Source organism: Temnothorax longispinosus, chromosome 1, assembly GCF_030848805.1.
Source record: "Temnothorax longispinosus isolate EJ_2023e chromosome 1, Tlon_JGU_v1, whole genome shotgun sequence".
Lineage (NCBI taxonomy): Eukaryota > Metazoa > Arthropoda > Insecta > Hymenoptera > Formicidae > Temnothorax > Temnothorax longispinosus.
The window spans coordinates 25,786,502-25,857,777 of NC_092358.1; the positions used below are offsets into that span (position 1 = coordinate 25,786,502).

Consider the following 71,276-nt stretch of genomic DNA (forward strand, 5'->3'; position numbering starts at 1 on the left):
TTTTCAGGTATATGAAAAAAACGATATCTATAAGCAAATATCTGATCTTCTCGCATCTTTTGTACGTGAGCCTGTTTCCAATTTTATTTTCCATATTTTGTTCCTATTTTATATTTTTAATTTTATATCTTTTCTAGTAATATGAATCTTTTTACACTTCTACTTTGATTACTTTATTTTAATTTGATTTATTTATATTATTTTAATTTTGCTTCTACATTGCTTGTTCGCCAATGAACTCAATTCTTCCTTTTATTTTGCAGCAACGGATTGCTGGATCCATGGACGAGCGGAGGTGTGCTGCGCAATTTATCCGAGTCGGTAATTTCGATGTTGATGCCAGATGCCGCTCATCATCTCGACTTACGAGCGACTAACAGTAAAGATCCGTACAGCGTTCTGTTGACGCGTAAGTTCCATCGACACTCAATTACCAAGTGGATCGAAGAATATTGATTAGGAAACTTTTAAAATTCGGTGCAATGAAAGAAGTTCACGAGATTATCGAATTAAGGGCCGGTTGTTCCAACCTGTTGGTAAGTTAACTAATAGTTAAATTATATGTCTATCTTTGTCTAATGTAAAGGATGAACAAAGACATATATATGATTTAATTATTAGTTAGTTTACCAACAGGTTGGAACAATCGGGCCTAACTCGCCTGTACCCCTATTCTGTAACTCTTAACGACAGTGTCGGTATCGTTATGTTTTGTCGTTGCACAAGTATACTATGGAAAAAAAGCTGCGCAACTATCGTTATGAGCATATAACGACGCATAACGAGTTACAGAATCGCACTACTTGCTGGTTGAAATTCATTCTCTTTGTATCAATTGTTTTTTTTTTAGTATTTGTCGCAATAAATTCTCTACAGAGAAATTTAAATAGGATGCTTATATACATATAGAGAATTTATTGCGACAAATACTAAAAAAAACAATTTATAAAAATAATATATATTTTTATTTATATATATATATATATATATATAAGGATCAAAATTATATCAATTTAGAAGGACCAAAACTTCTGGTCGAAACGTTTTGACGCTTAATTTGACCAAAACGAATGATGGGGTATTGTCATGACGATTATAATGATTATGAGCCAGTTAGGTTGATTAAAAGAGCTTTACCGCTAATTAGATTCATCCTCTTTATTTTTCAAATTAAAAATACAAAAACAAAACACGTACGCCGCGACAACAATAAATATTCAACGCTGCCGTGAATCAGCTTATAATGCTAAACAAATCGTTGGTAAAAACTCAACCTAAAATATACGCGAAAGCATTTCGGTATCACAGTAAATAATAAATGCACATATCTCATCGGGCATTCTAAAAGATCTACGAGAGAGTATAAAACGTTTTCACACAACGCGAAAGTCTAAAACGTATTTGAAGAACATCCGATCTTTTCGGACATTTTCACAATATCTTTCAGACGTTTGCGTTGTCTAAAATCTTTTGTCACGAATCTAATATCACTATAGCACATAAAAATGGCTATTTTATCAAATAAAAATTCGTAACGCTATCGTGATAATTCGACATATACTCGACATTAATTATAAATATATGCGCTGTATAACTCCTAGTTTATCTTTTTATCGCTTTATGTAAATTTCTTATGCCAAGTTTGTCCGAAGGAATCATGTAGAGAGTAAGTATAAGCGAATAAAGCTACCAAAGATATACGAATTTCTAAATGTAGAATAAATTTCTCTTAAAAGAACGTCGGATCTTAAATCGAATCTACAAATATCATGTAAATATGATATCATGATTTTTTTATATAGGTACATCGATTTTCTGGAATTCTCAAATCTTTCTCGTTTCACAGGTACAGCATTGTTTTTTCACTTTTCTAATGGACTCATTATTTTTCTATGTTACCAGAGTAATCTCTCTCGCATATTGTTAACACGAAAATGTATTTCTAATATCTTAACATAGTATTTGTAAATGTGTTGGGATAGTCTTACTACGTTATGTTATAAATAAAAAAAATTAATATTTTTGGATAAAATACTTCTTATGGCGTGCTCCAAAGTGACTTCGAAAAGAATGCGTTTAAGTAGTTTCGAATTCATCTACTGTGTCTATAATTAGCATTAAATTATATTCTCAACAGTATTCACGATATTGTTAGGCATCTTTCTCACATGTTACATATATGTATAAAAAAAGATCTCGAGATCATAAAAGTAATACGAGATATTGAAAAACGGGTGTATTATCTAATCACACCGATATGAGTACATAGTAAATATACTGCACGTTTGCTCACGCAAACGTGGATGCGTGTGTCTCCGAAAAAATGGATCTACAAAAATGTGAGAAAAGATAAACCTCCGCGATTCAAAGACCGAAGATCTTCGTGTTTAGTGCGGTGTACGTCGATGTGCGGTAGTTGGTCTGGGAACGCCAGAACGGCTTCGCACTTTCTTCGGTTGCACAAACGTATTGTCTGTCCCGATGTTGTAAGAGAGATATATGTTCGACATGTCTGGCGGCATTGTCTGCAGAGAGAAATTTTTATATGTTGTTATGTATTAATATATATATATATTCAGTGTCTGATGACTGAAATTTTGGTCGTAAAAGAGAGACAACCAGTTTCGGACGATACCAAAAACAGTTCGTTCTCTCCTTTCTGAGATTAATAAGACAAAATGATAGGTGGATAATCTTACGTCTTTATTATTCCCTATCGGCGATGCGGTCTGTGCTTTGCGCATATTATTCCCTGTATATGCCACGCATTTTAGCTGCCATTCGCCTATATCCTCATTCCAGTGAACATATCTCTTGATCATCGTCTGTAAAATAACACAGAGATGTATTTAAATAATATATTTTATATATTCGCAAAATGATTAACTTTGACCAATGCTTTTCAGACTCCTTAGTTATCACTCATCGTTTTGACCAGTTTGCAAACTTCAATTTTAAGCTTTTATCTCATTTTTGTTAATATTATTCAAAAGAATTTGCGCAAAAATATTTCCACATACTTGGTACTGAACGGGAATATAATGGTTCACAATGAGATTCTGCAGCTGCAGCTCTCTGCCGATTCCCCGTACACCTTCCAGAAGTCCCTCCATCTCTCTTTGGTGTTCCTGCTGCAGATCGGACAGCTCCGCCTTGACGGACATCAACATCGTGTACACGCGCGCTAATTTTTTCGTTTTCCCAGCCGCTTCCTCCTGCAGTGATGAATACTTTTCTTCAATGTCAATGCGTTCTGCTTCTTTCGCCTTAATGGCCCTCTTCAATTGTTCCTCTCGGCTCTTCCGCTGCTCGAGTTCGACTGCTGTGGCAGCTAATAATTGTTCCTGAGCCTCCGCCTTCTCTAACAGATTTTCGCCGCCCACTAATATTTTATTCTGTAAATTCTGCATCTTCTCTCGCAGTGCTTCCTTCTCGGTCCTGGAATTAAGGCACTTGATTTTAATGAGAGTGTTGTACTTAAATCACTTACTATACTTATTCATTTTATATTACAAATTTAATTATCTTATTTAGTTCGTTCTATACTTTGACAAAAACTTACTGAGTCTTCTTCAGTTCGATGACGTCTTTATCCACTGGACTCTTATCGTCCCTCTCGGCCTTGTCGACCTTCTCTGTCGAGTCAGTGTCTCTGTTCTCCAATTCTTCCACCGACATTATTTGACTCCTTCTACGTCGAGCCTTCTTATCTCGTTTCGTTTCTCTTGATTCGTCCGAATCCTCCGATTCATCTTCCGATTCTGAGAGCTCCGCACCATTCTCCTCCAACTGTTTGCGCAACTGTTCGATCTCAACTTGGAACTGACGAAGCAAAGCATCCTTCGGATCCTCGTTGATCCTCGCGTGATTCTTGATATTTTTCGCGCGATTCGCGTAACGTAAAGTACTTATAGTCTCGTCGTAATTTATATCTGCTGGGCTAATGTTTGCGCACTGCAACAGCGATATTAAATATTCGTTATAATTGCTTGTGAACATAAAAAACAATTGCTATTGTAAAGCTGAAGTAAATAAATTCTATCTAAAAACAATTGCTAATTTTATTACTTATAAACCTAGTAATATGTTCGTAATTACTTAGAACAATTAAATTAATGAAATGTTTATACTGTATCACTTTACCATCAACGTTTTCGAATTGCCACCTAACGAGTCCTGAAGCAATCTAGTCAGTTTGGAATTTCTGTAAGGCACGTGAGAGCTTTGTCCGTCAACCAGCGCGGATATTACGTTTCCCAATGTGGACAGTGACAAGTTAATCTTAGTGGCTTCGCGAAGCCGCTGACCCGTCGCCTTTGTCTTGCTTTGTCTTTCTGATCCCTAAAAGTCGAGATAAATGAAATTAGCAGAGAAAAAAAGTTCAGGAGTGTCGAAAAAAATTTTGTATTTAAGAAATCATATTTTATGTCATATGAGTAACACACGTACGGCTAAATCCACCAAATGGAGCTTCCCCATTTTCACATGCTGCTCCCCATCTTCACCGATCTGACTAGATTCGACCGTAATTGTAAATATCGCGTGGGACCGGGAGCTGGACACATTCATGGCAGTAGCCCCGACAACACCTGCACGAGTCGAAGATTATTTTTAGTTACTTTACTTACACGCATCATCAATTTGTTATCTATCGTCGTTACTCACGATTTTTATTGCCGAGAGACATAATACGATCCAAATCGTCGGCATTGTTCACCACGTACCCGCTCAGATCTTTCACAAACACTCCGATGTCCGGCCTTTCCTTCACCTCCAATCGAGTATTCTGATCCTTACCGAGCAAATCTCGTACCTCCTCATTATAGATCTCTAGGTATGTTGCACGCACGAGGAATCTATTAACAACAATCATCAATATATTAATACCTTAAATAAATACAATCTGCTTAGAAAAGTATTTTAACTGTGTTAATGATACAAGCTGTCCCAAGGTATCTCTGTTTTGCAGAATCATAAAAATGATATTATTTCGTAAAGCAGCGAAAGACTCCTTATCATATTTCGTTTCCGACAAGACGCGTATACGTTGCCTTACTTCTGATTCTCGTCAGCTTTGGCTATGTGACCGAAGATGTGAGCAAACGTATTTGGAATGATTCCTCTGGCCTGCGGGGAGGTTTTGGCGCCGGACATGGTGTAAGTTTTGCCGGTGCCGGTCTGGCCGTACGCGAAGATCGTCCCATTGTAGCCCTGCAGAACCTTGTCCACGATAGGCCTGGCGGTCTCGTTGTAGATGTCCACCTGGGTCGAGTCCGTGTCGAATACCGCGTCGAAGGAAAAGACCTTCGGTGGCTCTCCGTGAGCCGCATTCGTATTCTCTACGGTGATCTCGGCGTTCAGAGCGTCCACCTCTATTATGTTCTTGCAGTGGGTGTCAAACTCCTTGCTGCTCAACGGCCGAACTCGCACCACCACCCTGACATTTTCTATCTCTCCCAGCTCCGTCGTGCTGTCCTGGATATGTAAATAATGTCATGCGTTACTTAAATGTTACTTCATTCTAAAGATGTGTGATTTCTGATGAGATAATTAAATTTATTGCGGCAAATCCAAAAGTAAAATCCAAAAAGAGAAATAACAGAAAAATTAGATTCTATAATGTGGATTTAGATCAAATATTGCTGTACCAGTATCGGCTACTAATATATCAAATAAATTATTAATGTTATTATATATACATGTTGAATTTAATCAATAAAAAATAAGATGTTAGATGAGTCGCAGAGGTCTTGTCCCGGTTACTGTCGCGCTTGACGTTAGGGAACGTCATAAAACGTCAAAATTTATTTCTCTACCTGACAGGACAGATTTATTGTAAAGAATGATACTAACTTCGGTCCCCGGCATCGCGGATCCGTTTTCACCCGCAGCAGTCACATAAACGCGGGGCGTTTCTCACAGCATAATTCGCAAACGTTCGCGGAAAAACGTCAGGGAACGTCGGGCTAGCAGACGACCTCGGTAAACAAATGGATCGATGCTGCCGTCCGCAGATGAAGAGGTCCTCTTTTCGTTGCAACGGCAAACAACTAGTCAATAAAGTCTGTCGATAATTAAGCTACTATTGGTATATAATATTGCAATCGGCAATTATATTAACTTACCTTTGTATAATAATTTATGCATCTATTTTACCTACCGCTTGAGAGACAATTTATAAAAGTCTGCCAAGAGGCAACATGCTTTTTGCAATAAACAGCAATTAATAAACTACGATAGCCGTTTTTAGGGTGATTTCGATTCCGATTAATTTAATTAACTTATTTTACTTTACCTTATTAAGTTAATATTTTGTTAACGCGGATATAATTATTAATTGTTTATTGTTTGATGAACTTTTTTTCTATATTATTATGATTAATGATACAAAACATTTGTAAATAAGTATATCCTTCCACACTTATTCCTATGTAAACTAAAGAAAGTTCCAATTAAGAATTCTATGCTTCTAAAAGTTTCAAGTTTAAAGATTTCAATATAAACGATCTAAATTCGCGGAAATTAATAAAGTGTAAGAGGAGTATAATAAGCAAAGAGATGGTATTATCTGAAAATTCAAAGAATTCCAAGAATCGCTATTCCAAGAATTCCTAGAACCTCATAAGGTCGAGTATCGAACCAACAAGATCTAAACTCTTGAAAATAGAATGTAATTAGGAGAATAAGAAAAAGAAAATCATAAAATATTTCAATATTGTAATAATCATCAAATATTTCAATTTTAAAAACTAGAACTTTGTTATTGATTTCTTTTTTATTTACATTATGAGCAGGACTCTAAAGATAAATAGTTTGATCTATTTCAGAATATATTTCAGGTTTTGAGTTCTAACGTCTTCATTAGAGTATCTACATATGATTTTATTTGCTGAAATATAATAAATCTGTTTACTTTTGTAATTTTCATCTCGTTTTTCAAGATACATAAGCCGACCTCCAGTCGTACTCGATAATTTCATCGATGACTAATTTTGATAATATTATCGTTTCCTTTATTGATTAAGAAAAAGAAACAGATAACGCTCGAATAAGTGCTTTCTAAAATTAAACACTTCTTATTCAAGCTACATTATATGTATTTTCTCAGACGATTTGCACGAAACTCAACGTTGTCAGCAGGTCGTTTCTATTTTCTATTATAATAACGCACAAAAAGTTTGTATAATAACGTAACAAAAAATTGTTGCTACAGGATATATTCCATTTTTACCGTATTTTCTTCGATAACAGATTGATCAGATAAAACGAAGAGAGATTTTATTTCTTTAATGTATTGTGACGTTAACAATTTTGTATTTATACTGAATCGCGCACAAAGTTGAAGCTTCAAAAATACAAATTAACAACAAAATCCAATTTCTCATTTATTTTCACGTGAATTTTATTTTCCGTTTGGAACAATCGCAAATACATCTCACACGTCGAAGAGATTAAAAATTTCAACGAAGAATAGACATTCTTTGTTGACTTTCGCTAAGAAATCTTTTCGACAATGAATAAGATACATCCTCGCTAAGAAATGCAGTAGCAGTAATTTTCTACAGAGTAAAGAATAGATATACTCTCCCTCTAATAGATATGTTCTCGCTGAGAATTGAGATCGCCCTCTCTTTCTTTCTCCAGATTTATAGAAGATTCTATCATTAGCCGGTTAATCTCCGCTAGAAGTAGGACATTCTGCATAATATACCGCTCCGCATAATGTACAGCGTGACATCGCGCTATAACTGCCGCGTCGTTTGCACTTGTGTATCGCGCAATTTGAGCTGTGTAATTAAGCGGCCGGTATATAAGCAAGCGCCCGCGAGACGTTAAAACGAGCGTACAAAAATCGTGAGAAGACATCTAAACTTGTGTGCGTGAAACCCTTACTTTCTACCCATGAAAGTTCTGGGCGGAACGACGCTTGTCATTCGATTACCTTTCAGTAGACCTGTTTAAGAGTCAATCGGGACGAGATGGCGCCTATCTTACAAATTAACATGATTTTCATTCGACTTTCCCTTCGTTTCTTTTATGTCTCTCATCTTCTTCCTTTTCGTTTCATTACAGCCTTTTCTCTCCGCTTCCATTTTAAAAATATTCAGCAAAAGAAGATATCCTCGTTATTCTATCCTCATTCATTTTTATCTTTCCTATTTTTTCTATTTTCTCATTTACATACAGTAAAAATCAATTATATATCGCGTGTATGTGTTTATATACACGCACAAATTATTTTACTTATGATTTAAAGAAAGCGGTTTAATTTTCGAAAAAATTTAGTTCCTTTATAAATTCCCTTCTCTTTTTCCGTTCTGTTTTTTTTTTCGTACACTCTTCCTTTTTCTTGTTAATTCTTCTCTCGTTGCAACGCGAGAGATAAACAATATTTACATTCCAACGGTTAGTTATTTCACACGTTACTCGAAATAAGCTAATTGGGCACGAGATAAGGTCCAGCTTCGTATACATGCGTCATCAAGCGACCCCTCCCTATTCTTTCTCTCTCCACGCATTTTCCCTTGGCTTTGTCCCGCTCGCCAGGACGGTTGCCCCCGTCCGTCGTTTGCCTCGTACCCTTCTCCACACGCTAGAGCCGGCTTCGCGTTCCTCTCGCTCCCCTGGTGTGCCGTGCCGGCACGGAGTGGAGCGGAGCGGAGCAGCAGCTGACGGACGTAACAATGCGTTGTTCCTGGGGCACGGTAGCGCTATATGTCTCGCACAAGTACCAGAAGAAAACCGCCACGATAAAGCGGCGTCACCGACGCTAAAGGGTTGACACTTCCAGCCGTTACGCGGGAACGTGATGTGAGCCGTCCCCCCCCCCTCCACCGGTACATCACGCATCAGGTAAGAATCAAACTCGATCGAGAGAGCTCTAAATAATCCCTCTGACCTGCTTAGCTGCGAACAGTCGAGGAGAGGAAATTTACGCGAAGATGCGACCACGCGTAGATCTTCCTCGATGCGAAAGATTGAAGCGAGCGGACGATACGTTGCGCGAAACGTGTGAAATTACGTGAAGTGAGAAAATCGAATCCACAGTTGTACGATCCGGAAAAAAAACAAAAGGATGCTGAATCTCTCAGAGAAAGAGAGAGAGAGAGAGAGAGAGAGAGGATGCTTGTCAATAATCTGACGTTGTTCGACGTCGCGCGGCTCCATTCTCGGGACGCTGGATATTATCCGCGAGGATAATAGCGCTTCAACGAGACTAAAAATTGTTCTCGGAGTTATAAAAATAGAAATGTGGTAAAAAAATAAATAGGTCAAACGTCAGACAAAGCAAGAAAGATATAGTGGGCGAAAATTTATATGACAGGATGTTTATAACGATCTGAGATGCAAACGTCGCGATTGGAAAGTGCGTTTTATCGAGCAGACCAATTCTGTGGAATAATTGATATTTAAAGCAGTGTGTGCGAGTGTGTGCTCTATATACATTATAAATATAAAGGGGAAACTGTGGCAGGGACCTCGCGCTCGTTTAACGTGCGTTACCATATTTTCCGCGGGCGGAAAGCGCGCGTTATCCTGCCGGCTTAGTGAAAATGCATCCGCGAGAGGAGTATAGTATTTCCATATAAATTACAAGCGGTACTCGCCGTATGGGTTTCTACCGGTTACTATTTCTGTTGCGCAATAAATACGCGGTATACATTGAAATATGCACGAACGTGGGGGCCCGGCATTTACATGGGCGCCCATAACACACGTACGCTCACTCCGCCTTCGGAACTTAGAACTCCGCAGCATTATTGATCGATCCGGCCGCACGCGTGTACACTAACGCGCGAAGCAATCGCGTGAAAACACCCCCCCGGCCGAATCTTGTAACGACGCACGCACGTGGGACACGATACAGCGTGAGTATTGCATGATGTTTCTAGCAGATATTCGCGGTGATCTACTATCGTCGATATACTAGACAAGACAACGCCGGCAACGTGAAAACGACCGGCGCACGTGGAGCATTTGTGCTATCGCTTTTGACTATCGCGCGAGTTACGCTTTTGATTTTAATGAATTCAAGCCCGCAATTACGTGAATTAATTGCTCGGCGTATAATTCATGAGGAATATCCCGTCGCAAACGTGTTATTACAAACCTGTATTTGCATGCTTTGGGATAATACGATTTAATTTTAGACGAATAAAGAATATTTCTGAGCGACATTGTAGACTATTAAAAATTTATATTCTGAAACTATATATAGTTTTAATTATATGTTTTTTAGCAGGGCTAGCCACAGAACTGAACTCATTAACTCATCTAGTCTTCTTGAAATTTAAATCATAACAAACAAAATTATTTTTTTTCTCTCTGGAACAATTTATATGATTATTTTATCAAAATCATTAGAGTGAAAAGTTATTGTTTATTACAGTAGCATAATAGATACCTAAAGAGTTAAGTTAAGTTAATTGATCCGAAGCTGAGCTGAAGCTGAAGCTAATTGTAAGACTCATCAGCTTCCATAAAGATCCGTTCTTGTATGCTTGTGTGTGTGTGTGTGTGTGTGTGTGTGTGTATCGTAGCACGTCATTGCGGAAAAGGCAGAAAAGAGGCTTTATCAGGAGTCAATGATCCGCACGCAGGCATTGCTCTCTTCTCAGGCTTCACCGGCAACGGAGCGAGGTGTCTCGTCGGACACTTCCTCATCGGTCATCTGTTTTCTAGTCGCTTACGTTCCTTCATTACGTCGAGCACATTTCCGTCAACACGGCCTTAAAAACGGTACATTAGAAATGAGTTGAAAGATCAATATAAATGATCATTGCAATTTCAAAAACATGGAATTATTAGTTTTCTTAAGATAACGAAGAGAATTAGTCGCAGGGAAAAAGGGCAGCCTCTTTCCATCGATACTTCTTCCTTCTCTTTCGATTCTATCCAATAAGGAAATCCGAAATAAAGAGAAACCTCAAAGAGCTTGATTATTCGTAAGCTAAAGCGTGCGATCTTTCGACGCTTCGTCTTTCCCTAAATTGGCGGTCTCGACTTGAAGAAGTTTCTCTCTTCGACTTCTGTTTATGGACTCAAAATGAAGAAGGAACTCGGAGGGTACAATTAAAAGTAAGAAGGAACGTGCCCTCTTTCTGTCGGTGCCCCCGTCTTTCCGTAAGACGCGACCCGAAGAGAACCTTCTCTTCTGATACTCTTTATGGACTCAAAGTGAGGAAGAAACTTAAATGCTACGATTAAAAGCAAAAAGAATCGTGTCCTCCTTCTGTCGATGCTACTCAATTTCCCCTTTCCTCCGGGGTCTACTTTCCGCTTCTCTTCACAAAATGAAAAAAAAAAGGAAAGAAATTCGAAGAGCAAGAGCGGTAGATTAAGCGCAAGAGAGAGAGAGGTGCCCTCTTTCTGTCGATGTCACGTCTTCCCCAGCGAAATCGCCAAGAGATCGCTTCTCTTTCTAATCCGCTTCCGGATTTCCGGCCTTCCTGCGAGTACGCGAGACGAGAAAGTCCGTCTCTTTTTCTCTCGGTTTTCCTCGCGGGGATTGAAAGTAAGGAAACTCGGGAATCCATTATTAATCGGAGGTTGAAGTTGACGAGTGTTTCTTCCCGTTCGCGGAGAACGCGAGACCTCCTAAAAATAAAAGATATACATGTTCCTCTTTCTCGACCTCTGCATTTCTCTTCCGAGACTTCACATCTTCTGGGACACGAGAGCCGACGAGGAGGGATCCGCTCCTCGTCGTTCTTACTCCCCGAAAGACGCCCGGAGGAACGAGGGAGGAGAGAAAGGAGGGAGAGAGAGAGAGAGAGGTGAAAAACGGCGAAGAGGAAGAGAAGCGCGAGCGGAGAGTAGGGAGCCGACACAGCCGGAGGTACCCGGAGGAGAGAGGTTCTGTTATCCGGTCGCGGTCCTCTCTCCTCTCTCTCGCGGTGGTGGCAGGTCAGTGTTGCCGCGCTCGCGGCCGTGGACGGCCGTCACCGTCTCCAGGGAAACGTCGTTTCTCTCTCTCAATCGCCATTCTCGTGCGCGTATAGCGGCGAAGCCACTGCGGGGCGTCGCGTGCCCTCCACGAGAGCGAGAAGAGTGCGGTGCCCGCCGGCGGCGGCAGACGACCCGGATAATGCGCGACGCGACCCCGGGAGTAGCACCGCCGCCGCGAAGCGACGCCACTGCGACCAGGTATGCGAGGGACCACGTACCCCGGTGCGGGAAAGGAGGGTCCCGAGAACCCGCTTCCGTTCCGTTTCTTCGTCGTGACGCGACTGCGGAGGGATTATCGCGCCGAGCGGCGAACCCTTCCGTCACGGTGGAACCTTGTTTGCTCGGTTCGGTTGAATGCGCCTGCTATATATCTTGGGGTTCGCTGGACCCAAGATGTCTGGTTCTCAAAGACTCGTTTGTCCCACAAAACGACAGGTCTTTGTGTAATTTCATAATTCTTTATATATACGCATGCATTGGATTGATGCAATGTTTGTACGTTTATGCAAAATGTTTTAAAAACTGATTTCCAATCGGTCGTATAAAATCGAAAACAAAGTCTGATTAATTTGAAAAATAATCGCGGAATAATTATATTATGATTGAACGATAGAGATAAATAACAATTGAAATAAATAATTGATAAGTTAATAGAACAAAAAATGTGGCGAAGGATGAAATGAGAGGTCTACTTGGCACATTTTGGAGACGTGAAACTTCACACTTACGTATTACATAATAAACACATCTACGAATAAAACGGAACTAAGAAAAGAACGTTTTCAGGAAAGAACTACACATTATCATTCACTAGTTAAAGCAGTGTTCCTTTGAATGTACGTCAGTGCTATAGTTAGACACAATTGCCGTATAACTTTTCAAAGTTAAGAGAGAAAGATGCCAACTGAGAACACTCACTGACACTTTGCAATCACATGAAACATCAGACGGTTTACTAATTTGTATTTAAATATTATAATGTTCTCTATAAAGATTCGGAATTACAATCTAAGATACACCACCTACATTAGTATGCTAAAGCATTTAGGTTTGATTAATTATCTTCGAGCTTATCGTTATTCGAGTAACAGCACTCGGATACGCGAAGAAGATGCAAATTTCCGTCGATTGTTACTCGGTTCTCGATTTTTTGGAGCGTCACGACGTCGAGCCACTTTGTCGTAACAAGATGGAAAGGATCAGGCACCGTCTTCCTCGCGATATCTTCTTCCTTTCTTCAACAGGTCGCGGTCGCAGCGTCACGCCGCCGTGAATCGCGCTTCGCTTCTCGCTCTGATACTTCTTCGCATCTGTTTAACATTGATCTTGAACTCCCTCGCGTAATGGAGATTTTTAAGACAACGCGAATATATGGAGTGCGTTGACCCTCCGGGGCCAAGGGAGACGAGCCGATAATTCCCCAACCGACGGCTCCAATTAGGTTCCGATTAGCCGATAATTCTCAAACGCGCCGGAAATCTCTATTACGTGATCACTTGGAAATTCGATCTTGTGACATTTACCTTTTTGTCGGATTCCGTGGAAACGTGAAAATAACTTCACATTTTACTCTCTATGGAGTAAATACGCGTATAACAACTTAACGGTAATGTGATGGAGCATTACCCGTATCCGCACAATTAGATAGAATTTAATTGGTACAAATGTTCCCGTTATTAAAGATTCTTTTCGTTTTCCCTATACATAAATGTCCATGCTCGAGAAGCGTTAATAATTACGAAAGCCACGCGTGCATCGCGCGGGCATATTTTCGGTGCCAGACAGTTCCGCTTCGGGCGCGGTACGAGAATACTGCCGCACGGGGGGACCAGACGTGTACGTCTATGTAAATATGTAAATACGTAAAGCGTGGCGGGAAACAGTCGGAGTCCTCTCTTCTTTCGGCAAAACGAGAACAGGTTCCCGGCGGCTTTTCTAAACCTCCAGAATGTACTGCCTCCCGACGGATCTTGGCTGTCCGCAGGGAGTTGATTTAGGAATTGCCTGTACGCGATAATTACGGGGGGGAGCCATTAAAAGATCGAGAATTAATTACGACGCCTTCTTTTTCTACGACGTCTCCCTCGTATATTACCTCATACGTTTCTCGTCGTAAAGAACGTTAGAATACCGCGAAGAAGATGTCGTTTTGATTACCGGTACCTACATCTCCACGTATTCTTCGTCGTTCTCCAGTCCTGCGTTTGTAGATTTTTATATTTGACAAGCTTTATTCATATGTAGTTCCCAGGACCTTAAATTTTAAGATTTGAAACATCTTAAATAATTCTTCTATTAGAGTATTCACGTTTTCAAAATCAAGGACGCTATTCTTAGATCAATACATTAGTGATTAGCTTTTCGTATTTTGTATTCTGTGAAGATTTAATAAAATAGACAGAATTTTTAAAGACACTATAATACAATAATTTTAAAGTAGCACACTTGCAACTTTAAGAGACTGATGTGGTATCAGAGAATCTTGCATTCTTAGATACGTGCACATGTATATCTAGGATCGCGCCAGACCCACGTGTTATCTGATTTTTCGAGCTGCGCATCCGAGTACCACACCAATATACTACGTAGGCATTTTACTTTGACTCCCGTAAATTCCGAGATCTCTTTATGCTTTTGAATTGTCGGACGGCAAGACGTGGCCTCCTCGGACACCCGGTATTTTCCGATCGCCTCCGTCCGAGTCCTTTTTCTCCGGATGATTCTCCGAAGTTCTCTCTCTTCTCTTTCTTTATTTCTCTGTTTCTCCCTTTCCCTCTTTCTTTCTCTCTCTGTCTCTGGCGTTGCACCTTGCGCCATAAAGTCCGACTCGGCGTCGCGTCGGGCGGCGTTATGTACGGCCTGCAGCAGCGTAACGTGGCGGTGCAACGCCGAGGCATAAGACAGATGTTGTCCCGAGGAGCAAATAAAACTCGAGGGAAAAGGAAGCGAGACGAGATGACGATGACGGGGAACGGACGGCGACAACGACGACAACGACGACGAGAGCGGAGGCTACCGCCTGCCGTTCCGTTCCACATCCATTACCTTTTGCATCGCTCGAGTAAAAGCGAAGAAACCCGGCCAAGGGAACACGGCGAACTCCGTACAGCGCGCGCAATTAAGAAAGCAATTTAAATGTAGAGAACGTACCTGGTCCCCGCATTCCTTTCTGCGAAATTTAAAAAACGGACCCGACAGACCTCAACTTACCAGCGCGAGTACCGGGTTTTGCCTTCTCGTCGATTTTCTTAAACGGAATTTTTCTCAAGTACCCTTGCAGGGTACTTCGTATCTCGCGGAAGGAGTTACGATCGAAGGATCGTCGAGAGATCGGCATCGCGCGAGGAACGCGCGTTCGCGCGGGGATTGGAAATTTCGTGCCGGCCACTCACGGTGCCGTTAAGCAACGGTGCATCGCGCCGCAATAGTCGTGCGGCGGAATTGTCGCGTGCGACGTATATCGTAAATAATCGCCATCCGAGCGCGGCAGGTCGGATCGATTTAACAGCACGGTAATTCCTTAGCGACGGAAGAGCGTAACGCACGGAGAACGCGCGGTTTCGTGCAGCGCTCGCGTTTTCACGCACGTGATTCCGGGCCCCCCGCCCCCCGCGGCCCCCCCGGTCGATGCTGGCTGCATTCTGCATTCCGAGTCACTGCACTTTCGAGCGCGGTCGCCGGCCGCGCGCTTTCGTTCTCCGAGAATTCTCGCGGAGTGAATGCCGATTATAAGCGTCAACTACTCACCTAGGCGTTATTTAAGATAATCCACGCGCAATCGTAGAAATAATCGGTTCATTCCGCCTCACGTTTCTCTCGGGGAAGAATATCTCATTGCCGGATCGATGGATCATTTATTAGGGACGTCTAATCCGAGACCCGTAAACGCAATCGGTCATGTCTTCGTCTTCTCCCCGCGCCCGCGCGCGCGCGCGCGTGCCTCCTCGAGAGGAATTTATCGACGGGATTTAAGAGTGACACGCACAATGCGCGCTCGCTTACAGCTGCAAAGCGGCGATTTTGTATATGTTAAGTTAACGGTACGGTAACGGTCGTACGCGGATGTTAACTGCGCGATCCTTAATGCTGCCGTAATCGTTGGTCCACTCAAATTACTCGCCGTCGCTATTTAATCGCGTGAGAGATGCACCGTGCCGCAATGCCAGACGCGATATGCGCGTGTTGCATCGCTTCTCGATTAATTGAGAAGCGTATTGATTGGTCATGGAATCGATCCTGCGATTGCTTCCTTAATTCTTTATTACTCCGCGCGAAAGACGTCTCTTTCTCCGGACAATGCTAATCTTCCAATGTAGGAAAATGGGCACATCAAATTTGAACTCTTTGCAATCGAGACATTCTTATACCACATGCGGAATGGCGATATTAATAATTCATTTATTACCATTCGTTTATTAATTTATTACTATTGATTTATTATTCGATATGGTAACAACGTCAAGAGTAATATTATGATGCCATTCCATTGCGAAACTGTTGATATTTCATTATTGCTGTTATGATCCTAATGTGACATAAGAAGATATATGGCACATGAAATATTTAAACCCTTTACAACTGAAACATTTTTATACCATGTAGAATAACGATATTAGTGAATAAATAGTAATTTATTACTATTTGTTCATAAATTTATTACTATTAATTTATTATTAATTAATTGCTATTGAGTTGTAATAAATTTATTATGCGATTTATTATTCAGTATATAGTAAGGCATTCCGTTTTAAAGCACGCTAATATTTCGTGCGATCGATGCGAGATAGGCGTAATCGCAATTGAAATTCTTATATGTATCGAGCGTGCGAGGAGCGCGCCGTATCAACTATAACGGCGTTCGCCAAGTTAATTGCACGGGGACGAGATTTCAGGGTGCCTCCTGACAGTCCTGACGGCGGTCGGAAGGGTGGCGCAGGCGCGAGTCCCTTCGAGAGGCAAACCGACGTGGTTCGGCGGCGATTTACCGGGAGGAAAGACCGAAGTTTCCTCAGTGGTTCCGCGCGCGCCGAGTACTCACGATCGCCGCGAGCTTCCGCAGGATGTGCCCGCGCGAAACTTCGGCAGATCCCTCGACAAGTTGTCGCGCAACGATAGCGAACGACGTGACGAGATCGCTCGATGTATCAACGTGATTAATTACAGCGCTAAATTAACAGAAATTCTACAAAGCGAGCACCGTTCGCTTAATCGGTTTCGTGATTCCATCCACACGGGTATCGAGAGTAATTTATTTGTAATTATTGCCCTCGACACTAATATCGCTTTGAACTTCACTGTAATTCCGTTGGGCATTAGTTGGATATTAATTTGCGGACGAATCGACGATGAATTATGAAACGGGCCTCGTGGATCGAGCGTGCTCGATATTCCCGTTCAGAAGTTTCACAGCCCGGTTCACACGCGATTTAAATAGAGAATGATTTTTTTTCTACCGACGCATTTTGACAGTTAAATACTTTCAGATTTCGAGTCGAACGAATTCTGTGACTTTCGTCGCACAGCTCGAAGTGAATTTATGTCTCGAAATTTTCAAGAACTGATTCAAAGAAGGAAAAAATATTCAACAAATAAAAAAGGGGCATTGAGCCATTTAATATTAATAATATTATTAATATTTAACTTTCACGAAAGAGAAAACGTTTATTTATTTCATTAAATTTACTTAATTAAGGAAAAAAAAGTCAGCTTGTAGAAAAATATATATTTTACTTTTCGTAAAACGTGTTTCTTGCAGAGTGTATAAAACGTTGCGTGCGGATCTTTCCTCTCGAGTCAGGCTCTCGAAGAGGATGCCTATTCATTAATCGTAAACGCGAAGACTTTCCTCGCCTGACTTTTTCGCGTATGCAAACCGGTGGAACGAGATGCTCATCGGCGTGCAACGGGAAAGCCGTTGAACGCGAGCATTCGCGGCAGCCCCGCGATGTTTCGGGAACGATGATACGGGAAAGACCCCGAAGTAGCGAGACTCCGCGGCTGTTTAGCGGCGAGCATTTCCGGGACCCGGCGAGCACCCGATCGATACCTTTATCGGGATCGCCGCCGAGGCCGGTCTAAGAGGTGTTGAGAGTGTGTCGGAGAGGGAAAAAAAAACATGCAGCTACTTTCCAGCTTCATGGGTCGGCACACGAAGCGAGGAGCCTCCTTGAAAAAAGGTACGTCGCGTCGCGGATGAGCGCGCCGGCTCCGATGCCACGTGACGTTTAATTAGCTTTAATCAATCCGGCGCCGGGAGACGAGAACACGTGCGCGAAAATTTCACGCGGGATTTCTCACGCGGTGAAGAGACGAGCCGCGAGATTCGAGCGACCGAGACGGACGTCGCACCCGAATTCAAGAAGTTCTCCGATTCCTTCGAAGAGGTCACGGAGGACGGGCGACTCCGAATTTTACCTCAGCGATAGATAAACGTATCGGCAATTTACTAAACGCGCGCAAGGATAGATCCATGCATGAATTCACCCGTATACACGCTTCGTTAACTCCTCGCTCCTGGTAAACACGAAGGGATTAACTTCTGAATCATGCGGGATGCGATATAATTAATGAAATATATTACGTCGTATGTAGAAGTAATATGACAGGTTATTTATCAGGATTTTTTTTTTAATTGGCGCAGCAAGTTATTCCATTCTCTCGCGACTTAACTCTCGACGTGATGCCTCTTTCGCAAGTGATCCGCATCGCGCAGCATCGAACGGTAAAATGCCACTTACGGTCAGTTTCCGTCAGCGACGTGACGACGTATCCGCGCTACAAGTCAACGGCGAGTAAAACGCTTCGTACGAGATCGTGGAGCGTTTCTCACGTGCGCCGCACACGAAACTATGTAGAACGCAACGATGGAATATTAAGGCGAAGTGGGGGGGGGGGGTGGGCGCATGTGATCTAATAACTTATTTGATCGATACCCTCGGAAATGCCTTCGCGTAGCGTCAGCGCGGAGCCGTTCACGGCTCACGCGATGTGGGATGCTCCGTGACCAGTTTTGTACGGTACGACGATCATCGGGAGCAACGAAATTGCTTTTCGTCGAGAGACCCATCTCGGTAAACCACGTGGTTGTCTTGGCGAGGCACCTGATTTCCGCGTCTTCGAAACACCCGAAGGCGTCACGGCCTGAATATGCGAAATGCGTTAGGTCACCGATTAACGCGTAAGAAAATTCATAACTTTGAGTTCCTCTATACGTGCGCTTCAATTTCTAAATATAAGTTTTACACGACGCGCGGGACTTATGTTTAGTTTATCGATTTTTATTCGTCAACCGTGGTGCGTGGTGGCGCCGCTCCGCTCTTTCTTCCCGCGACACGCGCCGCAACGATTAACACGTAGCGCAACGCTATAATACCGCATTCGAAATGCGAAGCGTGATTCGCCAAATTCAATCTGCGGAAGTAATTACTCTCTTGGCACAGCCGTACGCGACGTCGACCGCGTGAAAGGTTGCAAACGCTAATTCCACCCCACATGCGCCTCCATAATGTCAAGGTCGCATCCTGAATTATCGCCCTCATCCTCGAGCTTGATTCGCCATGGAATCAGTGTGTTACAACTATGTAATACCCTGCGACTGGCTAACTTTGATGTCGCGTAAATAACTTTATCGATTAGAATTTCGATAAGAGTCGGTTTTTAAATAGGCAAAAAAACAACAAGAGCACTTTTTCTAAGCGAGATCTGATCGAAGTTCCTTTTTATAACGAATCAGGCCAATATGAGCCTGCAAGCGCGGATGTTCGCGCGATATCGCAGTGATTTTAATTATCTTTCAATCGAAGCTATTCTCGACCTCTAATCGAATCCTTTTCAACCAATGACCAAACGCGAACACTGTTGTTTTTGTAATTGAGCAAAGTATTAACCAACTTTCCGGTCTAGCATGTTTCAAAGATATATTCAGAATTTTATCAAACGTTCCATAAATATAAGGTGTACTTATGAAGTTAGTCAATATAGAGACACGAGTCAAAGTGCCAAGTAGAAACGATCATTAACCGAGACAGTTAGCTTAACAAATGGCTGGGAGATATCCGCGGGATATGTCACGCGAGTGTATCGGAGTGCATTCCTCCGCAGTAATAACTCTTACTCGTGACATTTGTCCTCGCTCTTTTACCGGCGCGCTGATTGATATGCACTGCAATACAGAGAGTTGCAAATTTATTATAGACTGCAGACTCGCGTTTCTCGCTTGAATCAAATAAAGCTCGATTAACTCTTAGGCAATACATGATTTAAAAGAAAGGCAACAAGAGGAAGCATAACAAAAAAAATAATGTAAAAAATCTATGCTTTGCTATAATAATAAAATATGAAAAGCAAAAATTTTATATAGCAGTAAGATTCTAATTATTCCCTTTTTAATTGAAAATTTTACTAAGCTTGTTTTAAATCACATAAATAATATCGAAAGTTTAACAAATTTATGGCAATATTAATGCTTTAGTTAATATTAATGCAATCAAAGATTTAAAAAAATTTTGATTTAATATTGTATTTAAAAAGGAAATAATTGATTTATTATTATAATTATTAGATAATTATAATAACTAATCTAAATAATTGATCTAAAATATATATAGATAAATTATATATATGTATATATTATATATATATAATGGAAACGCTTATTCGATATATAATTACGTAATCACTCACGCAACATTTTATCTCTTTTATACTATACGTATAATAATTGTCCAAGTTATATTTAGTTGTGCACGAGAATTTAAATAATAAGAGAGAAGTTGTACTCCACAATTTAAAAGGACTGCTTTAAATATAATTTCATACTTGCAATTATATTTAAAACTCCTTATAAAAGATAAATTATATTTCAAGACTATTGAAGAGTCTAGCAAATAATGAATATCCGTGCTCAAATAATCCTTCCATTTAAATAATCAAAATCCTTTAATTAGAAATTATTAGTAGAAATTTAAACATTACTAGAAATTGAAGACTCGCATTCTCCCCATGTATGTCACGCTAAATGCGGTCGTTTAATTCTCACTTTATCTCGACTGCATCCTCTATAAACTGAGTTTAAATCCTCCCTAGATATTACACATCATATATATCTTTATAACATTATGTACATATATGTATATTCTCTTCTTCAGGAAAGCGCGAATCCATCGGAGGCGGGAGTCCTTTTGGTAGTTGGCCGTATTCAACGGGGGGTCCGATCAGACCCCTTTGCAGTAACGTTGGCGGCGGCGGTGCGGCGGGGGGCACCAACATGACACCCGACGACCCCGCGCCCGACGAAGAATTCGCCCTCGCCGTCGCGCAAAAAGCACAGGTACGGCTGTTTATCATCGGCTTTTTGCTCGGTCGAGCCGAATAATAAATTCTTGATAGCGCAACAACCGAGAGTACACGTGTGTGCCGTACTCTCATATGTCGAGTCATTACACGCCGATCAGGAAATAGGCCACTTTTTCATAGACTTCACACTTCTTCTTGTACGTGCGTCGTAAGTACCTCAGTCAGGACTCGTTCATTTCAATTCATTAGCGTGTAAATGGGGCACTGGAGAAAAAGATTTATTTTCCTGATCTTCAATTCGTTAAAAAGTTACGCTAGGTATAATTTTTTAATTAGCGAAGAGAAACACCATGGAGATCAAATTAGGCTACTGGGCTGAAGATTATTGAAAGATCGAATTATAGACCCACTTTATATGGAATATGTAAAGCGTAGAGATGATCATGAAATATTGAAATCCGATGAAGAGCTCGTCGATGAAAATTGGAGCACGCGCTTCTCGCGCTACGAAGCTACAATAGTGTTATTAAATCGTGCGAAGTATACACCGGGTACGTAGTGAGACAAGCTCAAATACCTATTTCTCGCGTGAAACGCTTCTCGAGAGTGCGAGCACGTATATACGTGTATAGCTTCAATGCTCCGTGTCCGCGTGTCCCCGTGTGCGTGGCGGGGTTATTTTTCCAAAGGAGCCCACGCGAGTTGAATCGTCAATTCCGTAAAAGCGACTGGGCACAATGCTCCGTACTCCGTGAAGAAGAGAAGAGCCGTGACGATCTGGCGACGGGTGTTCGCGATGCACGCCTCGTGCGCATCGTTGAACGTTCAGTGACGTTGCCGGCCGCGTTGTGGCTATTGTTGTCGAACTCAACGATTTTTTACGTTCGCCTCTGCGGTTTTAAGCCTCGAAGTCGACCTATTTAAGCTTCGACTGGCTACGTGGGAACGTTTAAAACAGCACGAAGACGTGCATTCAGCTTTGATCTCGATTATGATTCAATTTTGAATGATTTACCGATTTATCTCTAATTTGGGTTTTCAATTTAGTGGAGCATCTCTAATGGAAATTAATGATTTGAAATTGATGATATTGCAGAGCATGGAGCAAAACAGGTTTCACAAACAGAATTAGCCAAAGCGATACGTATGAACGAAGTTATTTTGTATTTTTGATGAGTAAAATATACGATTAATTAGGGAAATTTATGTAAAAATTGTAATTGTAGAGTAATTTAAAGTGTATCTCTACCTATCAAATTAGCAGTAATTTGTTAACTTTGTAGTTTCATTGCTTGTTGATTTCGTGTCGATCAAATTGAATTTTAAGGAGAAGAAACTTCTTCTACAGACCGTGTCTGAAACTGTTTAAATATTCTTTGCATGCTACATAATAAAAACTGTGCGGTATTATATAGTTATATATATCCCGAGATTATTGGTTTTAATTTACATAAACTTTTAATAACACTTTTTATTAGGCAATCAAGATCCAGTTCTGAACATAAATGGCTTTTTCTCTAATTTGATTGCATATCGGTCCTGTTCCACTTATTATTGTTAATAAGTACATTTTACTGCAAAGCTTATTTTTCTTTCAAAAAATTTTGCTCGTATATGTCGAAATAAAATTCCAAAAGAGCAAAACTTGTTTAAGCGAACGATCGATCTTTATTTATTTAAATAAAGCCTAAAAATTAAAAATAATATTGCAGCATAAAATTTGCAGCTTGGAAGATATTACTTGCGCTTTGGTATTTTAGTTCAGAAAAAAAATCGATTCTATATTAGGCAAATGATGAATAATTAAAGTCAAAGCACCTCGTGTACGAGTACTGACTTATTATTCGACGTCTAAATTTATGAATGCAGAACTGAAATTATTATCTGCGTGGGAAGTCACTGAAGTAATGCTTTCCGGCATGGAACTCGTGGGATTTCTCGAGCGATCTTTATCTCGCACTCTTGTCTTAGCTACACTGCCAAGAGTAATTAGCACTCCGCTTAAAAGGCAAAGTCCTTCGAGATCAATTTCGCACACGTGCTGTATTCGAAAGAAGCCGGGTCGTTTGAAAAACTCTTTTCAGATTTAAGGATTCACCAGGTCGTAGTACTCATTTCACTACAATCTAATTAACACGAAAAAAAATTCTTACAAAACGCATTTTCTAAAGACAAGATAGTCGAAGAAATTCGATACGTGCCGCGTTTTGAATTGTTTTTCGCAGAACGACACGGAATTTTCTTTAATTAAAATCTACGTAAATGCGACAAGCTATGACGCAAGACTGAACTATTTCGCCGATAAATAACATTTGCTTTGCTGCAATCTCCGTAAACAAAGAAAATGTAGCTCTCGAAACGCGAAGTTCCATTAAAGCTCGTTCGGGGACCAGCGTCCATACACATTACGACTTCAATACGCTTCTCTTACCATTGGACAACTTTCCAATTAATGAAACGTTCATGATGGAACGGGTCGAATTACTATTGCGCAAGGTTGCGCGTAGCGAACGAGTACGCGCGCACCTTTCGACCTCGAGACGAGAACGGGAGGTGCGTGGAGACCGTGGAGATCTCATCTCTCTCGCATTAATATCGCTCTACTTAATTTTAAGAACGGCGCGCACTTTATTTCGCAGACGCAGAATGAACTGCCCGAGAAAAATCTTGCCCTCTTGAATCTTGCTTCAAAGTTTGTACGTGACGAATTAAAAGTTCTGATTCTTTAATTGCTTAACGGACTATCGAAAAATTATCAGAGCATATTCGAAAGATTTTATTTTTCAGACTACCTTAAAGTGAACAGTTTCTTAACGAAAATATCTCTTTTTTTGGATATTCGGTACGTCTTTTCGCGCAGCTATTTGAATATTCAGCAGCAACTTGCATCGTCTCCTGCTATTTTTATCTGAAGAGAGATATGTCTAAAATTCCATATAAGATTGTAAAACTTTCTTGCGCTTATAATTTATTATTTAACCACCGGGGTTAATGACGTTTTTCGATGACGTCAGAGAGACTTCTTCGGCGTTGCACGCGACGTCGCGTGTGAGCACGTGGGGATCATGTCCTACATCCTAGCAAGACGAAGGTACGACTTCTTGGACGACTTGGTGTCGCGTGACGTCGCTTTCACTTCGCGGGCCCGGGGACGAAAAGATTTTCCGAGAATATTCTGAAATTGCGATATGTACGGTCGTACGATCTTATACCGTCCCTCGCGGGGTAAATTGCTGTTAATGATACGCTGCGAGTGAACGTACGAGCGGACTGTCATTGCGGGGTTGTTTTGTATCGCTAATATTCCTTTATGCTTCTTTACGTCGGGCACGGCAAGGTTGCGCATAATGCACCGGGCACACACCATCTGCCTGGTATTCAGTTTCACGTACAATAAATTTTGAGATATAAGAAGTGAGGAAATCGTATTTTTAAAATCGCACGGATTATCGCGTAACTGTAATAATAAAGTAAAAATAACTGAGAAAGTTAAGGAAGGAAAAAACTTCGTTAATATTTGAAAATATACCGAGAAAAGATTATGATGAAAGATTGATTATTTTATTCAAATTTATATTTATTTTTAGGATATAATTCTTCTCTCGTTTTGCTTCTGATATTTTTAAATTTTATAATTTTGTCAGTCTTTTAATTTTAAATATATTCTCTACAATATGAAATTATAAAAAAGATCATTTAAAAAGAAGGAAACCTAACAATATTAGATTAAAATATAAGAAGAGAGTTAATATAATTAAAAAATATAGAGTAATATACTTCAAGCTAGGTAGAGTTTTATTAAAGATATTTTTCAGTTAATTAAATACGAGATATTAGTGGCGGTATAATAAATGGGAGTGGATGGTTCTCCGTAACATTTTATAATTAAATCTTAAATCAAATGTTTCCGTCTTACGTAATCTACCAAGAACGAATTACCTTATAAACACAGATAGATGACGTAATCTACATTGACCTGGCAGTTTTTAATATTGATGTTAATGCGGTACTCCGAGCGCATTATGCGGCTCGATTACCACGCCGGATTGAGTCGCACGTGTGACGCGAGGGTGTAAGATACGAGGAGCCCTCGAATTTATTTGATACATGCAAATGCATGCGCATGAAACCCACCGGATGAAATATCTCTTTGCAGAGAGATGCAGAGGCAATCCGCACCGCGCTGTATCTCGGAGTGGCACTCGCGATCACCTGGATGATAGGAGCGGCGGGTCTGTCCCTGGCGTGGCTGGTTCTGATCCTGGCACTGGCAACGACCGTCGTTAAGGCGAGGTACTCCCGGCTCCTTCAGACGGAATTGCACCACGAGCTGGCCAGGTTACGCAGGAGACGGGCCCTGTACAAAGACGAGACCGCCGAGTGGCTCAGTCTGCTCCTCAACAAGTGGCAAGTACCGTTTGCAGCAGTTATCGATGAAGCTAATCGCGGGAGAGAAATGAGAGTGCGCCGTATGCCACCTGGTACACGCCAATGCGGTCGTTACATTAATTAAGTGGAGATTTTGAAGAAAATCTTTTTGCTCTTTGTTTATTTATCGCGGCGTTTTATCGCGATTTGCTTGCGAAAACGAAAAAGTCGATTATTACAAGGTAACTTTATATTATGTCGATAATCGCTTTTGTTAACGAGTACAGATTTTTTTGACAACAGCGAAATTGTCGTGCAAGATTGACGGCAACCGCGTATAACGCGTTGACAATTAATAAAAATATAATAGAAAGGAGAACGTCTGCGTCTGAAGAAGTTTATGTATCGTCTAACGTAGCGATTACGTCCATTATTACTGTATATCTCGTGACCCGGGAGCCTCATTCTTCCGTATAGCTGTGATTCGCGGTAATAACGCTATTGTAATGTCAGCGCGGTATAATACGTATACCGCGATTGTCCTCGCATCGAACGGGTGAATGAACTCCTCGTTCGGGAACGAGTACTACATACGCATTTGTAAACATACCGCATTCCTGACGCACGTGGTATAGATGTGGCCTTTCACGTTTCTGCTGCCCGTGCCGCGCGGATAAAATCCTTGCGGCTTTTGCCCCGTTGCCGCTGTCGACACGCGTCGAACCGAACGAGTCGAATCGACCGCGTTTAAATAAATCGCAAAATGCCATCAGGTCGTAAAGTTTGTGGTGAGCTCGCGGGATCTCAAAATAGTGTTGTTTTTTTAACAGATATGGAAAAAAATAGATACTGTGCAATTAAACCTTTCTTGGAATTAAAACTTATCAAAACGTGGATCTCTCTCTGTTTATTGCATGAAATTAAAAACAACAGAAAATGTGTGTAAAAACTCTAGAATTAATTTCTAGTTGAAAAAATACGCGATTTAATTTCGAAAAGATTTATTAGATTAAGAGAAAAGAAAGTACGATCGCATCGACGCGTCCAAGCGATTTTCTTCACACACGCGATCTTTTCCTCGTTTATTGTCAACGGCTAAAAACGGCCGGTGCGGCAAGCGGCAATAGGCGCGTGGAAAGAGTGTTACTTATTTGGATAGTTGATAGACCTGTTCGAGCATTCCTGAACAGCCCCGGCCGCGGGTTTCTCACCGGCCAGCGGGAACATCTACATGCGGGGAAAAAGCGGTGAATTCAGCGCGACGCGCTACACACACACACCGTACGCATTATAAAGAAAACGACGACGGGATCGCGCATGGCGCTTATTTGATCATATGCGAATGCAAGAAAAGTACGATGACTTCGAAAAAATTCCTATGGAAACGAACACTTGTAAAAAAATTCCGTGGTTTCTAAAAAGACCGGATAATAACTTGCGGGCAGACTCTAGTTCCAAGCACGATATTTTAATACGAATATGAAAGCAGTTTCTATTTATTTAAATTCTTCTCTCGGAAGAGACAGTGATATAAAAATTAAAGGTGCAATTAATAATTTTTTTGTAAAATTATGAGAAGTAGTATTTAATTGAAATAATAAATAATAGAAAATTTACTGATAATAGCAGAAGAAATAGTTTTAGAAATTTAATCCACTCATAAAATGTATTTAATGTGTCGTGTAAGAGAAATATTTAACGAGAGAATTCTACACGATGAAACACCTGGAAGTGCCGGACTGATGGGACAGACAAGATGTTATCCAAGTACCCTAAAAAATGACAAGCGCGTGGGCAATCTGGGCACGTGTTAATCTACTTGTCTGTCCTTTAATCTATTCACGAAACCCGCGTGGGTTGTCGAGTATTATGCGAATCGACTCGTTTATCGATGACGAAAATGGGATGTCGTTAACGATAAACTCTGAAAATAACTCGTCCGTTATGGCACCGAAACGTCTGTACGCGTTTTTCACGCTCGAAAGAGCGCTTCATCTGACATTAGATCTGGCCATTCATTTAATTAAACTGAATGTTTAATGAATCGTATCTCATATCACATTCCTCCTCGAGATATCTATCTGTAGAGATTCAATATAAAAGGGAAAAAGATTTTCATGTAGATTGAAAAGACTGTCCGTGTCCGTGATAAAACGAAAACTAGCGCTTGAATTAAAACCTTCCGATAGAACGCAGATTAATATTAGAGCTCTCGATTACGTATCAAATGTTATTTCTTCAGGTGGAGATTTAGCGCTGCCAGTATATTTTCCTTGGCGAAGGAACGATTGGAACCTCTTCTCAATGAAGCCAAACCCGGCATACTAGGTAAAAACACCCTTCGTATATAAATACACGTTTCGCTCGCGACAAGAGAGAAAGAGAGAAAGAGAGAGAAAGAGTGCAAAAAAGTTGGCTAAAGAAATTAATCATCACTCGAAGGATTCCAAATTACTTCGTCGTTTAGCGGCTTCATTGTGACTCTAGAAGAGATACTCGTTTTTCAGGTCCATTAGAATTACGCGAACTCACTCTCGGCGAACAGACGCCGTGCATCACTCGCGTCAGAACACTCGATTGCTGCAGCGATGACGATCTTCCCAATGGCCATCACTTCGGCCAGACTAAATTGTCCATCGAAGCGGACCTGCGGCTGGACTGCGAACAATTCCGCATGCTCATCACCACGCGGTTATTTGGTAAAGGGTGAGGAACAAAGCATTCACCGTATTAAAAACCGTTCGAGAACTTTCCAAACAAAGTCGCAAATATTATCGTCAACGCAAATATTCACTGTTAAATATTAAAGGATGTCATTTAAATCAATACCTTGAGTTAAATAACGTTTTGCTATTTTTAACTTCGACACACCGCGTGTGTCGAAATTTATTATTTAACATAAAACAGTATTATTTTAACTCCATTGGTTTAGTTAAATTAACATTGTTTTAGTGACATTAACGACATATTGAGTAGAAACAGTGGTGACTTTATACTTATATAGATAGTTAAAAATCGACTCGAATTGATAATTTGATGAATTTAACAGTGTTTACTTTTACATTGTCGTGTCATTAATTGCAATTTATTTGTTTGATAAGAATTTAATTTAAGAATTTAATTTAATTTTGTAATATTCCAAGTTTGCTTTTTTACCAGATCATTCTGATCTTACTCATGATTTTCTTATTATTTTCTTATTAGCTTATTGTCTATTCTAAAACAATTTTGTGAATCTTTTTGCAAATACCTCGGCAGTGTGGGGATGGATATCGATCTAGCGGTGGAGAAGCTATCGCTGTCCGGCACGATTATCGTCAATTTAACACTGAACACGTCGGCGCCGTTTCCACACGCGACAGGGCTCAGCGTGAGTTTTCTGGAGAAGCCGGACGTTTGGTTCAGCGTAAGAATCTTACGAGCGGTGCAGATGATGGAGATGCCGTTGATCAAGACCTGGATTCACGCGGTGGTCACCGACGCTCTGGCCAGCTGGCTGGTCGACCCGGGCCACTTGGAGCTGAACCTGAGGGCGCGGGAGCGACCGGGTCCTGGATTGGATTCCGTGACCAGTTCGTTGCCGCAAGGAGTGCTTACCATCGTCCTGTGCCAGAACGGTTGTTCTGGTGAGTGTTCTTCGAATCAAAACTGCGAGTAATCATACGGCTAGGGCTGAGATCCAGACAGAAACGGCTATCGACCGTGAAATTTTCTTTTAGCGTGATTTAGCGTAGTTAAAACACGTATGGTTTTATTCACTATGAATATTCCCGTCAACACGCGATTGTTGTATATGTTATAATGGACGGCGCAAACCATTATTATGAACTATTACAAACTCGTTAGAAAGTCCTTAACTGGCGTTTCTCTATTGCCAGCGAACGTCGCTGATGAGGTGAGATGGCTCGTGGTAACGGTGGGCGATCAAAGACGGATCACCTCGAACTTGAGCTCCACGTGGACCGAGGACGTATCTTTCTTGGTCGGGCCGTTAGACAACGAGAGGATCACCATCAAGCTGAAAGCGAAACGTCTCGTTAGTACAATCACTTTGGCGCAGTTCGAGTTAGCGTTAGGAGTCTACGACTGGGAGAATTCGCAGATGTAAGTCGGCATTGACGGCACGCTACGCCACATCGCCCGAGTATTTCACGTCGATATTTTTCAGTCCTTACGTTATCGGAGTACATACCGAGTTTCTCACCAAATTTAGCATCTCCCGTTAATCCATTCGTTTTTAAATAAATGGACAATTAAGCAACTTTTATTTCTGATTCGATTATTTTGCAGATTATAAACGTTACATAATTCACAAACTAGTTTGACTCTCAAAGCCTACTTTTTCCTTGTTACTTGTTAATTCTACTTGTTTTTGTTCGACAGCGTTGAAACCGTATTACAACAAAAGAAACCGTCCCGCAGTAGTGCTAACATTCCGAGTATCAATGCGCGATTAGAGTACACCACTCTGCCGCACTTGGACCCCGACTTACCGCAGCCAGAATTAATAACCGATAATATGCATCTTGCAGGTATATAAAGAAAAATATTAGTAATGTAATATAGAATATATGAAACGAAGAGAAGCACTTGCAATTTGACGTTAATTGTGAGATAAATAATGATTTCTATGAAATATCCGAATTACATTTCTTTTGTCGCGATCAGTATTATCGTATGAAATATTTTCAGTGTCGCGAGACTCTTACCACAAAGCGCACAAAGCAGGTAAAATAATCGAAGTGTCGTGTAGTGAAAGTTGAGCATGATTGTGTGCAACGTTTTTTGATTTAATTTGACAAATAATGTTTAATTAAACGTACGCTTGATGGTTTTACTATCAAAACTTTTATCAAACAGTAAAGCTTTCAAGCACGCTAAACCTTTCGCTTTTATATTGAAATTTTGTAGACCGTGAAAATTTGTAGAAAGTCTTTGAGTGTTGTATTTTTTTCGTAATGAATTGAAAACAAAGATATATTCGCCTTGTGATGCGTCGTAATTTTCAGGGGTATTGGTGGTTTACATTCATTCCGCTGACAATCTCCACGGCGATACTGTTCAGTGTAATCCTTATTGCATGCTGTTCAATAACCGGAAGAAGGTAAACGCAGTTTATGATGTCGTTGAGTACGTTTGCAATGTTTTAAAATAAAATCTGAGCGGAATATATTAAAGTTCTATGTGGTGATTTTTAGGTGAAAACAACGCATTACATTCGCTCGACCACGTCCCCGGTTTGGGACTGCAGAGCGCAATTTTTGGTGCAGGATTACACGCAAGTGTCGCTGAGCTTCGTCATTTATTCGTGGAATATAGTAAAATCGATGGATACAGACATGCTTGGACTGGCCATGCTATCTCTGTCTCAGGTAATCAAATTCTTCTTGACGAAACGGACGACTCATCACAAGAAATATTTTAAATATGATAGTATTTAAAATATACCTTACAAATTATGGACTTACCTTGTTTTTGTTTAAAATCCTTTAATTCATGCCAAAGTTAATTACCTTACAATGTTGCAAAAAGTCTCCAAATAAAAAGTAATTTTTTTTAAGGACACAACGTGGATCGTTAGAAAGGAACTTACACTCAACGGTTCCAACATCGCCTCTTCCATGACTGTCTCCGTGCTGTTTTATCCTATCAAGAGTGTACAACAAGTGGTGAACAGTCGCAGAAGCAGCCTGGTTCCAACTACATTGGATGACGAACCGAAAATCAAACGGAACAGTCTGCCATGGATGCAACAGGCGGTTCGTTATGAAACCCTACATTTATCCGGAAAAAAATTTCTGTGTGAGTGCTCACTCAAGTCTTAAAATACTTTTAGAAGCTGCTATTAACGCACAAGGACGTCGATCCCGCCTCCTCCGATATATCCAGTCTCCTGTCCACCGGAAGCGGCTTGATGGAGGTAACGTTGTTGCGGGCGAGAGATCTCGTCGCAAAGGATCTCAACGGCTTCAGCGATCCTTTCTGCGAATTGAAACTGAACAACGAGACGAAATACAAGAGCAGTATAAAGAAGAAGACGCTGAATCCTTGCTGGGACGAGAGTTCCATCATGGGCTTGCCGAAGACCGGAGAAGCTTTAGATATCGTAATTACATATTTGTCTCGCACTGAAATTTTATCTCTGAAATAGAGAGATAATTTTTTTTAAATTTGATCTTGTAGCTGTTATGGGATCATGATACTTTCGGCTTGAAGGATTACCTTGGGAAAGTATCACTGACTCTCGACGATATCAGAAAGCTGTCGAACAGCGATCAGTCCCATTGGTTTCCGCTGAGAGAAACCAAGACGGGATCTATAGAGCTGAAAATTAAGGTCTTGTCGGAAGAATGCGAGGTAATATTTGTGGATAACAATATAATTTCAACATTCTATAATTTATCGAGTAATTTCTCGTTATAAATCTTCGCTTGAAATTATTTTTTCTAGACGCAAAGCACGTATGCAACCAGCAATGTCAGCGACAATTCTTCTCGTCTAAACACCGAGCCTGATTCCTTGTCGAGTATCGTGCGAAGGCCTTCCATGGAAAAATCTAAAATACGTCTACACTTGGATCCGGTTGTGCCGCCACCACCTCCACCGCGCACTGTCACCCTCCTGAAGCCAACTACGTCCAACCAGTCCGGTAATGTCACGTTTTAAAACTTATATTATACATTTAACATTTTTCTAGACTTTTAATAAACAGAATGTTGTTCGATACGGCTTCCTAGATAGAATTTCGGTATATTTTCACATAGATAAAATCAGCATCACCAGCAAAGAGTCCAACGAAGTGAACGGGACGCCAAGTTTCTGGATTCCGAAAGTCATCACGGAGTCGGTCGCGAGTAATTCCATTGACGAGGCCGATGCCGCCAAAGTGATCGCAGAGAGACGGGCCTCTCATCACAGCTTGACCCCCAGCCCCGAACAGAGCTTCGGCAAGAAGTTACCGCAGTACAATAGTTTCCGCATGATGAAGCAGAAGGTAAACGCGTCGAGTTATCCAATGATCGAAACGTCAGCTTTGAGCTATTTCGTGTAATTGTAGGTGAAGAGGGGTTTAAAACTTCGTAGATTCCGTTCGGAAGTGACTATAGAGGATAAGAACGATAACAAGGGTATCACGTTGAGCCTGGAACCCAGAGGCGGCGGGGAGGCCGACGCCACGGAGCTCCTTTCGGAATCCGGTCTAGCTCACGCGGTGTCGCAACCAGACATGCTGGGTAGAATACGGCAGCCCAGTCCGCGATTAAGATTGAGGCCGAATGGTTAGTCGATATCATCATACGTGATATTTTAATGTAACCATGCAGATATTTTCACTCCAGATCTTTGTCACTCTTATTAATGCACTTTGTTTACAATTGCAATTTATTAATACACACTTATTATTAATGCAACCTGAAACAGTAAAACTAAAAAGATAAGATGAAAACAATATTTAATCCTTTTTTTAAATTTTTAGTCCTTTTTTTAAAGAAAAATGACTAGAGCTCTCGAATTTAATGCTGAAACATAAAGTAAAAGAGAATTGTTGGATTTTCAGATTTAAAAATTGTCAATGGCACTAGAGAGAAGTATTCTGGAGTGGAAGGGAAGGTTCTTCAAGCGCAGGGTCTCCACGTAGCGCACATCGCCCAATTGTACTGCCGAGTAAAGCTTCAAACGTAAGTTGTTAAGTAATTAATGATGACGACAATGGTTCGCAGGTGATTAAATTGAAGATTTCCAGGAGCACCAGTCCGGATAAGATTGTCTCGCCTAACGGCGGTAAGACCATCGCGAAATCACGACTCCTGCCAGCTATGCCTAATCCTCAGTTCAGCATAGATTTCCATATAGACGGCGACGGTGTACCGAGGCAGGCGTTACTGCTATTTGAGATCAGGAGCGCCAGTAAAGAGCTGCTGGCCAGTCGACGTATAACTCTACACGAATTGCTAGGTATGACATTTTAAGTATTTTCAAGTATGAGAATAAGATATTCTTAATTACGTTAAAATATAATTATGATATATATTATATATAAAACATATAATTAATTATATATAGTACATACAAATTGACCTCATATAATTTTTTTTAATTTTAATTATAGTATAGTTTTATATAAGTATATACATATATTTTAATATCTTTGTTTTATACATTCTTTAAATTGTCATTGTTCATGTGTTTGCGCATATTATATGAGATTCGTTTGAATGCACAGGTGTATCTGCAGCTAGCGACGAAATTCACACGTGGTTGGCGCTGAATAACGGCGCATCACTGGAAGTACAAATCGCTCACGGAAGAGAGCTTAAGAATAAGTCGTCAAAAAAGTTGTTCCGTTCTTGGTCGGTTCATCGGATAGGGAAAATATGAGAGTTAAAGAAAATGAGATGCTGCAGTTGTGTATCTATTTAACACTCATTCATAAAATCACAAGATCTTCTCTTCACTCGTTTCTCGGAATAGAATTTAATTTCGAGAACGCGAATTCCGTCAGCGTTCATCGCATTAATGAGGAGTGGATAAAAATCCTTATTAATGCGAGGAATATTTTTGCAGGTCGATTATCTTTTACTATCTTTTTACAAACTATATAGATAGATTCTTAATATCAAATCCAGCAACTGTATGTATTAAGACTTTAATAGCATTCCATGTGACGTTCATCTCAGTTTTTTTGTACGATTACATTAATGAGAATTCATTATTCAAAATATAATTTTCGACAAAATTTTACAAAATAAATTAAAGAGAGAGATATATATAGAGAGATATATATAATGTTAAGTCCTAATTTATGTATATTATAGATTTTTTAATATTTGCAAAATTTAATACAAAAAAATACATTGAGATATCAATAAGAGATATATTAAAATACCACTTCGTTCATTTATAATTTCTGATATATTACATTTGTACATTTACACACGTATTGCTATTTTATAATACAATATATAACATAAACTGTAATAATATAATAATACTAATAATAAGTGTATATTTTGTATTACTCAAATATATTATATATATATTATACATACAATATTATATATATATAGATATAAATATATTATCAGAGTTTAATTCAAATTGCTTTTATATCACACAATTATTGAACATTACAGATATGAAATTTGTATATTTCAATAGATACAAACTTGCATATATAAGAGATTATATGACAAACGATACGCTTTTTTAGTCTTATTTCTCGATATACATTTTTTTAAGTGTAGGCACATATATATATATTCTAAATCTGAAACTCGCAATCACAAAAGTTCATTTTTATTGAAGAAAGATTAACAATGCATAAGGATATCTTTTTGCTGTCAGCTGTTCTCATTCGTCATCTAAAATTTATGTTTACAACTGTAACTCTCTGAAAACATATATAAATGTAATACATTTATACGTATATTTTATAACCGGTAGGAAAATAGAGAACTACTCATTTAGTAAATTGAAGCAGAAGCAAAATTTTAACGTTTGCAACAGTGTCAGTCATATTTTAGAGCATGCACAATCGTGTATATATACATATATAAACTTATACACATACAAAATATGATAAAAAATACACGTCAGCTGAAAACGAACCTCGGTATCGGTCGTTCGATTTCAGCTGATGTATTTCGTTAAATTAAAAAACTCAAAGCTTATTCCCATAATTATGTGTAAATAATACAAAATAAGATTGCACTTGTGTGACTATAGCAGCATCGTTGGTGACGTTAGGTCTGCCCCATTTTGGCCAAGTGTAAAATACTTAATACCTCCCAAATGAGAAAATACAGAGCTCAATCCCATTGAGCCACGGCATGTTGTTCTCTCTTATTGCACCTGCCACTGAAATGGATACATCAAGCTCTATGAAGCTCTTATTCAAACGCATATTTTAAACGACGAAACTGCACAATTATCCATTCTTACTCGTAGCGTAGGCTGCGTGCCGCTGGCGGCGGCTTCCTGTTCTCGCTTCTCGAGTTCCAACGCCCGTCGCTGTTGCCTCTTGACAGACTCTATATCCTTTATGCCCCGTTGCTGTTGCTCGGCTATCCTCTTCTCAGCTGCCTCCGCCTGTTTTCTACGTATTGTTTCCTGAACGGGCAAGAGAGCAACGTGTGTAAAAAAAAAATGGAGCGACAGAAAAGCGGAGACACGGGGAAATAATTATCGAGTGACAGACAACCAGGATTCGTCTCGGGGAGAGACGGAAGCTGGGAAAGGAAGTGTCCGTCGTTCGCCAAGCGTGTCACGACGGTTTAATGATTTTTTTATTGCACGGGCGGAGGAGATTAATATTTACGTGCGCGTTTATAACCTACGCGGGGAGACGCACCCGATCGGGAGTGAGATCCTCGTACGACGACGATCCCTTGTAACAGGAGCCGCAACAGTTACCCATGCTGAATCGTTATCCGTGTGAAACGTGCGCGATCGTTTCGCTGGAAACGTCGTCGTTAAATTGGATCAACGACGGGCGGCGTGCGTATGACAGGTCCGAGCAATGGCTGTCGTCAACAGTCGCCGACGGCGGCGACGGCCATATGTATGTGCAGGATCGTCACCGGGACCGGGATCGCCCGGCACCACCCGGCATCCGCGAACGAATAAATAACAAAGTTGTACGGCTCGATAAGAAATCGCTCGCGATGATCTGCAGCAAAGAAAGAAAGAATCCCCGTTCCTGACAAAATAAAAATGCCACGAAAATAATGTGTTTCCGTATTTATTTATATTTATATAGTTCTTTTACAATAATTTGTAACGAGAAAAAAGACCATACATTCTTCATGCGCCATACCTTCTTTTTAATATAAAATAAATAAAGTAGAAATGCGCGAAAAAAATTGTTCATATATGTAATTGTGTGTATAAATTTAAGTATGTCCATATACGTTTTATTTTCTTTTATAATCTCTGTTTGTATATACAAGAAAAATAACAAGGAGAATAAAAAAATAATTTTATATACATATAATTACATATAAAAATTTTTTCCCTGGTTTGTAAATGTTTTGTAAAAAAATTTGTTTCTTGCCTATTACACATTGCCTTAATTTTATGATCATTTTAATTATATATAATATTTGAATTGCTCGGACCATCGGTACTTGATCACGTCAAAATGTTCTCCAATTAATTCTGATATGAAAATTTATCTATATTTACGGTTATAATTTCGTGATAATAATTCGTCGATGATACGGAACAATTATATACCGCGCGATAAGTCTTATCAAACTACTCGCTGTCTTCGGCTTATCAGAAGCGGCAAGTGGCACCCATTCGCAGCTTTTACGCAATATATATCAAGAGACACGGTGTCTCGCGTCAAGTACGAGCGAAGCGAGACCGCACCGTGACTCTTTTACGCGAACGCACGAGTTGCGAGTATCCGAGATAGAATAACGCGCGGACGCTTGATGCAATCTATCTCGGATATACGTTTCAAGAACATCAAGCAAAGCGGGAAAACGAGAGGATCCGATTATTTCGCCGGCAATTATGAGGAACGCGAGTTTGAATTGATGCTCGTATAGAGTGTCCCCTTCGTTCGCCGAGCGACGTTAATGTCCGCTCTGAAAACTCTGCCTCGCGGTCTCCGACCGATAGCTCCGACAGCGAGCAAATTGGATTTTCTCGTTACTTGTATATTAGCGCTATTATAGCGTCTATTCTGCTCTACGGGCGAATCGAGTTTCGCGTGTGCCCTTCGCGGCCGACTTTCGAAAGTGCGCTCGCACTCCCGCCAACGTGTCAATTTGCTCGCGAACCGACTGGATTTTGCTACCACTGACCGTAAAACTGATTCAATTTCCTACAGTGTAAAATTACGTTTAAAATAAAATTGTGATTCTCTGCAGAATTTGACCCGAAAAAAAAAAAAAAAAAACAGGAAATTTCCAGAAGATTTGATAATCGTTGCATTAAAATTAACGCTCTAACAATACTGTCTGTATTTCCATCATTTTTCAGTATATTTATCTTCGAATATTAAAAGATCTAAAATATACATGCAATAATAATGTACACATGTTAAGTAAAATTAAAAAATATATACGTATATTATAAACAATATGTTTAAAATATTCACAAAGAATGTCATTAAATTCTCTACAACATACCTTGATAACGTAAGCATTGTTCGATAATAAAAAAAAAGATAAAATCTGAAATAGGTCTAAAATGATTAATATTTTAATTTAAATTTTGATCAACACACACGCGCTTTCAAACGTCTTTCTTGTTCGAGAAGTCTTTTTTAAATCTCTCTACTAATTTTGAAGATACAATTATACGTTTGCATTCTTATGACAGAACGCCTTTTAACGAGCTGAGGTGAACGAACGGAAGGAAGCCTCAATGTATACATCGGCTTTCCGCTATTCACGGCGATACGTATGTCTTCTCTTATTAATGTCGGCACAGCTGGCGAACATCGCGGCGCGGCCGACAGAATTGGGAAAATTAATTGTCGTCTTCCAGGGCGCGCGCTCCATCTCTTCGCCGGCGGAAAAGGGATATCGGGCAACGTAACAACGTTACACACGTTGTTTGCACCCGCGATTAATCAACGTTCCCGACCGCACTCCGATATCAAGACCCCCGGGGAATCCAATTCGTTCGGTCGTTCCGCGCCCACTTGGGACTTCTCTTCGCCTCGCAAAAAAAAAAAAAAAAATTTTCCCGTTCGTTACTTGTTGAGCACCAATGCGAAAACTTCGTTGCCGAAAGCTTCGAGTTCGAGAAGCTCTCTTGAAGACTCTCGAGACGCATCTACGAATATCAGCTCTCCCCTACCCTCGCCGGAATATTGCAACGATAAACCACACCCGGGAATGCATTTCCGCTCCGCTTCGAAGCCCGAAATCGACGAAATATTCTTTTTTTCTTCGTGCATCGACGGAGGTTTATAATTTGCTGTGAGATGACATCGATAATATAAAGTGTAGCATAAAATAATTATTAAATAATTATGTTGTAAAAGAATTTTATCAATAAAAAAAATAAATGTTACTAAATCATAATAAATTTTAATAACAATTTTAATAACTGGATAACAGTGTAAAGTAACAATCAATAAAGATATTTTTTAATCTTATTTAATCATATTACTTAATATTTTATCAATATCATTACATGATCATGAAAATTAAAATTCTACTGTGGCCCAGAGTAAAACGTGCGAAATTCGCAGTCAGTGTTAAGGAATATTTTTTTAGCACCGGCATTTATTAGCATCGTGAATCGTGATTCGTGGTTAAATAACTATCGGGAAGTTTTTATGCATTCATACAAAACTGGAACGACTTTCCTCGTCGACCCGAGCACGTGCCTAAGGTCGGATAATGAGAAACAAGAAACAAGCGGAGAAAGAGGAGGGAGAGACGGAGAGATGAGGAGATTATGCTCTTGGCAATGGCGCGCAATTATAGAACACGCGGCAAACTTTCGCAATATCTGTACCAAACTTTCATTGCTTAATACAGACTGCATTCTAAGGCGTGAGTGGCTTTTTAACCTTAGTTCGCCCGTTACTCTCTTCTTTCGCATATATATTAGCCATTCTGGATGCCATCTCTCAGACCTTCATTAAACACGAATGCATCTACCAGCGTAGCTTTAATCAATGACTTGCTACTAATAATAAGAGAATTTCCACTTGCTTCTTCATTTTATATTCTATATTCTTCATTTTGTCCGTGTCCCTATTGTAAATAAGAAAATTTTAATAAGACCTGTATAATTATATTATACGTACAGGTCTTATTAGTTCATATTATATAATTATAATATGAACTAATTAAGTTAATCGCAATAATGTAAATATATAATGTATTTCCTGTCTGCAAAAAACTGCAAATTAATTTTTCTCTAATATACGCATTTGCGTTTGTTTGATAATTAATAACTTTTCATCGATTTCACGCTTTAAATTAGTATACATGTACACAAAACATACAATTATATACATTAAGAATAAAAAAAAATAATTTTTAAATATGAAAAATTAATCTCTCCCAACGGGCAACGTTGCGAAGTACGACGCTGAAGAGTAAGTGACGCGCTCGCAACCGCTGTGTATATCGCGCTATACATAGTTCGCCAACTCGCCGCTAGGCTCCGCAGGCATGGATCCGTTACTCGTGTTTAAAATGCAACATCGACGGAGATAAATTAGAGGCCGTCGCGACTGAAAGCATACTTACCTGGCGCAGAGGTTACCGTGATCATGAAGGCGGTTCCTCCAGGGCGAGGCTCTTCCATTGCACCACGGTTGAGCTGACCCTTGCGAATATCCCTAATGTGGATATCTCGGGCGTACAATTTTTGATAGTCGGGACTGCGTTCGCGCTATCCCGGCGATAATAGAATGCAAACAGAAATAATTCTTTAGGGACAATATTGTCACAAGTGAGGCAAAATAATCGGAGAAAAAAATATTTCTCCTAAATCTTGGTAAAAGACTTGGGCTACGGTCAACGTGATGCTACAAATGCTTCGAAGCATTCCTCTTCTCTTTTCTTTCAATGAAGAAAGAAGGAGAAGAAGAACGCTCCAAAGCATTTGTAGCGTCACGTTGACCGTAGCCTTAGACACATAAGAGAGAATTTTCCTCTACTTCTATAGTTCTATAGAAGAAAGTTGTGATTTTTATTAAAGCTATGTCAACCTCTTTTATTCTCGCATGTTTCTGATACTTGAATATACTAGTATTAAAGTAATTTTGTATTCTCCTTTTTATATATCTTTAAATTTCTTTTACAGAATCAGGCTTTTTAATGCAAAAAATATGATAAATATAAAAAATAAATATATGTATATAAGTTTAAAAATAGAATATGATCAATATTTTTTCTCTTGCATATATATGTATAACATTATTATCGCGATAAAATAAATATATTTTAATAGTATTAGTGCCAATCATAGTGATTAAAATATATTTTATTAACTATGATTGTATTATTAAATATACTTTAAATATTTGTATATTATGTATCATATATATTATTTGTATTAAATTTTTTAATATGCGTTTCCATTTTGCAACATTCTTTGTCTAAATGAATACTAGTGAACGTGATGAAATTTACTCCCCAATTTTTCACATTTTTCGACAACAATAGTATTCATTCAAACTCCACATCATGAAATAACATCGATAAACGAACAACACGTCAGATATTATCGCGCTCGCACATGCGAGGTGTCTTTTTGAAATAGACCAAAGCAGCAGCTGATAGCGAATTCGATGTTTCTATAAACGTTAAAGATAAATAAGTTTCATCAGCGAGACCGATCTTTTTCGACATTATCGGTAAGAACAAACCGTTTTTCTATCGAGTGAACGCAGAATAAGACATACTGACGGTTCCGGGGGGGCCGTATACGTTATCGTGGTACGCGGTACGAATTGTTGCCCTTTAAATTCCATTAAAAGCTGCAGGCACTAAATCGTGGCGTCCCGTGAGAACAGACGAGGCATGCGCCCGGCCAGGTGCCGGCTGCTGCCGTTTCCCGTGGGAGGTGCGCCGAGAGTACGAAAAGCAAGGACGACGGGTCGGCGAAGGCGCAACGTAACGCGCGCCTAGTTACGCTCTTCTCGCGCTCGCGGGGTTGAAACTCGGCTCAGTTGGATTGCGACACCCTTCGCCGAAGGGTCGAGCGCGTGCAGAGTTTCGCTCGTGGTGGTGGTCCGCGAAAAATCCTACCTATGCGTGTCGCAGAGTGGCTCTCGTAGACGTTCCTTATTTTTCTTCTTTTAACATCCGCGAAAATAAATGTAACGCGGTAGCCGAAAATAATAATATTATTAAAATATTAAAACGTAGTTAATTAAACGTTTTAATTAATGCGGAAACATATATAAAAGAAACATTAAAGTTTCCTTACTGATTGAGAGACGACAATTATCTTGTATTTCTGTTAAGAGATTGTGTTAAAAAAAAAAATACGAAAAAGATTTCCTTTTAAACTATGCAAATGTAAAGTGCGCTCTCGCAAAATTGCGCAAATTAATGGTCAACTAATGTCAACACCGGAAACATTAAACTACGAACTGTGGTTTCAAGCATGAACTCCGCTAAAACTGAAGAGCTCTTCTCTCGGAAAGACTAGAAACCGATAAACTATTGAAACGCAAGGCCGGTAGATCGATATGCCGACGATCGATCGCGCGCGCGACGAGTCGCTGTAAAGTAACGTGCGTGAATCGTCATCGTCACGGCACGTGCGTGACGTTTCCACGACTATCGGCGGCACCAACAAACCCAAGGTCGTCGTGGTGGCCCGGCGGTGGCGGTGAGAGCAAGGTCGTCAGGGTCGCGGAATCGCGAGGAGAATGTGGAGGAAGGACGCGACCAGGCTGGCCAGGCTGATCGTCGTCGCCACGCTGATTTCCCTGACCGTTGACGGGACCGCCGCCGGCAGCTGCAGCTCCGCGAAGCTCTGCTGCCAGGGCAGGGATTCGGGCTGCGTGATTCAGAAGGAGTCGCCGAACGCGATTATCGAGAGTCCGCGCGACAAGCCGTGCTACTGCGACCACGCATGTCTCAAGCTCGCCGATTGCTGTGACGACTTCAAAGAGACCTGCGGCGGTATGTGCATCGGCGATTTTGCACGAAGGGCTTTGTGGGTGACGACGAGCGATATTGAAAAGAAGATGGACGACGTTGGACGATAATTAATCTATTATGAAAAAAATATTATTTTAGCGTAGACTATTATTTTCTTTTTTAAACCGATTTGAAAATGACCGAATATTTTTTCATTTTCTTTTTATAAGCATTCGGTCAGAAACTCATTTTTAGCTTGATTTAATTTTCCATGTTCATTTGAAATAAAAATTGACACGTTGTATTTTTTTCCGCAAAAAGTAGAATCGTAAATGTCATAAATTTTTTTTCATAATCGTTAATTGCGAGTAGGAGAAAATTTTATAATAAATGTTATTGCTATTTTTAACATGAGATATTTATTGCTGGTGTAACTATATATATAATATAACTATAATAAACATTTCTATAATTAGAATCAAATCAGTCAATTACGAAATAAATATAGTACAAAGATAATTATTTCAAATAGAACCTGGTAAAATTAAAGTGTGAAATAAGAGATGTACATCAATTAATCAAACTTGGGAACGTCGAAGATATAATCCATTCTTAAAAGAAAATCGCACGGAGTATTGATTAATTAATAGACGACGCGACGGACGGTCCGCCTCTTCTTATTCACGCTAAGCACACGCTTAAATACACACATATATACGCACACTCAACATGTCTCAGATTTTGTAGGATTACTGGATTAAGGACGTGTTCTATAAGTAACGTACTTGCTTTAGTATCTTAGGACACAGTTCGTCATCCGGACGAACTGTGTGTCTCCTTGGAGTAATTGACTTAAGGCTGATTTATGCTGGCCATATGAGAAGAATAATCGACTGTGATTGATCAATTTCTTAAGGCTTACGGCTTAAATCAACGGTTACGGCTTGCATAAACCAGCCTTTACTCTGTCAGCTGTAAAGTTTTTAATATTAGCAATTGCGTCATCAAAGGAGAATTTTATTGAAAAATTTTTTGCGCGCGAAAGCTTTTTGTCAGGACAGGGTCCATTATTTTTCATTCTTCACATCGACGTATCAACAGCGTGCGATATGTGATTCGTTTTTCTCTACGATGCCCTTAAAACCAATATCCACTTCCAATTTCGATCAAAGCAACCACACATGACCGCTCAAAAAAATGCTGATGCTGCATTCCATCAGTATCAACGCAATGCTGTTTCGCGAGAATTTAATCAAATATCGAACAATTATCAATCTGACATGATATATTGATATATTGCATTTAATAGAAACCGACGTGCTCTCGACGATCAAAACGCTTCGAATGATTGCGTCGTGTATTCGGTGTATCATCAAACACTGATTAATCTTTCAGTATATAATGTCTCAAAATATATATAACAAAAAAAATTTATTAATAAAATTAAATTTTATCGTAGAAGTTATTTGTTCATTAATTTTTTAATATCAGATAGTAGCTGAATAAAAAAAAAACAAATTTAGGTAATTAAAAGGATATATGCACAGTGCTCTGTGCGTGTATATGTGAATGAGGAAATGGTCTGTAGGGAACCATCTCACGCAAAGATCGGAAGACTTATTGCCGCTATGTTGCCTAAGTAAAGATGATAACGCCGACCGAGAGATCAGCTTTACCAAAGCATAAAAGTAAAGAGTAATCTTCGTAAATGTACTTCGCAATTTATAGACTGAATCCCCCTGTTCATATTCCACAGATTTATGGCATAATGTGAAGATAATGATATTATCAAGTTTTCCGGAAACTTTTGCGAAAACGCGGTCGCTAATGTTTTCAACTGTACAGATTCGAATTTCTTTGCATTAAACATTAGAATATAGCTGAAGAAGAATAAGTTTAACTCTTTTACAAATTCAATGATATTTTATTATTTAATCGCTGTTATATCATAGCGTCACTATAACAACAAATACTGTCGAGGTTTATATTTTATAATATATATCACATTTTTACTGCCCGCATTTACATAATAGATGGTCGAGTTAATTCTACGGTGCACAGTTGTTCGAAATTTTATGGCTCGCCGAACGACGCGCCTGTTAATAGCAAAGGGATTAATGTTATTCGATTCACATTTCCGTTCGTTTAACGTGGCTCCTGTTTTACCGGTTTAATTATCAGATAATCGACAGGCATACGATTAAATTGTTCGTTAAACAATGGTAACGACGTCAAATACAATCCACGTTTATGCGCCTATTGTTTGCTGCAGATCAATTATAAAGGGTGAAATGTCTCTCGCAAAGTATAGACGCGCGCGAGAGCGCCCGCCGAAGATGGCGGTGATTTTATCGCGTCCGACTGCACTTTCATCTCGTCGCGTCGGAATGTTCATCTTTAATGCCCTAATTTCTGCGATTTGTGAAGCTGCGACGAATTCAGCATTTGCCGAAGCTAAAGCTGCACCGAAACGCGATTATTTACGCTTGCCGGCCGAAGAGAAGTGCCGCTCCTTTCCGAGTTGAAGATGTAACGCGGCAGTAGCTGCGGCTGAAACCGCTTCACGAGTGACGCAAAGCCGTCCGTTTGGAAGCGGGATAATCCCATCCCCCGTCGTAGGCTCGAATCGAAACGAGACGCGAATTTACATATATTTTGTAACGGGATCGTGACGAGAGAATCGTGAGAGACGTACTTACACTGCAGCCGATTTCCGTTCCTGGCATCCACGCCTAATGAAATGTAAAGATTGCGCCCTTGCGAAAGAAATACCCGAGCGTCCGCGATCTGTTCTCGACGCGAATTTATAACATCAGCCTCCTTATCATTTTTTAACGCGTCAAGAAAAGATGGTACCAAAACTCATTCTACAAAAGCAGCGCGAAATATTTTAGGCGTAATAAACCAGGGGAGAGGCTGGGAAACGAAAAATGATCATGCTAAACGTTTCACCTTGGTTAATGATACTTCGACAGTAACTTTGCGAATTTGTCTTCCGAGATAACGCGGGGAGAAAGTCGAATGCACATAAAATATTTTCTTCGCGTAAAGAGCGCATATAAGTTCTGGTGACTGGACATACCACATGTGACATATTTTCTTATATTGATCGTTACAGACCAGTGACGGTGCATTATTTTCCCCATATTGCTGAGTGAATCTCCAATATCGCGTATGTCATTCGACCATTCGCATTCGCCGGACCGGCGCGGCGGGCGTATACGAAATAATTCAGTTCGAACGTACAATCGATCGACGACTATATAGGTTCCGGTAGCGATTGTGCTCGACAGGAACTATAAACACCGTAGGTATAACCATAAAAGAAGCGATAAACAAGTAGTTATACATCTGCACCGCAGTTCTCACCACTACCCGGCAGCCTAATGCAAAATGTAGCTTGAATTTTATCCCGCAGCTGCGGCTGAAGCCGTGACCGGTCCGTCGCCTATGAAATATTCCTCCCATATTTTGTGACTGTGTTTCGTCCGACCAATAAATCTTTAAATTATCGCTGATTGGAAAACGAGGAATGAGATCGTTACACGCGAAAATTGAAAATGCTAATAATTATATTAATGTATCAATATGTGCGTGCGAGAAGTACAAATTGTTGCGATTACAATAATTACATTAATAGGGTATAACGTACGTCATTTAATTATACGCCATTTGCGATAAAATGCGAGTATAAAATTATACGAAGTATTTAATTTAATTTTATTAATTCGCGTGACGTGCCATTTTCATATTCTTATTATGCGCCCTATTTCACTCAGCTTTGATACATTTCAGTCTTTCCAATGTGAACTTCTTCTCTTTATTTTAAAGATGAAGGAGCAAAGTGTCGTTTATATAAATACTTTTCTCTAATTGGTTTTTCAACTTGTGTAATAAGACATCTTGCGTAATGAAACATCTAGTACGAAAGAAACATCCTAGAAGTGTGGAATAAATTGTATTGTCTAACACAGAAAACAAGATATCTCTCGGTTAATTGCCAGACTCTCTCGCTTTCACGCTCAACGTAGCCGTTAAAATTTCGGCGCGCAAAATAATTACTGCTCGATATTTTATTTAAAACGTCGTTTAATTAACGCCGTTGACGTCGATCGTTCCATTTTTTTTTAAATGTCGCGATACTTGTTCTCTCAATGCATCTCGCGCAAAATGGAGCAGCAGCGCGTTAAATGAATTTCCACCCTTCGCGTTCTACGCGCTCCTTAATGGACAGGAACATCGGTGATTTCCGATGCGTTTATCGCATTTTTACTCATCTCAAATTGTCTCTTCATTCTCCTGGCGATACAGCAAAGTAACAAGGCGAAATGCGTTTCAGAGGGACGCTCGTAAATCGCCATTTCTGCGAGTTGTCTTTTACGTGGAGCGTGAAATATCGGGAAAAGTAACGCGCTTGAGATCCTTTCTGTGCATGTCTCGTACTCTAGCTCTAACATTTTATCGTGGAAAATTATGTATCCTAATTAAAAAATATTACAGTCGCGTTGTCAGTGTTAGGTAAAAATGGAAGGTGAAGGACCAAAATGATAGGAGATCGAAGAACTTCCCGTTATCGATTTGTCGATTGGGTTTTACCAGCGCGGCACTTTCGGGACAATTTTATCGTTGGTCTGCGAGAAACGACCTGCAGACGGTCAAATCTTAACGTCGCGTTCATTCCCTCCTTACAGTGGTCGACTGCGCGGTGAGCGAATGGAGCCCGTGGACCCTATGCGATAACGGATGCGGAAGTGGTACTCAAAGGCGCAGCCGGGTGATCGAGATCTCGGAAAAGAACGGCGGAAAGCACTGTCCGCGTCTGGATCAGGTCAGGACGTGCCGCAGCTTCCAGACATGCCACGCCGGGATTCGCTCGCAGCCGCACGCTAAAAGTGAGCGTCGATCGATCTCAGAGATAAGTTGGGAGATAGTCGCATTTTACCTTAAGCGAAATATTTTCATACGAGGAATTCATTACTTAGACCCGTTCAATTTAATTAATCGGACAAGGTCACACTTATTCTCTCTCTCACACACACACGCACACACACACACACATTTAAATGATCATTAAAAGGCATAATCAGACAACAATTTTTCTTGCAATAATTATTACTCGCGATAATTATCGCGTGATTATAATTAGGATTAAATTGCATCTTATATATAAGAGAAGATTGACGTAAAAGAAGAAATATTATTCTTTTTATATTTTTCCTTGCGTTTTTCCTAGTTTCTCTGAAAACGTAATGGTCCGATATTTCCCAAGCGTTCTCCGAACTAGAGAGTAAGGAACCGGATTATCTTCGGATGTATCTACCGCGATGCGAAATTCTTGACGTCTGTCTGCCATTGCTTGATCCTATACGATTTCCTTTCATTTGCCGCAGGTGTGACGCTTCTTGCGCTTTTTCCGGGCGACGGCAACAGTACAGATGTAAGGATCAAGGATAGGATCGTCGATAAGAGGTAGGTCAAGCCCCCGCGCTTAGTCTTCGTGCGAAATGCGATTTGCCGCACATGTTCCCAATTCGCGCTACGGAAACAACGACTTTTCCGTTTTCTCGATTGAGCCAGCAGGAAAATAGATGAAACAAGGACAGATCCGAGGAAAAATTAAAGCGCAAAATTGTTTCGCGTGATAAATGTCGCTAGAATCTGCACGGAGAAAAAAATACTTAGAAATTTATTTGTGGAATATAAAGTTTATTTCACAGAAATAAACCCTACAAATACATTTTCAAGTATTTTATTTCTCAGTACGTCGTTTATCGATATAGAGAGTTTATCTTTTTAGTCCTTGAGCTCACTCAGACAACTATTCAATTAGATAAATGACACGGTGCGATAGACTTCCATATATCATTTGCTGCAGAATACGATGTCCGTTAATGTGTTTAACGTGTAACACATTTTCCCTTATTTCACGCCGTCATATTGCGCCGTCGAATGGCACAATTAATAATCTTCAATCGCGTTTTGTATGCATTATTAATGGCGCACGAGCGTTCGCGCGTAACTGATGAGTTGACGTCCTTAATTTTCAAAGTTCGTTACCCCGAACGCGCGATCAAGCATCACGATTCAATTCCATTAAAAGCTTTCTCCGCTTAGTGAGGGATACCTCCCGGGGGATATATTTTTAATCCCCACGCGCCGCTGTAACTAAGACAGAATCGCCGATGTGTCGAGGATCTAATTTGACACGTGCTCCGACCTGTTACAAAACACAGCAAACATCGCGTCACAGTATCGAGACTCCCCTGTGACGTTGTGTCGAGCGAGTAAAGCAAGCTACAAGGCCGACAGCAACGGAACCCTTTGGGTCCTCCTTCCGTCATATATAGTGTTATAGTACAGTGGCTAACGAGAAAACATGCCGCGGAACGTGCGCGTTTTATTCCAGGCTTTACGATATTTAAACGTATAAAAACCGATATTACACACGTTTCAGAGGCAGCTGCGTTGCTTTCACCGTTTTGCGGATCTCGCGGGGTTGCAGCAAGATTTCAAATTTGCTCTCGGAAGGTTCGTATAAGTAATAGTACGCTCGTGTCGCAAAAGCCGATCTTAATCTTAATTGGAAATAGGAGTTTTATTTAACGGGACGCTATTTTCATTATCGAGGTCGAAGATCCAAATACGAAGAATATGCTGAATGCTTTAGATATCGTGACCTTCCTCTTCCTCTTCCTTTGAATTTCTTACAGTAGTTAAAATTAGTTCCTTTCTTTAATGAAGGTTGAGGAAGAATTTTCTATTCGACGTATATTTTCAATTCTCTATTAATTCTCAGATTTTTCTTACCGATTTATAAATTAAAACCATTTGTATTGTATTGCTGTTATTTGTTAGCACATTTAAATCTTAAATTGTGATATTTTTAATATCATAAAATTTTAAGTAATTGACTTCTCGGAACATTGAATAAATCAGAAACTTTGAGCTACATCTTCATGTTAAGAATGAATATCAGATGCTTAGTGAAACACTGCGGAGCTTATAAAAACAGAGTATATTGCAACGAGGAGGTGGAAAAACAACGGCGGATGCTCCGCATACCAGCCATTCTTTTCCGCGGTTAAGTCCTTGCCCCGCGCGTTTAAGTTTTTTGTAACCATAATGCTTCGACGAGACAATAGACTTGTCTTCTTGCGAAAAACGGTTCGCATCTCCGTGGCGGTATGTAAAACTCGGGATTACGCTTCGAGCGAAAAATTATCGCTCCGCGAAAGTCTTCTCTCTTAGCCGTCTGACGTTATATGATAAAAGCAAAATTCCTTAGCCCGCGTGCCCGGCGAGTTTCGAACTTGCAATATTAATTTTAACTTTTTGATATTCACATTTACATCGCGCGAAACACGAAACTCGAGAAATCGCGCGTTTATACGTTAATAAATATGTATGTTGTTTAAAAAAAGGCACTCAAATCCTCTAAAAAAGTTGTTGTCATTAAAGCTTTCATTACGTGCGACCAAGATATAATTTCAAATATTGAAGAATATAATATTACAACTTTCCATAACTGTTGAATATTTTACCAATGTAACTTAATAACGTAAAAAGTGGCGGTAAATACTCTGTTAGTCTTATGATAGTATAATTACTCATATATTTATTTTGCCATCTCCGATAAAGGAACGGGGGGGATCTTTTACTTATAGAACCGTGTAATAAGACGACGCTTTTAACGGAATCTAAACTCCTCAAATTCTGAATACGAAATTCGCATAATGATGAAATTCGCGCCGCCAACGTGGAAATGAAGCGACTCGATCTAGTCTCAATTAACGTGCACCATGGTTGCGCGACGTAACGTCATGTAAATTAGAGCGTAGCTCCCGCGATTCCCGGCTGCTCTACGACGGCTGTTATCGCGAAGGAATCGACCGGATGTAGTGGATGCGGTAGTGGAGATAACGGTTGTTTCCTACCGGCGACATATCTAAAGCAGATAAGCCACGAAACGCGGAAATCTGCGGACGAAAAGCAAGTTATTTTGACGATGGCTTACTTATTATCTCCTTAAATTAGCTATTTTGTTTTCCACAGCTTGTGCATTTTGGTTTAACCATTTTGCCTTTCTTATTGTAATTAAGAGAAAACAAACCAAATTGCTTTGATATTTTTCATATTTCTATTGCATTAAAAAAAATCAACTATATTAAAAGAAGAATATTTAATTGCCGAATAAACACATAACAGAATCGTTAACTTTAATTAAACCTTTTTAGGATTATGCTATATTATTAAAAAAAGATTAAGAGTCAGGGATTAAACTAAGAACGTACGTTAAGAGTTTAAAGAGATAAAATCAATTTGTCATATCGAGCGTATATAATTAAAATTACATGCCGTCGACCGGAAAGCAAAAACGGTGAGCGATTAAAATCACCGCAGGTTCGCGGATTTGCGTGGAGCGCCCCGGTAACGAGAGTCTGGACAAATACGTGGGCATCGGCAGGTGGAAGCTATCGACCGATATTGCCGGTAGCGGCAATCGGCGCGGCCGATCGACCAATTCGACCTGCCACGGAAAATGGATCGGCGATTCGCGGCTGGTGGATTGTCACGATCCGCGATGCGTCCAATCGAGCCAGGCGTCCCCGTACACCTCGCAACTGTTCCGAGGCCGACGTCGCAGGGGCGCGAGCAGCAATCCCGTCGTCAGCAATACGGATAGAGTCGTGAGAAGACGAAGAAGAGGCAGACGACGGATGAGAAGTAGAAGAAGAAGACGCGCCGTCGCTGTCGCGGAACGGTGAACGTTCTCCGGAGCTCTGTCACAGCTCCCGCGAGTGTCATCGGTGTTAGAATCCCTTCCTTTCTCTCTCTCTCTCTCTCCTTTTCTTCATCTATCATTATGTAGGGATATATCGTAAGACGTCGACGACATTTCAGGATTCTTTGAAAAAATCGATTTTTCCGTAGCAAAAATATTGAGGCACCACCGGTTTAAAATGATAAATTAATTTAAGGGGCCAACACTTCGTAAATTAAACTTCAAATTGCTACAGGTAGCAATCAGAGAAAGCTTGCTTTTATTTAAGTTCAAGTGTACTTTAACAGGATTTTAATTTGAGACTATTTGATTACCGAAGGATTTAATTTTAAGAATAAGAAAAATGGTGTCCAATTAAGTTCTTACTGAAGAAAAATCGACTCTGGGTTAGTCAAAGAATCCATTCTTAAAGTACATATAGACTCTATGTATTACGATATATCCTGTATACTTGATCTAATATTAGGGGAGACTGGGGCTGGTTGTTACAGAGGTAAAATGATACAGCTATAAAAAGTAGGTTCATAAAACCGTCTAAGAAAGCTAGATAGCGATAAACGTATTTTAAAACTAAATAATCATACATTTCACAATCGTTAGCATTTCTTAGACGGGTTCATGAACTTTATACATTTTACCCGTGTAACAACCAGCCCCAGTCTCCCTTACTGCTCAACGGTTTCGTTATCTTTTATATTTAATTCTCTTTTGCATCGTTTACGTTTACGCTAATCGTTACGCTTCTTATTTATTTAGTTACCTTCGGAACTTTTTCTACGCTAAATTTTCTGGGAGGGCTAAAGCTAGAACGTGGAATAAAAACCTAGTCTAACTTCTTTCGCTCTTTTTTCCCCTTCTTTTATCTCGAGTGGACGTAGCAATCGTACGGACCCATTGCCTAGATTATCCCGATAATTATCATATTGATTTTATCATTAGCGCAAGCTTGCGAAACGTCCTTCGGGAGAGGAGTAAATATCTTACTGATTCCCTTTGGTGAGAATCGCGATAATCAATATCAGCGATGTTAGAATTATGACTTACGCACAGAGATTGTGAATTAATAAATTGTTGGGCGGCGACGCTCGGGGAGATAATGTCGCAGGAACGAGTGTTGATGATACCCATGTTGCGTTAATTTATTATTTTTCTTCATCATTTCCTTCCCTTCAGATTTCATCCAATCTAATATATTGTACGCGTTTGTCGGATAGAAATAAAATATATATATATTCGTAGCGAGCGGATAAAAAGAATTTTATCATTATTATAATCATAAATAATTGTATTTTATTAATAACACGTGACTATCATAATATCTTCCATATAAGACAGAGGATTTATAAGATCAGAGATATTCTGCCTCGTATATAAATTTCATTAGTTACTTTGTTCTGCCTATTATATAAAGATTCTATGTATTAAATATAAAATATATTGAAACTGTCATTTATTTATAACTCGGAAACGTTCCGGCGTTGAAAGAAATGATATTTTTCTCAGTTTAGATTCCAGCGTTCATAACTTCGTAATAACGTTCCTTCTCTTTACGATGCCCGATATATCTTGAAAATAATTTTTGATGTCCCTAAGTATATATATATTATCCAACTTCTTACACATATCGTATGATATAATAATTAATAAAATTTCCGTACAATCCCAGTTTAGTATTTTTAGTATTTGCGGCTGTAAGTGCGTGGAATCATTTCTCTTCACGAGAAACATATCGGCGTGACGAGAGGGTAGAGGCTCTCGAGTGAAACGAACAAAATGTAAAAGCACAGTCAATAAAGAGCACTTGCACATATCTGGATTATGGCGTAATTGAATTCAAAACAAAATTCCTTTTCTTCCCTATATCCGACCTTACGGTTTTAATGCAAAATTAAAAGAATTTTTGTTGAATTCTTAGTAAAGTATGTTATTATCAATTATATGTATAGAGATCGATTGGAATGGTTCATTAACACTAGAAACTCATTCATTATTTAAACGGATTAAATTACGTTACATTGAACGGCTGCATGTCAATAATCGTTATAATCACCATATGTCGCAGATTATCGTTCGCATTGTATACATAAGTAATAACGTTTGATATCAATATGTAAATAATTAGCCCATTGCGATTGATGTCATACTTTGAACGTTATATATTTCATTGACATGTATCACGAATCTGGAATGCGTTTAAATAAATATTTTATTTCTTAATATAATAAGTGTAACATTTATATATCAGAAAGGCTACGATTAGTTGTTGACAAAATAATACCGACCTATTTGCGGATTCGCGCGATCGTTGTCAGTTAATTTACTATCAATTTCCTCCAAAAACAGGAAAACCTAAACACACAAGATTCGGTTTAAGCGCGGTGTTTTCGTCGCTTATCCTTCCGGCTCGCGTACAGACTGTCCCGTATTTCATGGACGGATCCTGCGGTCACTCTCGATGGCGACGATCGTTTATCGTCGACGGACCGCCGTATCCTCTGTGTTTCTCCTATAAATGCCGGCATCAAGACGCCCGGTTACATAAAGACCCGCCGTTGTCTCTGAAGCAACGTCGCGATCCTTACTCTCGTTTTCGTTATCGAAGTTTACTGATTTCCGAAGCGCACGATCGCGTGATCGTCGATCTTGTCAAGTTAGTGCGTACACTTGTTGACCGTCAACATGGGGAGTAAGAAATCGGATATTCTGTACCTGTTCGATCGACCGGCGGAGCCGGTGTACGTGCCCAAGGGAGAGAACAAAGTCGCTTTCGATGTACCAGCTAACTACTTGGTAAGCCCGATCCTTGACGGTCTTATTGAGTATATCAATATTGAATTCCACGATATCAGTTTGATGCTGCACTGCAGTTTATAGAACTTGAAATCTCTCGATCGCATCTATTAAAATTAAACCTTAGATTGTAATACGCGACGTTTCGAGAACGTAAGATTTCGAATAAAGTTTCACAAAGTATATAAAAGACTCTTTCTTAAGTCTAATTCTCTTTGTTCTTGTTTCTCGAATGTAGGTTTTCTTAGAAACAGTCTGCAATATGAAAGTTATTTTTTTACGTAATGCAAAAGTCCATGAATGAAGAGAGATCAAAGGTCGAGAGCTTTGAACGAGGAAATACTATTGTTATGTTAATGATGATTCTATCGTATTTTTGCGCATAAACTTTTTTCAACAAATTTACAGCCTGGGGATCGGCAACAGAATGCTCCCGCTATTGTGAACCGTTTCGCCGATGATACCGCGTCGAAAATTTCAGTGAAGCAGATCAGTCTGCCTGATTTGAGCGTCCCTCTTCAACTCGGACGTCGAGAACCCTTCTCTCTTTTCATCCCTAAGCATCGCAAATTAGCCGCGCGGCTTATCGACATCTTCTTGGGTTCGTTTCCGATTTTATTCACAATATTATGTTTTACTCATATATTATATTTGCCGAATTAATTAATTAATGTTGAATTAATAAATTTCGCTTTAGTTTGCGAGTTAGTTTAAAAAGAGACATATATATTTGGCTCTTCAGCGTTAAATTTTTCTTTCATGAAAAGGTAGTTATAATTAATTAATTTCATTTTTCATTAATTAGATTAATTAAGAGCATCACACACATTATTGGCACATGAACTATTCTACTCACATCAACTTGATTTTAAACAATTCCTTTGCTGATCAGTTATAAATACGTGTTGTAGGTATGCGAACGTACGACGACTTTCTTTCGGTGTCGGTTTACTGTCGCGATCGCGTTAATTCCGAGATGTTCATCTACGCGCTCTCGGTGGCGATGCTGAATCGTCCCGATACCAAGAATCTACCGATACCACCGCTGTCAGAAATTTTCCCGGACAAGTACATCGACAGCGGGATATTTGCCAGAGCGAGGGAGGAAGCCAACGTTGTACCAGCTGGCTCCAGGGTACTTGTTCTCTGACGCATTAATTACCAACAGGCTCGTTACTCAATTATGCAGCTTAATTAGCTGGCTCATTCTTTGAGCGCGAGTCGAATGATGGGCAACGTAAATTATGTAAACGTGGTTGAGAGCTGTTTCCTATACAATTCGCCGTAATACAAAAGCTTAATGGAACGTTTAGTGTAACTTGACCGCAATTTATATATTTTAGATCGTGCTATTGAATTTGTATAGTATTCCAACAATTTTCAACGTTAACTGCCTTTTAACCGGAGAGTTAGATTGTAAATTGTTATAACACGTAAATTTGGGAAATAAGCTGATCCAACGAGAGCTTTATATTAATTTCCAACGCGAAAGTCCTCGTCGTTTTTACTCGTTTTATCGTCTCGTCATCCTCGCAATTCGTAGGTGCCTATCGAAATTCCGCGAGATTATACTGCGTCGGATCTTGACGAGGAACATCGCGTGGCTTATTGGAGGGAAGATATCGGGATCAATCTTCATCACTGGCACTGGCATCTGGTCTATCCGTTCGAGACCGACATCAGGATTGTTAACAAGGATCGGCGTGGCGAGCTATTCTACTATATGCACCATCAGATCCAAGCCAGGTAAGTGCACCAGCGAGCGTTCGTAAGTCGATAAGATTGGATACCCTATATTCTGCCGTGCGACGAGATCACGCGGGTGTTATAAGCGACCGGATCACATTTTGATCTCGATCGTTATTATCGCGCGGCAACTCGTCTCAATTCTGCATAGTATTCGAACAATGTTTGCTAACAAGCTCGGAAATGCATTTGCGCGCAGAACAACGAAGCAAAATTATTACGCAAATGCATTTCGGAAATAAATATAAATTTAAATGCCTATTGTAACACACTTATGAGAATACACTGGGAAAATGGGAACGATGCAAATGAAGAGGTATTACGAGGAATTATTTTTAAACTCGAAAGAGATCTCTTTAAAATTTGTAATCTGTAATAGTAGAAAAACCGACGTTCCGTTATTTTATTTTAATTAATAAAAACTATTATTATTCCCTACCTATTATTGTTAATTATTTAAAAACTATGCATTTATCAATAAATCTCTACTTGCTATATTGTATTTCCTACTTTCCAATATACATATAAGAGTCTTCGTCATCGATTTATGTCGAAATACCGCGGCGCACATCCGGATATGGCCTGGGGCGCTACCGATGGGAATTTCCGCGGTCCCTGTGTTATTATTCAGGTTTCGCTTGATTTCTCTTTACGCAGATACAATTGCGAGCGTCTGTGCAACCGATTGGGCCGAGTGAAGCGCTTCCACAATTGGCACGAGCCAATCCCGGAGGGTTATTTCTCCAAGTTAGATTCGTTGGTGGCCAGTCGCACTTGGCCCGCCCGCCCCGCCGGCGCCGTTCTCAAAGATATCAACCGTCCTGTGGATCAACTGAACTTCGACCTTCAGGACCTGGAGAGATGGCGCGATCGTATCTACGAGGCAATTCACACCGGCGCCTACATCAACCCCCGCGGCGAGAGGGTGCCTTTGACCGAGTTCGGCGGCGTGGACGTGCTTGGTAACATCATGGAGGCCAGCATCCTCTCACCTAACCAGAATGTATACGGGGACCTTCACAATCTCGGTCACGTTGCCATATCTTACTGCCACGATCCTGATCATCGCTACTTGGTAATGGGATATGCAATCGCTATTTATAATTGCCCCATCGATAAAATAAAATTTTCAAGAATTTTTATTAAAAATTTTTAATTTTTGACATTAAATAAACTTCCCTCTAATCGTGCGCGTTATACTAACCGTCACTCCCGTCTTGTTTTTAACACAAAGCGTCTTCGGTCGAAAAATAAAACGCACTTTCGAGCACGCCCCTATTTTCCATTTTTTTTTTAATTAATGCGAATAATGATGCTATATTGAAATGATGAAAGGAAATTTTTGTCATGCTCCTGTAGGAAACTTTTAGTATCATGGGAGAACCGGCTACCGCCATGAGAGATCCCATCTTCTACAGATTCCACGCTTTCACTGACGATGTGTTCATGGAGCACAAGAATACACTTCCCGAGTACAGCCTACAGCAGGTGGGTGTACACAGCTGTCTCGCTTCCACGATATATCATCGGTTCACCCTAGTATATAATGCCGCTAAGTACACGTACCATGTGGCCCAGAATTACGCGAAGCCACTCGACGATAAAAACGTCCGTTAAACCATTTAACCCAACGAGACCGCTGGAACGTGTCGGAATTTATCAGTCTTTTTGCCTGGATGCCGAGCAATATCGTTAAATGCTAAAACTCGACAAATGAGGCTTTAATTTTCCTCTATATTCGCGAGTAATACACAGGATTACTCGAGCTCTTTTACCGCAATCTCTTCGAGGAAATCTTTAAAATTCGACATTTTCTAAGTAGAAATTTAATCAATGTAATTTAATTAAGACATTTTAATCAAATCTCACTAATACAATTTAGTAGATCTCAACATTTTATTTAAATAGCTTAGTAATTAAATAGCCGTCCTAATGTTGGAATAAAACTCTTTTGGAATTTAAAAATCAGTTTCATGACTTCTTCACATTCTTAAATTTTTTCATTCTAAATTACCTCCCTTTTTAATGCGTTTCTTAATTAAGCTCCGGCTTGAATTTTTTAAAAGAAATTTTACAAGGAAAAATTTATCACCGAGTCTGACTGAAAGAAAATGATGGTATTTAATTGCCTTCTTTCGTTCGTTCACGGAATTTCAGTTAGACTTCCCCGGCGTAGAAATCACGGACATAGCAGTGCAGACTCCGAATCAGCCGGCGAATTTGATTTCGACCTTCTGGACCAAGAGCGATGTTGATCTATCCCGCGGTCTGGACTTTACGCCTCGCGGTCCAGTTCTCGCAAGATTCACCCATCTGAATCATGCCGACTTCACATACAGAATCGTCGCCAACAATCGTAACAACGCACCGGTACGAGGGACCGTTCGTATATTCATCGCGCCCAGGACGGACGAACGTGGATTGCCCTACGTCCTCAGGGACCAGAAGGAGCTCATGATCGAGATGGACAAGTTCACTGTATTACGTAAGTCGTCATTGTAATTTCAACACTAAAATTCCTATTTCCAGATTCAATGTGATTCTAAAGTAATATATTTAAAACAATAGCTTTTTGTTATGCTAACTCTAACGATTACAATGTTTTAGAAAATATAATTTATTTGTTGACACGTAAGAATCGAAAAAAGCAAGAAAAAAATGTAATTTCTGTTACTCTAATTCAAATTTACACGTACATATAATTCTTAAAATATATACGCATTTTTCGATTTTAAAAGGTAAAAGAACAATTACGTGGAAGAGGCGTTTTATAATATTTGTGTTGTATTTCACGAAATTTTCGTTCGCGCCCGCCTCCAGTGAAGCCGGGATCGAATACCATCGAGCGTAAATCAACGGAATCTTCGGTAACTATACCGTTCGAAAGAACGTTCCGCAATCTCGAAGAGAACAGGCCAATCGGCGGCGATAGCCTGGACCAGTTCAACTTCTGCGGGTGTGGCTGGCCGCAGCACATGCTGGTACCTAAGGGCAAGGAGGAGGGATTCCCGATGGACCTCTTCATCATGATATCCGATTACACCGGTGACGCGGTGAGTACTTTTTATACTTATCGGGCTCTCGCGGCGCTTAAGAGCTTACAATCTGCCAGGTGATGGAAACCTTCCTTCCCTCACACCTCTTGCCCCTCCCTTTTTTCCACTCTTTTAACGGCGACGTCCCGGTACACGAGAAGGCGTTCGCGTTACTCCGCTTCCGGACAAAAAAGCAAAAGGCAAGGGGAGAAGAAGGGGAGGGGAGAGAAAAAGAAAAGTAAAAGAGGACAACATGCTAAATTAATTGCTTTTTGCCATCTCGCGGCGACGCGTACAGGTGGAGCAGGACGAATCGGCCGGATGCAAGGACGCGGTGAGTTTCTGCGGCCTGCGGGACCGCAAGTATCCAGACGCGCGGCCGATGGGCTATCCGTTCGATCGTAGACCCCGCGCTGGCGTGGAGACCCTGGCCCAATTTCTGACCGGCAATATGGCAGTCGCGCAGATCAACGTCCGTCATACGGACACCGTGCAGCCGCGAGTGCGATCCGGAAGTATGAGCAACACCCTCACCTTCGCCTGATCCCGATGATTGACCGGCCGACCGAACGCGGATCGCTCGTACACCTCCGTCGAGAATTTCAGCTTCTCCTACCGCACATTTCCCAGTAACGATCCTGTAATATCCGTCGTAGAATCGCGACTGATTGCGTGGAAGCGCGACACGTTTCCCATCCTAATTCATATCCTCGGATGGCGAGCGTTAGAATGACGACGGTGGGACGGGGGCGGATAAAAAGCCGGAGGTAGGCGAAACGCTATTTCCATATCTCAATGACAAAAGATTATCCGAGGGACAAGAGAGAGAAAGAGAGAGAGAGAGATTTTTCGTGTTCAGGAATGCACAATCTTGTGCGCGTTTTAATCACCAAAATTCCCACATGATACCGCGAAATGGATTCTCGCTGGTTCTCTGATGGTTTTTCACCGGAATTGCGACTATCTTGTACAACTTATCTTCTTTAATCTTGAAATATTTTATAGATATTTTTGTACTCAAATATTTTCCCTCTCTTAGCCGCTTTATTTTAACAGCCGCTAATATAAATACATCTAGCGAGTTATCTATGTAAATGAATTGACATATATTGCTATTTTCATTTTAATTTTATAAATGTTTTGTTATGAAAAAGAGCTCTTGTGAGCCGCGCGTTTGAATATTCTCTTGAACGATCTTGTAGAAGCAGTTTTATTTACGATTTCATAATTTTGCGCATCCACGGGCAATGAGTACCGCTTAACAAATTGTATTTTTGCGTGAAAACGGGAACAAAGACGTGTCCCGAACGCTCAAGCGAAGCTTTTCCCGTCTTCTTTCTCTCGTTTTTCGCATTAAGGGAACTAGATTGTAGGAAGCAAATGTAAAAAGCAAAAAAAGATAAAAATAAAGTCTATGCAAATTAGACGCGCCCTTTTTTTTCACCCTTTTATCGTATTACGAGTGTTGAAAGCGAGCGACGATACACGTGAGAGAGCGTGAGAGAGCATCAGTCGGCGAAAAGAGTCTAAATGATTTAATTAAATTTTTCAAATTCTGATGCCGCGCGCAGCAAAACTTTTTTCATTAGTATTAAGTTTTACATAATTAATGCGAGTGATGTGTCCCTCGCAGCTTCTCATGTATTTTTAAAATATCAACTTGAAATATTTTTTAAATTACGTTTCTATCAAATCCGCCTCGTTGACGTATCAAAATTAATAGCGAAACTAACGAAACATTTGTCGAGAAGTAACGGGGCTTGTGCAATGCGTCATCTAGTTTTCTAGTTTATAAATAACATAATTTTGTTGAATTACTCAGCATCTCTATCAAAACCGACGTTAGCCAACACCCTCATATGTACACACATATATACGTACGTGTACATATATCCAAAACGTTGCTTCGCTTTCCGCACGGGTCCTGTTCTCTCCCCCAAATGCATTTATCACGCGTTTGTTTCTGCTAGTTCGCAGCTAGACGGACGTGGATTTATTCCTGCGAGGGGTAGAAATAGGGATGGGCGGACGAAGATAGATACACGTTTACGACCGTCGCTTAAGCGTCGTCCCTACCTCTAATATCACTCGCGCGGTTATTCAAGGATTCCGTTTCACGCGGGCATACATTCGAACGTTTGATATACCGTGGCGCGCCTGGAGGCAGCAATTGAAGGGCTGGAATTATTTGTCACTCCGCGCTAAGACATGACTAACCGTAACACGATCGCGCGTTACGGAATTTACGACGGTGATAATGCACATTCCGTGTTTGTCGATTTGTCGAAAGATTTATAAACGATGCCGATGTTATAAAAAGCTATTATTATTAAAAGTACGTCGCATGTTGAAAATTTATAAGCTTTAACTCTTTAAGATTTTCAAGAATAATCTCGACACCTACAGAATAAGAATTGAGATTTTTTTAGTTTCTTTCTGGTATAATGTATAATGTAACAAGCAAATCACATTAAAACGGATGGGCTTCTCTTACTTCTCGACGAGCAAGAGAGTAGAGTTTATTTTCTGCATTTTGCCAGGTGCTGAATGTATTTTAAAGGACACTATTGTGTATAGTTTTGTCCAACTGTTATTTTTGAATTCTCCAGTGTGATGTATGCATGCATACATGCTCAAAGGTGGGAAAGGAAGTTAGAGGAAATGAGTAACAACGAAACGGTTGCGATAATGAAGTCGTTGTGGACCGAAGAGATGGAGTAGTGGAAGAGAACATTGCGGACATTTTAGTTTCAAAAATGGAATCAAATTAGAATTAAATTTTATAAATGTTAAACGTATGACGTTTCTTTTTTTGCATATAAAACTAATAATATCTAATCTCTCGTGATTTTTGCCTCTTTCTCCGTTTAACGCAAGTAATATTATGTAAATATAAATATATATATGCATAAACTTTTTAAAATGCCACATAAACAACCATAGCGCAGGAAATTTCATGTAAATATACTCAAAGCAAAAAATTTTGTACTTTCTTATTCATATATACACAGTTTTTGAAATAAAAATGATATTTTATTTAGATAGAAACAATTAAAATAAAACTCATTAGAAAAGTCATACATCATGAACAGATGTTCTGTGCACTCGAATGTAAATTTGAATTTTCTAGCAATTTTCTCTTTAACTGTATAAATTGCTGCAGAATTATTTATTATATTGTTTGCATTTGTCAAACTAAATTTAGGTAAAAAGCATACAATTTAGTATACGATTAATTATATCAACAGTAAATTCTAGATTCATTATGTATTTGTGTGTGTATGTGTATCTACGTATATAATCCTTTAGATAAATTAGGTTTTTGGTTAAAAGCACAGTCCTTGCTCGGAACGTCCATTTCCTTTATTCAAGATTTCACGAGACGAGACGTTTCGTTTATGACGTATATAAAGCTAGAATGCGAGCGTCTATGAAATGGCTACAGGATGTAACTCTGCCAGGTATATACGTCTCATTTCGCAAAGGAGAAGAGCACGTTTCGCCGTTTGACTTAAAACATAGAACCGGTTAATTCGTGCCAATTATACAGCAGCTACAATCATTGCACTAGGTTCCGTTAAAAAAAAAAAAAAACCGGCGTTGCTATAAAAAAATAATCGGAAATAATAATAAATTAATGAAATTATTATTATAAAATTATTATAAAAAAAAATTTTTTCAGAGGGTGTCGCATCTAAGAGAGATAATTATTTAACGAGACTCTCGCTGCACAATAAACTTTTATAATATCTGAAAAATAATTATAATTAATTGGTTCATTTAAATTCATACTAAAGTTTAGACTTAATTTCCGACGCTGTGTTCTGACCACTTAATTTCCTGATATCGATCGATATGCGCCACGACTCTAAAGAGAGACAGGAAGGACCGACAAAAGTGATCGTGTTATGTGTTTCGCTACTCCGGCGAGCATCAGGCTGCTTTCTACTATCCTGTCACGAATGCACCTTAATTCAGAGTAATTAGCGGAGCATGTTGTGTGTGCGTACAATTTGTAGCCGCGTGTTTGTTAATGGTGAGTTAATCGGCCATTAAGTCTTACCATATTCAAAGAATTACTCTGGCAAATAACAGTATTTTAATGCCAATTGCTTGTTTGTTGAAATAATATTGTAAACTATTTAGCTTATGCAATTAATAATAATTATTGATACAATATATTATGGGTTTCCGCGTATATTACGCACCACTGTCATTTGCGGATAATTGTAGTTATTATACCTAACAAAATCATTCTCATTCGCACATACACTAAGCAGTATTTATAACTTTGTTTTATATATCTATTTTATTTTTATCAGATTCGATTGCTTTTATAGATAAATTCCCCTTTATCAATTAAAAATATACATTAAAAGAAAATTGTGCCTTTTTGATCGTTCCATTTGTGACAAGATACAATTTGACTGAATATTATTTATTTACTTGTGTTTGCTAATTTTTACCGTACCACTTAAGGGTTTGTTTGAAATTTGCTTATTTTCCGCGTAAATATTAAAACCAGCCGTTTTTCCATATTCCACTTAATTAATAACGTCGTAGTCGCTGTTTGCTCGTACAAGCACGCAATACAGAATTTCAGGTACACACGTATAGCGAGCGTATGCGAGCTTACAGACGAGTGCCTGTTAAGTTTCACGATGCCGGAGAAGAGCGAGCGTGTAAGCAACGGAAATCAGCCTGGTGCACTGTCAAACCTAAACTTCCACCACGTTCGTAAAAGTCGCGACATGTCAGACGCTCGTTACCGTAATATTTGTTCCGCATAATGCGTTCGCACCTGCGGCAATGGCCTAGTTTACACCAATCTCTTGATACGCGTATCAAATAGTATATTTGAGCTGATCAGCCAATAATTAAACTAATTTACTAATTATTTACTATTTAATACGTGTATCAAGTGATCTAGTGTAAACTAGGCCAATAACAGCGTGGTAACGCGTACCTAATATAATATCTAATAAATTGATTTGTACGAAAAGTACTGAGTCAGTCAGTCAGGACATTTATACATGTATATAGATAGATAGATGTGTGTATTTTTATTTCCATTTTCTGGCAGACGTGACCAACTTTTCCATTCTAACATATTTAGCATCTTGAATAAGAAAAGCTATCATCCTGATAAAGGTTCGGTACGGGGATCTAATGGATTTCGGCCGTTATTTTTCGCGGTCTCTCGGTTCTTTTGGGAATACAATATCCCAGCTACATTAGATGGCGGAGATAAGAGGATAATATCGCATTTGCATCTCGATACATTTGTTGTAGCGGGAGAAACGAGGCTGTATACTCATGGGAGGCAGACATGGAGAGGATGAGAATGCGGAAGCATGCCTCAAGCCTTCAAAGGAAGCTTTAGTCTTTAGTCACTTATAGCAAGCTCATTAAAATCAGTAATTACGCGCTCGCAGACTACCAAAGAATTTCTAAACAGGATTATCGCCCCGTTAATCATACGCTGCTCATCGCTAACTGGTTGGGGTAATGACATGCGACGTGATAGTTCGGAGTTTGTATACTTTCCGCAGTGCAGTATCAGCTCTGCTTAGGCTTCACTCGCATAGATGAGCCCCCCGTAATTCCCCGACACTGTATCTATGCACGAAACCTTCCAGCGAATAATATTTGTAGGATCAAACACACGCGGAATAATAATTGTGTTTACCATAATTAAATTATACAATATTTCAATATTTTCATATTAGAGATATATTATTTTGCACAAAAACAGAATCACATATGTATTATATATGTTTTAATTTAATTAATGTGTAGTTGAATAAAACCACAATAAAACAAATATCGCACGCCTTCTAACACATGAGAAATAACTCATACGAATCTCGATCGTAAAATAAAATAAAATTATTTCGCGCTTGGTTACATCGACGCTTTCAGCGGGCATCTCATTATTTCCACGTTTGCCGTCTCCGTAACGTCGTTACTCGGCCGCGCAATCCGCTTACGTTCCTACCCTTGCTCGCTACAAGCCACACGTAATAATTATACCCTTCTCGTGGGGGCTTGACGACTCGATCCCGATCTCATTCGGTCGAAAGCGAATAGTCACGTTGGCGCGTTAATCGTTAAAGTTAAACTCCGTTTGGGCATCCGCATAGTTCCCGGACGCCAATATAACTTGGAGATTTATCACCGGGCACACGTGCTACGATGGCGTTAATTATTCCGCTTTTATTGAATACCGCGGCTTTTTTACGCGACGAGATGGAGACCCATCGTCCCCCGGCGGAACTTTTTATCCGACGATCATATCTCTTCGGCCATTCGTTAACTTCTTCTCTAGCCCTCTTATTGGATACGGCAGTTAGCATCGGGCATATATTACCCGACGATGTCAAAGTATTGTCCCCAGCTGACCCAGACGATCGGTTTCTGATAAATTTACCGTAAGAGATTCGTTTTCTTTCCTCGCAAATGCTGCAAGAAAATATATTTTGCAATAAATCTATAACGAAAATATTTAAAGATCGCGAGGATGATGGTTGAAAACCCCAGCAAGTGATGACCCGCATGCTGTTTTTTAATTTTTTTTACAATAAATTTCTCGATAATGAAATTCCTAATTAAAGCAAAGAATAATGAAGCGTCTGCGTTAGAGCCGAGTCCGCCTGAATTCTTCAAACTTAATTCCTCGCTCTTTCCCTTATTCCATTAAATTTTCCCCAAGAATGGAATTCACGTCGAAATATACGTCCAATAGAAAGTGACTGCCGATATATCCCGTAAACATAATTTAATGCCCTCTCTAACACACGACCCTTGACCGAGATCGTTTATTTTACTACATCAATATATATTTCTTACGGTACATAAATAATACCGTCCTGATATTTATGATAATAAAACGCTTAAACTTAGCTGAGGAAAAATATTTTCCCGCATGCTCGCCGAGGAACAACAAGGAGATAATTTTATCGACCCGAGTAGGTAGTATATGCCGGTAGAGAGAGAATATGTAACATAAATTAGGATCTGCATGCTCGCCACTCTCAACCACAGATAATAGAAATTGAATTATTAAGTCGGAGTAAAAATTGTTTAAATAACGAAGCAGAAATATTTAAAAAGTAATCGAAAATTAATCCCTTTCACATTTTTGTTTGCTAGAACACTCAGCCGTAGAGTATTCGATCGATTTACCGTATACTACCCCTTTTTACGCGGTAATGATATATCGATCAACGTCTTTCAATCTGCCATCACACTTGACGCTGGACCAAATGACGTAAACGCGAGACATTAACAGCAAATGACAGGCAAATCTGTTCCTCCCTCTTGCCCTTTCCCGAAGAACCGGGCTCCGTCGACCGTCGTTTTATAAGCCATAAAACGGCGATGCGCCCCTACGAGAGGCCGTAACTATGAAAGGATAGGGAAATACTGGGGAATCGGCCCGCCGCATGGCTATCGATCGTCCTTTGGCACACAGACTACTTGCTCCTTCTCGGTCCTTCTTCGTCATCGGCCGACCCTGACTGTCGTTGCTCTTCTCGGAGATAAATCGAGTTTGCCGCCAGGTACCGCGCTCGGGACAAAGTTATTATAGTTTCGATTCGATTACGTCGCAACTGCAACGACAGTTACGTGAAAAACCCAAGCGCCTCGAATCCTGCCGCTTCTACCTTTTCGTACTCTTTTACCGGTCACGACGATCTTTGTCCTAGATCGGATAGATCTTTGTGTCTACTGGGAAACTCATCGCTTGGGACGAAGCGGCAAACAGTGTATGTGAAGTTGACACATGCAGGTGTGTACCGCTTACGATAATTTCTTGTAATCGAATATATTTTGTCTATATATTTTATCTTCGATATCAGATCAGGTAATTAGTATTTTGAAGACAATAAGGAAGTATATGAAGGAAATTATTAATATCCTTATCAATATAAAGCAAACTAAAGATTTCTTTTGGGAAATAACATATTATATAATTATATCCTAACATTTGTAGATTTTGTTTAATGTATATTGATTATTTAGAAAAAGAAGACTTTTTAAATAAAGAATATGAGCAGTTTGATATGATTATCGCAAAGCAAAAGTGGTATCAAGGAAGATCTCCGATTATGTGCCAATATTTTACTTCAGCTCCGTAATCTAGCCGATTCGGATAACCACATGGGTATTAGTGGGGTAACGTAGGTATTATCCACGTCTAATTTACTTGGATAATGGACCGGATAAAACAAAATATTTAATTTTAATAGGATACGGTTAATTTTAATCATTTATCATCAAATATTGAAGATATATTTGAAGCTTTTTGATTTTCTATAGATAAGTTTTTAATAAGATTTTTTAAAATTTATTTTTCCTTAATAAAAATATCGAAACATCGATAATTTTCAAGTTATAACTGGAAAGAGAAGACTTTTTTGAGAATTTTAGAAATATTATAATAGATAATAAAATATTTTCAATATTTATACTTTTCAAGTTCAGAATAAAATTTATTTTAATAGAATTTTGAGATATAGTTACAGTATATAATGCAAAAACATTGGAAAGTTTTAATAAATGATGACCACTCTCGACATTTTCGGAAAGGAAAAACCAATTGCAAATTGGTAAAAAAAATCTTTCATTAAAAAGGATATCCGTGGTTTGAAAACACCCTATATATTAAATCTGCAGGAAACTTTAGGTGCATTTTACAGCTGTTATTTATTATTTCCGCCCCTAGCTGATATGAATAATCATAACATTCAGCGAAATTGTAAAATGGAAAGCATCTCCTGTCATGATTATTCATAGACTGGCGACAGAAACAATACAGTGTTCCCGTTCCAACGATATTGACATAATTTGAGAGAGTAAACGTTGTAACAAATTTATTCTTCCTAATAAAACGAATTAATTAATGGAGAATTTAATTTTCTGTTACGGCGTCAAAGCGTAAACTCCCGTATTTAATCACGCCGGTCGGGTGTTAATAACATGATATGTTATACTTGCGATTCGATCGTTTTGCTGTAGAGGCTATTGTAGTGAACTCGGACACTTATTGAAGCCCGTCGTTGCCAATCGCCATTCCCTGCAGCCTCCTCTCCCTTTTATCGTCTGTGTTGCGTTGCCTTTTTCGCTCCCCGCTTCACGTAGCGTCCGGTCCGTCGTCCGCAGGACGAGCTGACACGTATCAAAATGTGGAAAAAAGGGCGAAGCCAGCGAATATTGTTGCGTACGTGTCGGGAAATCGTTTACTTCGCCGTCCCGTCGATGAAAAAAAAAAATAATAAAAAGAACAAAAAATACGGAGTATATTGTTCGCATATCTGACGATTTCTACTTTCCGCGCGTCATCATAATGCACGTTGTCTCTGTATATTGTATATACACATAGCCCATATATTTCTCCTCAATGGAAATGTTGGATGTCAGGCCACGAAGGACGACGACGCTTGTTTCAAACTGCGGACATAAATAGTTTCTGAACTCTATGCAATTGTAAGCGAAAGATCGGGATGCAAAATCCGGGGCTTTGAAAAAAGTATAAGAGCAAAAGGATTAATTCTTTATAGGTAAAGTCTTTTGTACGTGTACGAGAAATGTTTCCCCGTCTCCTACGAAGCCTGCAGTTTACAAGAAAATGCTTTTTAGATTTATCCGAAAACTGTAATATCGCGAGGTATGATTTCTGGGACGCTCCGTGTTAACTGCGTAAATAAAGATAAAATGAACTGTCGTCAGCACGCTCTTCCGACGCAGCTCTCGCAATAAACTCTCCGGTAACTAACGACGCGGCGAGGGCGAGACGAGTCAGTGGAAGTGCCGTTCGGCGAAGTAGATATCCACGCGCGGGCAATGCTGAAATATCGCCGCGACGTGTCGGGATAACGTAGTCGCTCGACATTAATTCGCGCGATGTATTTTATATAATCCACGATTATAACTTTCCCCACGTGCCCGTCGCTGTAGACAGCGACCTTTCATTTCTCGACGGCACCCGGCTTCCGCGATCGGTCCACTCGCCCGGATGAGCACCCACCGCGGTCACCCCCCAACGCGCGAGTCCGCGCCGTAAGCGGCGCGTTGCACTTCCGCGAATGCAAGGCTTTCACGAATAATGGAAAAACTTTGGCCGCGCGGAAACGACAGGGCGAATATCGCGCGTTTCTCATTCTTCTCGGTCAGCGACGATAAACACGGAGAATGCGTTTGTGCCAGCGTCATGTAATACCGGAGTTTCTGCATTCTTCGGTGGCGTTGACGGAGCGACGTAGCCGACGGTCCGGTCTATAACATCCACGAGAGAAAAGAACAAGATTGTCGCATAAAAGCGCGCGGTCGAAAGTGACTCGCTTACTTCCTACATCGGAAACCACTAACGGCAGATGGAAGTCCAGTTTCGCTCTTGTATTTTTAACTCGGAATATTTCTTACCGATAGTTTACATTGGTCCAAGAAGAACGGAGAAAATAAACGGACAGATGTAAGAAAAGAAATAAAAAATATGATACTCGAGTAAATACGTGTAAATTCTCGGTTATCACGTTACAGTAAATATTATATAATATACCACGTTCTTCAAATATTTTGTATTATTTTACTGTATTATAAGTCGGAAGGTGATGATAAACACGGGGAGATGCTAAATACCTCCACGTAACTTCTCTAAATCGTGAGAATTGGATAAACCTGATTTCGCGGTTTATTACCTGCGAGTTGCTATTCAGAGCCGCGTCTATATCCCGCGGTTGTGAGGGATAAATTTGCACCTTTAGAAACGAAATTCACGGGTATTTGAAATTCTAGATATGAAGTGGCGCGGCCGACGGAAACTGCAACGCGCGCCCGGTCGATTGCATGCATTCCATTCGAATTCTCCCTTGTAACTGTTGATCGCGGCACTTTATCGCCGATTAGTCTCGCCCCACCGAGTCATTCTTCCACCGCGAATGCTGCATATAATCCGCGCGCGTTTTACGCCATTTTGCCGTAAGTATGCGGCCGTCGCGTGACTGCGGGTGCCGGAATCGCACACTCTCCTCGATCGCAGTTAATCACGCGGAGTCGGGAACGATAAACTAAAGTTATGCCTCGATAGAGAACGATAGGTTGTCCTTTATCGAATCGCGGAATAACATCTGAATGCTCTCTCCTCTTCTCTATTTTTTTCCCCCCCCAAATCATACCTTCGCGTCACGCGGTACGTACGAACGCACCCCATGCATATAGATTGTCCTCTCTTTCGGCCGTTTCAATCAATATTTACCCGCACTGTCCCCGCTCGCTCTCGTGCGCGACTTCCGCTCTCGCAATCAGAGTACGCGCTTGCTTACGATATGGACTATTCAGAAGTAGTGAAAAAACTTTTCGTACTATATTTTTCCTGGAATTTTTCTCTCTATCTCTTATCTCTTTTTTCTTGATTGCAATGTGTCTTTATTAAATTTGCCGTATATTTGCCATAAAAAATTTGTAACTGCTATCAAAGGAATGTGCATGAATATAAGTTTTATTAATTGAAGAACTCTCTCAGATTAGATATCAAATTTTTATACATTTCAGATTTTTCAATTCCACATTTTGTTAAACTCGCGATGGGATTTATATCTTTGAGTTTATAAATCTTAGTTGAGTTTATATTTCATAGTACCTCATATAAATTATATCGAATAGATATAATTTGCGGTTAAAACAGCGAGATGAAGCGCGAGCCATATTCAAAAATGTGATTCTATCTCTCGGTTACCCGGAAGGCAGGAGATGATGGCGATTTTCCGCTCTGAACCGAGTGTTGCAAATCAATCTCCGTGCAACCGACGGTTCCCGTCGCAGCGATCATTTTTATGCCCGCTTGCCTAACGCGAGAGACGGTTGCGACGACGGTGAACGGTAAGGTAGTACTCCTTCGAAGATGCTCTCGAGCAGCAGGAACGGCGCGGTGAAGAGTACATTTTTCCGCGGTAGAGGAAATTTGAAAGTCAAATCGCTGGAAGAGGAAGATCGTCGAGCTGCTCTAACAAAAATCGACTCGAGCCCCTTCCGGCATCCAGCGTGTTCGCGCATTCGTTTGCTCGCTCTAAGGGCTATCGTATTTTCCATCCATCTTTCCTTCGTTTTGTTTATCGTATATTACAGTAATTATGCAGTCCTAACTTATGACTCATAAGATGTATCATTCTGTACACCGATCGAAAAAATAGTCGGAGAGATATTTCAATTAATTTTTAACTGCGTAGGCAGGCAACTTTCGCGAATAATGTAACAAATATAGTAAAGTGAGATATTATAGAAATAATTTTTAAAATTATGACAACTGTTGTTATTTAATAAATTAAATTTTCGAAGTTCAAAGAGATAACAAAAAAATCTCACTTTTCTTTATCTTACACACATAAGCGGCTTCAGCAGAATTTAAATAACAGGATTCTTTAGCTACAAATCTATTTAACGTTTTTATTGGAGAGGGAGAGATTGATTTTAATCTCGTCAAAAAATCTGCCATTCACGGTTGATCCATTAAAAGCGGAATGCTCTGGGTGGAGGATTAAGCTTAATAACATGCATAGGGCGTATCTAAATGATGAGCGGAGTGATCCGTTGCGCTGTCCGTGCAAATAGAAACTGTTAACATTTCGACGTTGACGTCGGTTAACCGCGCTGTACTTTGAGCCAGTTGCCGCATCGTTCAAGTATTGACGCTTCTGGACGAGGATAGTACTAGGAATGCTTAACAATCAAAAGCAAATTTGT

At 39.9% G+C, this 71,276-nt stretch overlaps 6 protein-coding genes, 1 long non-coding RNA gene and 1 other non-coding gene across 13 annotated transcripts in view; 5 read left to right on the forward strand and 3 right to left on the reverse strand.

The window, feature by feature from the left end:
- Positions 1-4,052, forward strand: part of LOC139821054 (lysosomal Pro-X carboxypeptidase) — a 7,928-nt gene extending 3,876 nt beyond the window's left edge. The window contains exons 6-8 of one of the 2 annotated variants that reach the window (XR_011734169.1): positions 1-7; positions 264-510; positions 654-4,052. The exon at positions 1-7 is cut by the window's left edge and continues 343 nt beyond it. Coding sequence is in view for 1 of the 2 variants with exons in the window: in XM_071791782.1 (XP_071647883.1) it covers positions 1-7; positions 264-456 (200 nt within the window). In the remaining variant the exon portion in view is untranslated. Of the gene's footprint in view, positions 8-263 lie in introns of both variants that reach the window. The other variant, XM_071791782.1, reaches the window with a different exon arrangement.
- Klp64d (kinesin-like protein 64D) lies at positions 1,144-6,011 on the reverse strand. The gene is made up of 9 exons (XM_071791768.1): positions 5,854-6,011; positions 5,057-5,475; positions 4,666-4,856; positions 4,450-4,589; positions 4,144-4,341; positions 3,563-3,954; positions 3,021-3,438; positions 2,700-2,825; positions 1,144-2,525 (listed from the first exon to the last, which is right to left on the reverse strand). Exons 1-9 carry the CDS (start codon positions 5,866-5,868, stop codon positions 2,388-2,390), a joined length of 2,037 nt encoding a protein of 678 aa, XP_071647869.1. The 5' UTR covers positions 5,869-6,011; the 3' UTR covers positions 1,144-2,387.
- Positions 6,012-17,043: 11,032 nt separating this feature from the next.
- LOC139821019 (uncharacterized) lies at positions 17,044-34,547 on the forward strand. Of its 5 annotated transcripts, none has more exons than XM_071791723.1 (21): positions 17,044-17,183; positions 17,705-18,125; positions 21,096-21,277; positions 25,400-25,650; positions 27,854-27,939; positions 28,119-28,317; positions 28,870-29,237; positions 29,490-29,715; positions 29,995-30,143; positions 30,304-30,339; positions 30,621-30,715; positions 30,810-30,983; positions 31,173-31,370; positions 31,448-31,717; positions 31,795-31,968; positions 32,062-32,260; positions 32,376-32,605; positions 32,669-32,888; positions 33,167-33,287; positions 33,353-33,564; positions 33,833-34,547. In XM_071791723.1, exons 2-21 carry the CDS (start codon positions 18,065-18,067, stop codon positions 33,985-33,987), a joined length of 3,606 nt encoding a protein of 1,201 aa, XP_071647824.1. In that variant the 5' UTR covers positions 17,044-17,183; positions 17,705-18,064; the 3' UTR covers positions 33,988-34,547. The 5 variants fall into 5 exon arrangements, with proteins under 5 accessions (XP_071647824.1, XP_071647847.1, XP_071647856.1 ...); XM_071791733.1 differs by having other exon boundaries at positions 17,056-17,192; XM_071791740.1 differs by having other exon boundaries at positions 17,075-17,090.
- Positions 21,667-29,003, reverse strand: LOC139821070 (uncharacterized). Its single transcript, XR_011734174.1, has 4 exons — positions 28,862-29,003; positions 28,144-28,269; positions 25,378-25,600; positions 21,667-24,418 (listed from the first exon to the last, which is right to left on the reverse strand). It is a non-coding gene; the product is annotated as an uncharacterized lncRNA (long non-coding RNA).
- A 336-nt stretch (positions 34,548-34,883) lies between the features above and the next one.
- Positions 34,884-36,167, reverse strand: Svip (small VCP interacting protein). Its single transcript, XM_071791796.1, has 3 exons — positions 35,960-36,167; positions 35,551-35,718; positions 34,884-35,466 (listed from the first exon to the last, which is right to left on the reverse strand). Exons 1-3 carry the CDS (start codon positions 36,023-36,025, stop codon positions 35,452-35,454), a joined length of 249 nt encoding a protein of 82 aa, XP_071647897.1. The 5' UTR covers positions 36,026-36,167; the 3' UTR covers positions 34,884-35,451.
- Positions 36,168-39,825: 3,658 nt separating this feature from the next.
- On the forward strand, positions 39,826-39,988 carry LOC139825151 (U1 spliceosomal RNA). Its single transcript, XR_011735488.1, has one exon. It is a non-coding gene; the product is annotated as a U1 spliceosomal RNA (small nuclear RNA).
- A 1,245-nt stretch (positions 39,989-41,233) lies between these two features.
- Positions 41,234-52,774, forward strand: LOC139821086 (somatomedin-B and thrombospondin type-1 domain-containing protein-like). The gene is made up of 5 exons (XM_071791843.1): positions 41,234-42,224; positions 46,874-47,074; positions 47,573-47,651; positions 48,637-48,710; positions 50,583-52,774. The coding sequence occupies exons 1-5, from the start codon at positions 41,969-41,971 to the stop codon at positions 50,945-50,947; spliced, it is 975 nt and encodes a 324-aa protein (XP_071647944.1). The 5' UTR covers positions 41,234-41,968; the 3' UTR covers positions 50,948-52,774.
- A 726-nt stretch (positions 52,775-53,500) lies between these two features.
- Ppo (phenoloxidase subunit A3) lies at positions 53,501-59,959 on the forward strand. Its single transcript, XM_071791829.1, has 9 exons — positions 53,501-53,754; positions 54,163-54,355; positions 54,666-54,889; positions 55,298-55,500; positions 56,158-56,575; positions 56,860-56,988; positions 57,658-57,985; positions 58,321-58,553; positions 58,834-59,959. The coding sequence occupies exons 1-9, from the start codon at positions 53,644-53,646 to the stop codon at positions 59,077-59,079; spliced, it is 2,085 nt and encodes a 694-aa protein (XP_071647930.1). The 5' UTR covers positions 53,501-53,643; the 3' UTR covers positions 59,080-59,959.
- The last annotated feature ends 11,317 nt before the right edge of the window (positions 59,960-71,276 follow it).

Coding starts and splice junctions, on each gene's coding strand:
- Klp64d (XM_071791768.1), bottom strand. Junction 4,590..4,665: donor GTCTCTCGGCAATAAAAATC/GTGAGTAACGAC, acceptor CGACTCGTGCAG/GTGTTGTCGGGGCTACTGCC. Junction 3,439..3,562: donor ATCGAACTGAAGAAGACTCA/GTAAGTTTTTGT, acceptor CCTTAATTCCAG/GACCGAGAAGGAAGCACTGC.
- LOC139821019 (XM_071791723.1), top strand. CDS start 18,065: ATGCAGCTACTTTCCAGCTTCATGGGTCGGCACACGAAGCGAGGAGCC. Junction 31,969..32,061: donor TCTTGTCGGAAGAATGCGAG/GTAATATTTGTG, acceptor TATTTTTTCTAG/ACGCAAAGCACGTATGCAAC. Junction 33,565..33,832: donor AACTCTACACGAATTGCTAG/GTATGACATTTT, acceptor TTGAATGCACAG/GTGTATCTGCAGCTAGCGAC.
- Svip (XM_071791796.1), bottom strand. CDS start 36,025: ATGGGTAACTGTTGCGGCTCCTGTTACAAGGGATCGTCGTCGTACGAG. Junction 35,719..35,959: donor AGGATCTCACTCCCGATCGG/GTGCGTCTCCCC, acceptor TTGCCCGTTCAG/GAAACAATACGTAGAAAACA.
- LOC139821086 (XM_071791843.1), top strand. CDS start 41,969: ATGTGGAGGAAGGACGCGACCAGGCTGGCCAGGCTGATCGTCGTCGCC. Junction 47,075..47,572: donor CTCGCAGCCGCACGCTAAAA/GTGAGCGTCGAT, acceptor CATTTGCCGCAG/GTGTGACGCTTCTTGCGCTT. Junction 48,711..50,582: donor TTCAAATTTGCTCTCGGAAG/GTTCGTATAAGT, acceptor AAATCACCGCAG/GTTCGCGGATTTGCGTGGAG.
- Ppo (XM_071791829.1), top strand. CDS start 53,644: ATGGGGAGTAAGAAATCGGATATTCTGTACCTGTTCGATCGACCGGCG. Junction 55,501..56,157: donor CACCATCAGATCCAAGCCAG/GTAAGTGCACCA, acceptor CTCTTTACGCAG/ATACAATTGCGAGCGTCTGT. Junction 56,576..56,859: donor ATCCTGATCATCGCTACTTG/GTAATGGGATAT, acceptor ATGCTCCTGTAG/GAAACTTTTAGTATCATGGG.